Source organism: Equus asinus, chromosome 1, assembly GCF_041296235.1.
Source record: "Equus asinus isolate D_3611 breed Donkey chromosome 1, EquAss-T2T_v2, whole genome shotgun sequence".
In the NCBI taxonomy this organism is placed as follows: domain Eukaryota; kingdom Metazoa; phylum Chordata; class Mammalia; order Perissodactyla; family Equidae; genus Equus; species Equus asinus.
The window spans coordinates 107,589,485-107,655,819 of record NC_091790.1 but is presented as its reverse complement, the minus strand read 5'-3'; the positions used below and the strand labels follow the sequence as shown (position 1 = coordinate 107,655,819).

The 66,335-nt window shown below is 37.7% G+C and overlaps 1 protein-coding gene across 4 annotated transcripts; it reads right to left on the bottom strand.

Moving 5' to 3' along the window:
• Positions 1-16,998: 16,998 nt before the first annotated feature.
• Positions 16,999-59,946, bottom strand: PNPLA8 (patatin like phospholipase domain containing 8). Of its 4 annotated transcripts, none has more exons than XM_014831904.3 (10): positions 59,685-59,946; positions 52,082-53,218; positions 51,784-51,933; positions 46,250-46,401; positions 42,078-42,172; positions 39,102-39,273; positions 34,140-34,197; positions 31,848-32,042; positions 23,503-23,698; positions 16,999-18,037 (listed from the first exon to the last, which is right to left on the bottom strand). In XM_014831904.3, the coding sequence occupies exons 2-10, from the start codon at positions 53,126-53,128 to the stop codon at positions 17,763-17,765; spliced, it is 2,340 nt and encodes a 779-aa protein (XP_014687390.1). In that variant the 5' UTR covers positions 53,129-53,218; positions 59,685-59,946; the 3' UTR covers positions 16,999-17,762. The 4 variants fall into 4 exon arrangements, with proteins under 4 accessions (XP_014687390.1, XP_014687393.1, XP_070360854.1 ...); XM_014831907.3 differs by having other exon boundaries at positions 16,999-17,988; XM_070504753.1 differs by having other exon boundaries at positions 16,999-17,988; positions 52,082-53,084; positions 59,685-59,930.
• Between the last annotated feature and the right edge of the window lie 6,389 nt (positions 59,947-66,335).

Genomic DNA, 66,335 nt, shown 5'->3' with positions numbered 1-66,335 from the left:
GGTCACACAGCTAGTGGCAGAGCCTGGATTCAAGCCTGGGCATTCTGGCTCCAGAGTCCAGTCTTAACCATTGCCCTCCGCTGCCTTTCAATGCCAGTGCACTAAAAATTTGTTTTGATGGATGCATCAGAATGTCACCGCGTTAAGGCAGCTACATTGGAAAGTCACGGAGCCCTCCAGTGGCACCTGCGGGGAACATGTTTTTAGCCTTTCTCAGTTCCTTCTCTTGCAGTCCTGTTTCTCTTTCTCTTCCCTCACCCTATTTTCCATCCTAGTTTTCTTAATCCCCATCCATGCGTCAGGCCTCCCAGGGGAGGCAGTGCAATTGATCCCGCCCTAAAACCAATGTTAAGTTCACAAAACCCAACACAGACCCAGCTACACAAGTATCCAGCTGTGTGTCCATGAGCAAGGTATTTCCTCTCTCATCTGTTTCCACACTGTGGAAGGAAAAGGGTGGGCTAGGTGAGAGTGAATATTCTTTTTAGCTTGTCATTTTATGATTCTGCTGGTAACCACGAGCATTTCTTTGAGTCCTGTAGTAAAACTCAGATGAAAGCTGGCTGAATTCTAGGTAGGAAAGAGTGGAGCTCTAAAAAATCTTCTAGAGTAGTATAACAAGGTGTCTGCTACAGGAGTGGCTTATACCAGTGTCATCATTGTCTTAATACTCAATGGCTGGGCAACATGCGTTAGGTTTCTGACAGGCTTGTGGTGAATTTAGTAATTTTTAAAGCCCTTCTATTTGACAGAGTAGAATAACCCAATATTGTCAAAAAGCTTCTAAGATGGCTCCCAGTGACCCCCCCCCCTCCTGGAATTCATCGCCTTGTATAATCCCCTCCCCTTGAGTGTAGACGGGAGCTAGTGACTCACGTCTAATGAATGTAATATGGAAGGAGCAGCGGAATGCCACTTCTGATACTAAGTTACAAAAAGACTCTGGTCTCTTCTCTCTTGCCATCTTGCTCTTTCGCTTGCTAGCCCAGAGGGAAGCCAGCTGCCATGTTGTGAGCGGCCCTGTGGAGAGGCCCACGTGGCAAGGAACTGAGGGAAGCCTCTGGCCAATGGCCTGTGAGGAACTGAGGCCCTCAAGTCCAACAGCGTGTGAGGAGTCGAGTCCTGCCCCAGTCATCTGAGGGCACTTGGAAGCAGGCCGCTGCTCAGTTGAGTCTTGAGATGACTCCAGCCCAGGCTGACTCCCTGATTGCAGGCTTGTGAGAGACTCTGAGCCAGAGGACCCAGCTCGTCTGTGCCTCGTGTCCCAACCCACAGAAACTGGGAGATAATAAATGCTTCTGGTTTTAAGCTGCTAAATGCATCACCGATACAGTTGTTTAGGTGCTTTTCAGAACTCTGAATTTGCATCTGACCACACAAATCATATCTATTTTCTGGACAGGAAAGGGGAAAATGCACCAAATGGTAGTTGTCCTAAGATGTGGATATGGTGCTGGGTAAAGAAGCATTTGTGGAAAACAATGAGACATCAGTATGGCTTGTCCAAGGTTAACCTCAGCAGCTCCTATTTCCACACCCCAGAGTCACACACAGCTCCTGCAGCCAAGCCTGGGTTGGCCATCCACTGTGCCCACCCAGAGCTGCTCCTTTCTCCTCCTGGATGCCAGCCACAGACTCCGCTGGGCCACACCTCTTGAAGCTTCATAGTGGGTGATTACTGCCCACCGTGTATAAGAATAGGATGTGCAGTTATAGATAATATATAAATAATAATAGGATGTGGACTTTCATACATCGCCTGACCAGTGAGCAGTGGGAAATTTCCACAGATGCAAACCACTGATGGCTCTCTCATGCCTCTCCTCACCATGTGCCACATAACCACAGAATTCTGTATGCCCATCTCATGCCACTTGGGCACGTGTCAAACAGAAACCAGAAATTTGCAACCCATTCCTTGCCTGGTGCTTAGCAACACAGTATCCCTACACCTATTTAAAGAATGTGATGCTCATGCAATTGGAGGAAAATGTGACCTTAGTGGTTGCCATATGTGGATTTCTTCTCTGGAAGCTTGTGAGTCACTAGGATCTTCTGCTTGGCTCAACCCACCCTCATGCTTGGGGAACCAAGCTGGAAAAAGGAGGAACATTTTCAGTAATAATAAGCACGTTCCTTCTAGCCAACTCCTCCATCTGTTCCTATAGTTCTAGCTACAAGAATGTACACAGGTTCCGCTGATGGACTGAAATCTGAAGAGTAGCCAAGGTCAATGTGCAATTAGCCACTGCAGATGGGGTCATGAGGGACGGTGAACTGTCGCTCTGGAAAACAGAGATGCTGAGAAACACTCTTGATATGCGCCCTTCATTTCTGGCTTAAGAGGGAACAGATGACAGGTACAATGAAGATGAATTCACTGTGGAGGAAAGAAAGGAAATGACTTCAGATACAATACTCTGGGGTCTAAATGAATGGTTGACTCAAAGGCTTTCTTATTTGGTGTTCTGTTAAATTTTTTTAGGAAGAAAAAAGGTGTTAGGTTAATAGACACATCGTACTTCCCTTTATATTTTCTTTTAAGCCTCGATTTAAATTTTACTTTAAGGTCTTCCAATATTTTTAAATGCCATAGGACACAACCAAGTCCAGTACCCCCCTGCCCTGAGCCTTGTGCTCTAGAAAGCCCTGCTCTGGCCCCCCCGGAGCCCACACCACCCCATCCTCCTTTGAGACCACATCTGGGTACCCAGGGTCCCAAGGTCCCTGGGTCCCTCAGGACTTGCAGAGGCCTCCTCCTCACGCTCCTTACAAAGCACTGCTCTGCTGGTCTCAAAACCGGAGGCCTGCAGAGTGTGGATCTTAAAAGTTCTCATCACAAGGAAAAGAAATGTGTACCTATGTGTGATCATTTCACAACACATACAAATATTGAATCACTATGTTGCACACCTGAAACTAATATGATTTATATGTCAATTACATCTCAATGAAAAAAGTAACTATGTGAAGTAATGGATGTGTTAACGAACCTTATGGTGGTAATCTTTTTGCAATATATACATATATCAAATCATCTCATTGTACACCTTAAATGTACACAATGTTTATGCTAAATATTATCTTAATAAAGTTGGAAACAACAACAAAAACAAACCAAAACACTGGAGGTCTGATAAGTGGCTGATGCAAGGGTGTGGGCAGTACTCGGACACAGGGGTTAGTATGTTCACCTAACTGTGCTTGAGGCCCTTGAAGGTTCATGACTAAGCAAGGGGCAGGCTATGGGCTGGGGGCGGGGGCTGCTCTCCCTACACCACCACATTCTGGAGAGAACTCCAAGAATTCTAAATTTGAATGTGGACGTCAACATCTTTATGAAGGTATGTTTGTTAAGGTAGGAAGACAGAATGAATCTTATAGCTTTTAAATATTTAGACATATAGTATGTGGCTCTCCAATTATATTCTTCCCGAAAGTCCCCTATTTGTTAGGGAAGATCCTAAATGAATCTATTCTTAATGTAATGGACATACTGATGTATTAAAACATACTGTTAGAGAAATAAGGTTACTTCTACATTTAAGACATTTTCGTTTAGTGATATTTCATACTTAAACGGATCTAATCTTTGTTTTTTTGAGATTCATAATAGTTTACATCATTGTGAAGTTTCAGTTGTACATTATTTCTTGTCTGTCGCCACATAAGTGCTCCCCTTCACCCCCGTGCCCACCCTCCACGCTCCTTCCCCTGGTGACTGCTGAATTATTTTCTTTGTCCATGTGTTTGTTTATATTCCATATATAAGTGAAATCATATGGTGTTTGCTTTTCTCAGTCTGGCTTATTTCGCTCAGCATAATACCCTCCAGGTCCATCCATGTTGCTGCAAATGGGATGATTTTGTCCTTTTTCGTGGCTGAGTAGTATTAAACGGACCTAATCTTAATTCTTTTGAGAGGGCAGTGGGGAAGAGAAAAGAGGCAGGATTATTAATACAAAAAAATTTTCTTGAAATCGACTCATGTTGATATAGGTACAGAAAGGGCCCTCGTACTATAGGTTGAAAAACTTACTGGACTTTCATCCAAAACCTACATTTAAAGATAATGTTTCTGCCCCTCAATGTTTTGATTGTTCAGTTGGTTGATTGTCCAGGACTGTTGTTTTGTTTGTTGTCTTTCATTGTTTTATTTGGGCTGTTGTCATTTACCCAGAGATGCTCTGACACAGGAAGAGGTGGCAAAAATCAAATCACTTCCTCTCCTGCCTGATTCCACTTGCTAAAATTAAAGTACCTTTATATTAATAGTTTAACAACTTACAGTGTAAGAAAACATGAAAATATCACACTAAAGTTTAAAATGATAAAAAGACTGAGAAAGGAGGAAAATATTTATAACCTATACTGTAAGTGAAAACAATGGAGCACAAAATGGTATGTGCACCATTATTGCAACTCTAAAATGCATACCAAAAAAAGATAATATGTAAATGAAAACAGTTCTATTAAGATGACAGAATTATGGGGGATTTTTAAATCATTTGCCTAAAGTTCAACTAGACTTATCTTTCCAATAAAATATTTTTTTATTTAAAATCTTGGTCTAGTTATCATAATTTGTCTTTCCCTTCCCTTCTCTACTATCATGCCCCAGCCCAGACAGTGGTACCCGGTGGGCTCCTGGCATTGCCTGGCCTTGGCACTGAAACTTGGAGCTAAGGCAGCTAATGTTCTCACTCCAGAGCCCAGGGAGAGCGTGTCCCGTGGAGGTGCACCCTGGGGTAGTGGGGCCTTCACATTCTGGTGATCTTCAAAAGGTGGTCCCGAAATAGAACACACCACAGTCATTCGACCTGACAAGAAGGGAGGCACACATCAGTGAGGCAGACTATGTGCTTCCTTAAAGAACTCCTGGGCATGGCCCTTTGGTGATTCTCTTTGGAAATGGATGGTATTTTGAAATAGAAAAACGTAAAGGCAGAAATAAAAACCCCAAATGGTGAACACTTTGATATACTTTTGCTCATCACTACATGTTTCTATGTAAATGCCTAAAAGGTCTACATGATAAAGAAGGTATTTCTGATTAAAAAGCAATATGATTGAGGCTTATTTAATGTTTGAAAATGTCCAGAGAGATTTTTGTCAAGATGGGTGTTCAGTGTCACCAATACCATTTGGGAGTAATTAAATAATAAATAAACCATATGATTTCCCATTGTTAATCCAGTCTTACACATGAAAAAAACGGAATCTTGGAAGGGTTAAATAACTTCCTGAAAGGTCATATATTTGCACTCAAGTTTGTTTTGTTCCAAAGTCTCAGTTATTTCCACCACAGTATTAGTAAAGAAATTAATTATATAAAATTAAACATATACATATATATCAGAAATTATATATTTTATATATAGCAGAAATTACGTTTATATACATAACAGAAGTTATATACTATATATATAAAACTGAAATTATTATATATACACAGTATATACACAGACATATGCATGCACTGGCTCAGGAATATAGACTCAAAAAGGGGGTCCCAATGGGAAAATCACTGATAAAACTGCAGAGTTTCCCAGAGTCACTGCTTTAAGGGCCAAGAAACTCTTTTGGATGCACACCGTCTAGTGCTTTGCTGTTTTCACCACTCTGCCTCACTGTTTTATTATAATGTTTTGAATATGTCTGGCACACATGAGGCATTTAATAAATATTTGCTCAATGAATGAATGAAATGTCAGCATAGAGAAGGCATAGGGCTCAGGAACCGTGGCGTGTGTATGTCAAGGGGAGGCGGAGCATATGGTGTGACCACAACGAGGATACTCGGCTAAATAACAATAGGTTTGAAAACACACGAAGCACAAAGATAGCACAAAGAACATCTTTCTTCTGCTGTGGAGGATGACCAAATCCCCAGATCCAGGACAGCAAAAATGAATGAATTCTCCAGAAACCGTTTCTTCCCTGCTCCCGAAATCCTGGCCACGGAGCCTGGACTACACCTGAAGCGCCTCACTCTGCTGTGTTTCTTGATGGAGCAGTCTCCGTGTGAAGCAGACTTGGCAGACAGGATTTGAGGTGGTAACACAGGAAGGACCATAATACATTTCTTCACAGCTAACTGGTTTCATTTCAAAGAGCTCGACCTGCACAGTTAGTAACTTCTGTAACCTAAGGGAAATATAATTCGCTGAGTATCTTAAAGCATCTTTTTAGGTATAAATAAAACAAGTAAGGTCCACAGCCTCTAAGTTCATGCTTGTCGTTTTACTTTAAAATCAATTTCAGAAACAAGGGCATTAAAAATTGCTTAAAATTATTTGGAAGCGAATAATATGGAATGCAATTCACATGCCACAAGAGCATTTGTCTCCAAGATCTATAACATTATTTTCACATAAGCAAGAGTGAGCATTATTTACATCCTCAATTTATGTCAAATGGTTCCATGATCCTTTCAAGGATTAGAGGGGAGGAGTGTTGCACAATTTAGATCTTTGATATTATTTGAGAAACACACACTTTGATTTTAGAACAATATATTTCAGCAAAACTATTAACTTAATGTACTTTCCTCAGTATTGTAACTTCCCAGAACACAAAAATAATAGCTATTTTTTTTTTTCTTTTAAAGATTGGCTCCTGCACTAACATCTGCTGCCAATCTTTTCTTTTTTTCTTCTTCTTCTTCTCCCCAAAGCTCCCCAGTACATAGTTATATATTCTGGTCATGCTGTACGGGAGGCTGCCTCAGTGTGGCCTGATGAGCGGTGCTATGTCCGCGCCCAGGATCCGAACCAGCGAAACCCCGGGCCGCTGAAGCAGAGCGCGTGAACTTAACCACTCGGCCACGGGGCCGGCCCCAGCTATTATTTCTTGAGCACCTGCTATATCCCAAGCACTGTGACCTACATTATTCTTGGTGCTCACAGCAACTCTGCACTTTTCAGGTGAGGAAACACTCAGGGAGGTTAAGAAACTTGGCCTCACTTTGAACTCAAATGCAAGTTTCGACAGAGACCTTCATCTTAACACAAAACCTATCACCTCCCGTGGGCTACGATCCGGGAATTTAGAGAAACTAGATACAAAACTGGACCACACTGCACCGATCTCGTTCCATTTGTGTACTTCCAAAGTGCATAGGAGATCGCTCACTGTATTTTATCTTTCTAATATCCAGATCTTCATAGAATCTTTAGAGGACAAATTGCTTAACACGCCGAAACCTTGTTCGGAGTAAGGTTAATGATAAAAACAGGCATTTAACGAATGTTGTTTAGATGATGAAGTCTTCCCTCCAAATAAAAGCAAATCTTGCAGAAATAAAACTCTCGCGTGATACTGGGAAAGAATACAAATCACCACCGTGATCAAAAGCAATTTATTGCATCCAGTTCACCTGCCCCCTCCCTTATTTGGACAGTAGTGGGAAGAGTCCTGGGCTGGGAATCCAGCGGCTCAAGCCATCACATTTAACAGGGTGGGGTCATATAAGCCTCTGGATTTTTCCCTGCTGTACTTCTCAGATACTCCTTGTGGGATAGCAATGCTGGCCTTACCAAACCCACACGACAGTTGTTAGAATAAAATGAAGTATCTTTGAAGGTGTTTTGGAAAGTATATAAATGCTGTCTGCAACAATAAGTGTTGCACACAAAACTATTACTATAGTTATTGTTCGTTAAAGGGACAGAGTCCTCCACTCATTAATTTACTAAAATAAGGTATATCTTTAAAGATCTAGGCAACAGAATAGCCCAAAACTAAGACTCAATCTGACAAAATGAGGAAGACTCCAAGACAGGGGCAGTGATGGGGAACAGGAATATAACTATAGAATGAGCAGATACTGGTCAGAAAGAGGTAGAAAAAGGTTCACATTTCAAACAAAAGCAGCCTTTCTTCCATGCCCTGAAGGGTTGTATTTGAGTTCCTGTTAAGACATGAGACAAGCAAACGGTATGAACAATGTTTACCTCAGGTGCTGCGTGGGAGGAAATGACAGGCTTTGTAACCTGCGCACTTGTTACTGTCTGGCAAGGGTCCCGCTCATGTTGTGGAAAATGACCCCAGCCGTGATGCTCCTACCAGCACAGAGAAGCGGCCCCGTGTCGGGATGTTAAAAGGAAACTGTTTCAGCAAGTACTTTTTAAAGCATTTTCATTTTCCTCATCCCCCAATAATGGTGTAAGGCAGATCATTCAATTAAGCCTAACTTAAGGGACGTATTTATTAAGAGCCTATAACGTATCTAGCAGGGTGCTAGAAGCTGTGAGATAGTCCTTAGAAGCACAAGACAAGCTGAGTTGGGAATGCATGATATAATCAGATAAAAATAAAGCAAGCTACATTACATCAATTATTTGTCGCCCAATGAGAAGTTTGCTTTTTCCTCTCTTCATAATGCACATACAACAGTTTTATCTACATATTTTAAAATTGTAATCATGACTTTTGCAGATGCTTTCAAGTGACTGCAGCGCATATATCTTTTTTTTTAAGTACCTCTCTGGGTTGTGAAAATTACTCTTAAGAGAGGTGGAGTTGAGCTCTTATCCTTTGAGCTGATGATTAAGCTTGTGAGGACTGGACGGAGCAGAACTTTTCCACACATTATTGCAGACACGTAGGACTCTGTCTGAAGATCAGGACATAGCCACCGACCCACGCTCAAAAAATGACAACGGCATAAGCCTATGTCACAAAATTCTATACCATCTAAACTTCGTCAAAACCTTTGAAGCATGTATTCCCTGTGGTACTCTATGTGTATATATAAACAAACCTTTGCATTGTAGATTAATCAGACAGGGTGGAAAGTTTCGACACTTCTACAGTTTTTGAGTGTCAGCATTGGGCACTTTTCACATAATTGGACAAAGGAAATGGGTGCCTAAGGGCATGTTTCGATGTGTATGGATTAATTGTATCCTGATTCCACACATGTTCATGCAAAATTAGCAGAATAACAGCACCTGTGATTTACAAGAATGTGGCTTTAATGATTGAGACGCAGAAAAAAATCTTTTTAAAATGGCTCTGAATTCTACTAGTATTATAAAAAACTTGTGTTTTTAAGCCCAAATCTGAAAGGCAGAGAGAGGTGTAAGTTACACTGGTTTTAAGTTTTTCATTTTGAGAGACTTTGGTTAACAATTCCTTAGACTGTGATCACAAAAACGAAAGCACAATGACTGCTTCTTCCCCTAGAATATCTGTCTTTAAAAATGTGGCCAAATTGTACAAAACATAAAGAAAGACACTTTCTTTTATAAGATCCCTTATAGTGAATTTCCGGGACTGTGCATCTGGGCATAGAACATTTGGTGACTTTTGTGTTTTCCTTTTTACTATCCTGTTCTGCTTGGTCAAGGCATGGACTAGTTCTAAATTGCATTCACAGTGCTTTTTAAATTATTTTGATAGGTAATTTAGTTAAAATGCTACATTAAATACTACTTTGGAACAAGGTGTGTTGGGAATACAATGTAATATAATTAAGATATGACGACATAGCTTTCCTTTTTCTCAGATAATTGGATGGATTTAGCATGGCTGTTGGCCACTGTCCGTTGCCCTCATTGTCAGCAGTAGTGCATTCTACGAGAAGGAGTGCCACCAAGTAGTAGTTGTTAACTTACTATTTTATTCTTCTATATTATGGGCATATTTATCTTGGTTCAATCCTTGAAAATTGCCTAAGGAATACAAATCAGGCATTTAAATGTGATGTAGACTAGTTTAGAATAAAACATGTGAAAGGATATTAGAGTATGTGTCATTTTAGATAGATAATTTAAGAAAGACTGCTATAGACTCATGATCATACTATGATCTATAATTTCCCCTTGATAATGAGAAGGCATTTTGGTTCTCTTTGGGGAAGGATAGAGCCCAAACTTAACAGCAGTCAAGAAATATAAGACTCTTCTCACCATCATCACCATCTCAGTGCTAGTGAAAAGTAGGGATCATGATAGTACCTACCTCATAGGTTGCTGTGAAGGTGAAATGGCAATAAATGTTAGCTACAAGTATTACTGGAACTCTCAGTCATTTTGGACCTGTAACCTGTTCATATTCAATCAGATGGAAATCTTTAAAATACATCTCACAATATATGTTGTCTAGAGGCAAGGAATAGGTCCTTATTAAGTTCAAGATTTTTATCATGAAGGTAAATCAACATTATAGTCAATATTTTATTTTTTACAAACTAATTATCCAAATTAATAATACATATCTGTGGAGTGTGGTGAACTTCAAGCCACTTGCACCGGCTGAATAAACGTTTTAATGAACAAAGCAATCAGTGTGACTTCTGAGACAGAGACATTTACCAAACCCTTGGACCAGCACATGCAAACAGTTTAGTTCAGGGACATCTGTAGTCTATGAATCTATTTTGGATGGTGGATAGCTCTTGCCAGGAACAGAATGAACTGTTTTTGAATGTGCTCTCCCTCCTTCCTACTTCCTAGTCATGAAAGAGTAACTGCCATAGATTTGGTCCAAAAAAGCGAGATTAAGTGAAGAGTTCAGTTGTATTTCAACTTGGCAAAAAAAAAAAGGAAGAACAAGGAGCAATGGATGCAAAAAGAATTCCTGTTGGGATGGAATCAAAATGGAATTTTACAAATGGCTTATGCACCCTAAATCTGGTCAAAGTATACCCTCCATTTCTTGTGAAAGAAATTCATTATTTGCATTCTGTGGATAAGCAGCTTATGGTTTCTGAAAGGGAGGAATGTTAGTGTTTTGGGTGGGAGAGTTTTCTATTATGAGGGGCTGTCCTGTGCCCCTATCACATTTACCGTCTCTGACTCCTGGTGTACTAAAGGGCGGTTGTTCCCCCAGACAATCTCCCCTCACTACCCCAGATTTTCAGACTCTTTCAGGGAAACGAGTAATACCACCCCTAACAGAGAACCACTGTGGAGACAAGAACATGAGTATTCACACGGTTTGATGTTGGAATTACACTTCTTCACTGACTACACCCAAGAGTTTACAGATTCAGTTTAGTAAATTGGATCTGAAGCCACTATGCAACATTCAGGCAAGGACATTCTAGGAAAGAGGGATGGAAAGAGTCCTGGTTAAGAAAGCGGATTCCTCTTAGCTCTACAACTCCCCAGCTGTGATATCTTGGGCAACGTTTTTCTTTCTAAGAAAGGGATACTGACGACATTCACCTTAGAGGCTTACCGTGAGGACTAAGGGGCTAACTCCTGTAACCTGCTTAGCTCAGGTCCCGGTACTCAGCGAGCACTCAGATGTGCCGGCTGTTAAGCATAATGGTAGCCAAGTGAGAGTTTATGCATGTAATGTCTGTCATTCACAGGGATCAAGAATCTGTCAAGATAATGTACAGTGGAAGAAACAAAGGTAAGTTAAGGCAGCCCCACAAATAACTAAAATATGGGACAGATGGCAATTTCAACTACTAGAAACATGTTATTTGTTGTCCTGTTAACTGGTAAGGGAAAAATAAGAAAGTCTATGTTTTCATAAATTCGCAAAGCCTGAGATGAGCTTTCTTGTTTCTTATTTTGTGCCATATTTTAAATTCATCACTGACTCTTGTTTTAAATATACACAATACAGGAACTTCTACACTTGACAGTTCAAAATTGCTCAGTCTATGTCAAAATGTTTTGTTTCATTAAGCATGTATTCAGCACAGGAATCCACAATGAAGAAATATGAAAACAAGGAAAGCATGTTAATTCCTGAATTCTTAAGCTAGCAAAGGTATTGAACACCTAATACGCTGTTCTTCTCTGAAACAGTGTAATTCATACTTTTACTGATTGAGACTAAACTGTAATCCAATTCAATATATTTAATCAGGAGTAAATTCAAAACATTTTAGGTATGGATAACCTAAGATAAAATGCTAACATGTAACTTTATGTAACTCCCCACTTACCGAGTGCCCGCAACAATAAAATACCATCTAATCCAGATTCCAGGATCTGACTTCTTTTAAATGAGTATTTCTAGAGATTTAAATATCTTTATGCCAAAAAACACAGTAATGTAAATGTGACATTTAATATACATATTATTGCACAATTAGAATTGAATCCTTTAAAACAGGTGTCCACTGCCTAAAGATAAAAATAACCCAGAACTATCACAGTCATGCATTACCAGTAAGATCATTATGATTAATACTGCAACTATTTTTCACAATTCGTAGTACCCTGTCCATACTTCATGGATTAGGTCATTGTGACATTACTAGCTTGATAATTCACAAGCTGGAAAATCACGCTATCACCAGGGCTGCAATCATATGTATGCATTTCTACATACTGGTAACAATCAAAGGAATTAACAATTCCATTCACAATTGCATCAAAATGAATAAAACACTTAAATTTCATAAATGGAGCATGAGATTTGCACACTGAAAACTACAAAACATTGCTGAGAAAGTTTTAAGATTTTATTTTTGTCCTTTTTCTCCCCAAAGCCCCCCGGTACAGAGTTGTATATTCTTAGTTGTGGGTCCTTCTAGTTGCGGAAATTTTTAAATATCTAAATAAATGGACAGAATCCATGTTCACGGCATACTTCAAAGGACAGACGCCACCGAAGGACTTAACACCATAAATACGTCAGCTCTCTCAACGTTATCAGTACATTCAACGCAATCTCTATCAGAATTCCAGCAAGCTTTCTTTGTGTGAGTGGAAAATGACAAACTGATGCTAAATTTACAAAGAAATGCAAAGAAACCAGAAGATCCAAAATAATTTTGAAAAGAATTGGAAGAATTATACTGTCTGATTTCAAAACTTATTATAAGGCCTTAGTAACCAGGCCAGGGTGATAATGGCACGGGATTAACATACAGATCAATGGAAAAGAGACTCCAGAAACGGACTCACAAATACAAAGACAACAGATTTCTGATAAAAGCACAACAGCAGTTCAGTGGTGAGAGAATCTTTTTTTTAACAAATGATGCTGAGACAACTGGATATCCCTATGCAAAAAAAAAGTTTTGACCCTTATTCACACCAGACACAAAATTAACTCAAAAGAACTGATAAAATGACCCTCATCAAAATTAAAAACTCATATGCTTGCTTTAAAAGATAGCATTGAGAAAATGAAGACAAGTCACAGACTGGGAGAATATAGTTGAAAATCATGTATCTCGCAGAACACTTGTATCCAGAATATATAAAAGAATTCTTACAACTCAAAAATGAGAAGACAAACTAATTTAAAAATGGGCAAAAGCTATGAATGGACATTTCACCAAAGAAAATATACAAATAGCTAATAAGCACCTAAAAAGATGGTTGCTCAACATCAATAGTCATTAGGGGACTGCAAATTAAAACCACAATGAAATACCATTACATATGACTATAATCAAAAAGACAGTTCCAGGGCTGGTGAAGATGTGGAGGAACAGGAACTCTCATACACCGCCGATGGGAACGCAAAATGGTACAGACACTTTGGAAAACCGGTTGTTTCTTGAAAAGTTAAACACTTACCACACAACTACAGCAATTCCACTTCCAGATATCTATTCGAGAGAAATGAAACGTTATGTCCTCACAAAGGCTTCTACATGAATTTCATAGCAGCATTATTCATCACAGGTAAATAGTGACAACAATTCAAATGACCATCAACTTGTGAATGGATAAACAAAAGGTGGTATATCCGTAAAATGGAATACTGATCAGCAATAAGAAGTCAATAACTGATAGATGCCACAACTTGGATGAATCTCAAAAATACGCTAAGTGAAAAGAGCCAGATGCAAAAGATTACACATGGTATGATCCCATTGACGTGAAATATTCAGAAATGGTCAATCTGTACAGACAGAAAGCAGACCAGTGGTTGTCGGGGGCTGGGGACAGAAGCAGGGAGTAACTACAAACAAGCATGGCGGGAACTTTCAGGGATGATGGAATTGCTTTAAAGCTGGATTATGGTGATGATTGCACAACTCTATAACTACTAACAATTACAAATTGTACAGCTACAATGGATAACAATTTGCTATGAAAATTATACTTCGATAAAAAAGAAAATTATACTTCAATAAAAAAGGAAAAAAATCCTCCACATGAAAGTAGGAATTGATGATCAAATGTGGGTGAAGGGTGAAGTCAGTCCTAGAATAAAGATGGCAGTCAATAAACGTTTGTACAATCAATAATGAACTTGTGAACCTGGCCAATTGGGAGAAATAAAAGGAAAAGTTAAAGATGTTTATAATTGTCTTCTTTATTTCACTATTATTTAACTTTCTATAGCCTTGCGTTCCTTAGCTGGATAACAGGAGTAACAGTACCTCCTTCACAAGGATATAACAAGACCTAATGCGATAACGGACACAGCTTTCAGTATAGTGCTTGACATATAACGCTAGGGACTAGCTATTAACATTGTAAAAATATTCAGGTTTCCTCTATAGATGAGGAAATACTTAATAAAACACATTTATGTTTCTCTACTTTCATAGCTATGAAATTTTCCTTAATGTAGAAATGGAACCAGAATTTCATCAACTTTACTCAAAGTTAGTTGTAACAAAACAATTGACAGTGAATAAATTTTGGTTTTTCAATTAGACTTTTCAAAATGTAGCCATTTTCAAGGCACACATTATCATATTTAAAAAAATCAAAATGATTAACGAATGAGATATATCCATCAGTACAAATGAAAACTAGCTGATTTAAATACATAAGCTTATCAGTAAGTACATACTGTTTGCTAAGGCATCAGCTGAATCTTATCTTATAGAATAAGTGGCGTGAATGAATAAGAAATACCCTAATTTCTTCTGAAACTGACAAACATTTCTTTTATCTGATCTTTTTTTATTTTTATAAACTATTAAAGAATTATAGGGTGGAAAGAACCTAATGGGCCATTATCTATCTTTCAAATTTTTTTCTATAAAGACCTCATCCTACTTTAAAAACAGTCCAGTGGAGGATCCATAACCTACTTGGTGGCGAGCGCTCATCTTTTGGAAGTGTTCTTTACTTCTGCTCTTTCCTGAAAAGAAGTCCACCCTGCTTCTGGACAACGGAAAGCACTGGCTTTATCATAAAATGAGGGTTCTCTCAGGTGAGTTACACACTTCTTCGGATAACCAGGTTCAAGGACAAATGTGGACAAGAATGATTGAAAACTGGTGCACACACAACCGGGGGTACTTTTTGTAGGAGAGTGAAAAGAGCTAAAGAGACAGGGACAGGGACATGAGAACATACTGAGGTGCCACGCTACGGAGCTTAAGAAAGAAGCTATGGCCAGAGTATGCTTGTATATTGTACCGTTCACCAGGGGAATCATCAGCCAAGAAAAACAAGGGGCAGAGAGCTACACGAGCTACATAATGCTAGGACAACAGTGAACTTATGATAAGGTGCAAATATGTAAATTGCATTAAATATTACTTTATTGTGCTTGAAATTTGATTTATTACAAAGAATATCCAGAAATATTAATTTCCAATTATTTGGATTTTTCTTACAAGTTGTTTTAGTAGTTGCATATGAATATGTAGTATTTGTGATCTGAAAGGACTGCTTGACAAAATCTTTAGAAATCACTGGTATATAAACCAAAGTTACCCCAACAAAAATAAGTCAGAGATCACTGGTAGGCTCATATTTACTTACACTGTAACTCAAAACTGTACTTTGGATGTTACAAATCTGTTTCTAGTCACATTACTAGCACTGACACCTGCGAAATATTCAAAAATGTGATGAATTACGTCTAGAGCAGGGCAGGTTAGGTAAAATTTTGAGCTTCGAACTTCAGAGGTCCTAGCTACTTCAGAAACTGGCAGCACTCTAATAAGTGAAGAGGGGAGGCAGCTGTCAGTAGCTGCTGGGGGGTGTCAAAGGGAGCCGCTGCATCCTATTTGCAAAACAAAGTTGTAAGGTTCCCCACTGTCCCCTGAGACTGCAGGCTGACTTTCTGTGACTTCCTTCCCTCTTGGAAGACTCCTTTGAAGTCCACTTTCTTCCGGATAAAATGTGGTGTGGGAGGGGAAGAAGTGCACAGTGTAATTATAACCCAGGCTGGGCCCTCTCTACCCGCCGGGGGAAATCCCATCCCGCCCGTATGCCTCTAGGGACAACTCGATCTGAGCTACGTTTCTAATAAAGAAGAATATCTGTAGCAAGAACAGAGCTGAAATATTGCCAGCATACCATTCATTACAGAAATAAGAACTCTGAGACACCTAAGAAGGCCAGAGCATCAAAACTATTTTTATTCTCTATATTTTTAATATAATTGATGAGTTGGAGAATTTATTACATTTTACTTCTAAAATAGACTATTCTTCCTCTTTGCGTCTTTGAAAAGTTGGTATCTTCCCATATAAGACTGAAAATCCATTTTCACATCTGTTCTTATCTTTTGTTTGTACACCTGCAGAATTTACTTCTTGGGTTGCCATAAAAGAAGAGTAAATAAAATTTTAGAGCTAGCTTTCCTCATGTTACAAATGAAATACGTGAAGCCCAGAAAGGCTGTCCCCCCTCCTCCAGGTCACAGAGAGAAGGACTTCACATCATCAGATCCTGGATTAGCATCCAGACCCTCAGCTCCCCCCAGCACATACCTCACTGCCTATACGAATCAATGTTGCAAAGAATCAATACGACAATATAGGTAACAGGGTTTAGCTTTAGTTTGTACGCACAAAGCAAAGGGTACTTACCTTTTTTTCACTTTTCTTGACAAATCTAAACATGATGTAAGGATTTACATGGCAGATAGACAGATAACACAACAAAGATGAATTTGGTTGGCGTACACAATGATTTGGGTTGGTGCACATGTTATTAGCCTCTGCAAAATCCAGACAGTTAAAGGAGTTAATAAGGTAAAACAAGCCTAACATTTTTTTAAGCATACTGTTGACAGGTATGTTCAAATTCTACAAACAGATGGAGAGCTACATTGTTAACAGTAAATAATTGAAAAATGACATTAGCCTTTTAACAATGGTTTGTTTCAATAGTTTATTTTTGTTGGTGATAGGGATATTTTCTCAGTAAATTCAAATAATTTTATAACAGTGGATGATAAGCTGGAGCTACAAAAGTTAACATACAGCATTATCTTGAAATTTCAGGGGGAAAGAGTGGTTGACTGGGACTTCACTTATCTTTTTGAATCAAACAAAGTTGAAACAAATATTTTGAATAGAAAACTGAATCTGGTCTTTCATATTTCAAATGTAAAAGTCCTCTGATAGAGAAAATTCCATTTTTGTGCATCTGTTTAGATGATATTACAGTAAAAGGCAACATTTGGATTGTAGAATGTAGCTAGTGAAAACATAAGTAATGTAAATTAAGAAGAAATTAGCTTTTCCACATGAAAGAAAATCAATGATCAAATAAAATCAACATGATTATGGTGACTAACGCAAAAATACCAAGAATAATATAGTTTTCAGTTCTTGTTTGGCACATATATTAATAAATTTTCAAACATCTAACAATATAACACCAACATCTACTAAAACCAACTAGCACAACAAGATTCCTAAAACTTAATTATTAACATCATAAAAATCTAATTTCCATTTGGATTCTGTAACCAAGCACACCCCTGTGCTGTGCAAGCTGGTTCAAGCACTGTCTTTCTCAGGACTCCCCAGAATTCAGTAATTATTTCAAAGTTGACTCATGCTGAACCCCACAATTCCTTATCCAATTCGGTGGATCTCCTGAACAGGCCTTCACTCATGAGAAAATATGTAATCATCACAATTTTGAAAAGAATGGAAGGCCTTCATACATGTCAGTTTTTAGTTTTATCCAGTCATTAATTTTCTGCAGAGTTGTTTTTTCTTGACTTAATATTTTTGCAAGTTTTTTCATCTTTTCTTCATTTCTTTCTATGTACTTCAACCCTTCCAACTGCAGCTGATCCAGCTTTTCATTTCGACTTTCATCAAGAGGTATGTTTTCACACATTACAGGATTGAATCTAAAATAGGTGTCAGGAGGTAACAGACCGTCAAGCATTATATGGACTTCTGTTAAAACAAATAAACAGGGGATAGGGTGGATAAGAAAACTGAGTTGATCTGCAATGATCTAAATTTATCTTTATTTAAAATTATCCTCTTTTAGGGCAAATTAAAAAGCTGTTCTTATTTCATCACTCCACCTAATTAACAATAGGAGTAAAGAACCCATAATAATGAAAATAACTACAAAAAGAAATTAATCTCCCAAAATACTTCACATAATTCTGCTAAATTAGGATACTTGCTCCAGTCCTCTCTTCTCTCTGGTTTTGGTCACACTGTTAGCCACAGCTGAAATGCCTTTCCAACTTTCCTTTTTTTGTTTTTAATTTTTTGGGATCATCTTCACTGAGGCATAGTTTTCATACAGTAAAATTCACCAATTTTAAGTGTAGAATTTGACAAGTTTTGACAAATGCATACACTGTGTAACCACCACGACAATCACAACAGAATATTTCCATCACCCCAAAAAGTTCCTTCAGGCCTCTAAAGTTGGTGTCCCTCATCCTTTGCCTTTTCTAGCGGTTCATATACACAGAATCCTAAGTATATAGCTCGTAGCTATCTACCTTCTTTTACTTAGCAAAATGCTTTTGAAATTCATCCATGTTGTAGTTGTCTCTCTAGTTCCTTCTTTTTGATTGCTGAGTAGTATTCCATTGTATGGATATACCACAATTTGTTCTCTCCAGTTCTAGTTCTCGTTCTCTTCCATTTTTAGCTATTAGGAATACTCCCGCTATAAACATTTGCACTAAGTCTTTTTGTGGATATGTGATTGCATTCCTCTTGGGTAAACGCCTGGGAATGAAATTGCTGGGTCATATGGTAAAGTATGTTTACCTTTTTAAGAACTGCATCGCTGTTTTTCAAATGGCTGCACCATTTTGCATTCCAACTATTAATATAACAGAGTTCCCATTGCTCCACATCTTTGTCAAAACTAGGCATTGTCAGTCTTAATTTTAGACATTCTAGAGGATGTGTAGTGGTACCCCATACTTTTAGTTTTCATTATTCTAACAAACTAATGATGTTGAGAAGTCTTTCATGTGCTTATTAGTCATCTGTAGATCTTCAATGAAGTATGTATTCAAATTTTTTGTCCATTTTTTTGACTGAATTTGTTTTCTTCTTTAGATATTCTTTATATATATATATATATATATATATATAAAATGTAAGAATTCTCCCTATATTTTGGTTCTGATTATGTATTTGGTTCTGATGACAGATCAGATACATGTTTTATAAATATTTTATTTCAGTCTATAGCTTGTCTTTTCATTTTATTAAAAGTATCTTTTGAAGAGCAAAATTTATAATTTGATGAAATCTAATTTATCTTTCTTTTTTGGTTCATAATTTGTGTGTCTTATCTAAACAATCTTTACCTAACCCAAGGTCGTCAAGATCTTCTCTAGAGTATTCTAAAAGTTTTATAGTTTTAGCTCTTCTGTTTAGGTCTACAATCCATTTCAAGTAAATTTTTGTAAAAGGTATGAAGGATCAAGACTCATTTTTTTAAATATAGTTATCTAATTGTCCAAGTACTAGTTGTTGAAATGACTATCCTTTCCTCATTGAGTTACCTTTGTCAAAAATCTTTTGAACTTACATGTATGGATCAATTTCTGTACTCTCTATTACGTGCCACTAATCTGTGTGTGTCTATCTTTATGCAAATACCACAGTCCTCTGCTTACCGTAGTTTTATAGTCTTGAAATCAGAGGGCGTAAGTCCTCCAACTTCTTTTTCAAAATTGTTTTGGCTATTCTAGGTCTTTTGCATATCCATATGAATTTTATAGTCATCTTGTTAATTTCTACCCCAGAAAAAGCTGGTTTAGATTTTTATAGCAATTGCAAGGAGTCTATAGATCAATTTGTCATCTGCCACTTTAACAAAAATACTGAGATTTCAATTCATGAGCCTGGCATATGGATTTATTTGATTGATTTATTTAGGCCTTGTATATATTTAATTTCAATTTTCAATTGTTTATTGCCAGGACGCAGAAATACAATAGATTTGTATTGACTTTGTATTCTTCAACTTTGCTAGACTTATTAGTTCTAGTAGCTTTTTTATAGATTCCTTAAGATTGCCAACATAGACAACCATGCTGACTATAAATATTCTCCTCTTCATTTCTAATCTATATGCCTTTTATTTCCTTTTACTGCCTTACTACGCTGGACAGATCTCCACTACAACGTTGACTGGAAGTGATGGGAGAAATCTTACGCTGTTCCTGATCTTAGGTAGAAAGCATTCAATCTTTTCCCATTAAATATGATGCTGGCTGTTTTGTTTCTTTTTAGATGCCCTTCCTTAGGCTGAGGAAGTTGCCTTCTGTCCCTAATTTGCTGAGTGTTTATCATGAATGGATACTGAATTCTGTCACGTCTTTTTCTGTATATATTGAGATTTATCTTAAATTTTTCCTTTTTTAGTCTGTTAATGAAGTGAATTACACTGATTTTTTTGAATATTAAACCTACCCCATATTTCTGGGATGTACCCTACTTGGTTATTCTGTATTCTCCTTTTTATAAACAGCTGAATTCAATTTATTAGTATATTTTCAGGATTTCTGCATACATATGAATAGGGAATATTGATCAGTATTTTGATATTTTTACCTGGTTTTGGTGTCAGGGTAAAGCTGTCCTATAGAATGAGCTGGGAAGTAGTTACTCTTCTTCTATTTTTTACCCATTTGTGTAGAATTGCTGTTAATCATATCAACTGTATTTTCATTTCAGGTCTTGGATTTCTCACCTCTAGAAGTTTGATTGGGTCCTTTTTATATTACCCTTCTCTCTCCTCATCATGTTCAAGTTTTCCTCTATTTCATTGAACATATGGAGTATACTTATAACAGCCATTGTAATGTCCTTGTCTGCTAATTCTATCATCTGTTTCACGTCTAGGTCTGTTCTTATTGGGTTTTCTCCCGGGTAAGGGTGTCTTTTCTTGCTTCTTTGTATGCCTGGTAATTTTTTATTGGATGCCAAACACAGTGAATTTCACATTTTTGTGTGCTGGAGTTTGTTGCATTCCTTTAAATATTATTCAATTTTATTCTAACAATGGATGCTGTTAACTGGACTCAATTTGATCTTTTTGAGAAATGCTTTTAAGCTTTCTTAGGGTGGACCCATAGCTAATCGGGTGCCATTTCTGAGACAGTACCCTTCTGAGGACTCTTGCACATCCAATGTATTACAAGGTCTTTCTGATCTAGCTGATGGAAATCTCAGCTACTATGGGTCCCACGTGAGCTCTAAGGATTGTGCTGGTGCTTTCTGGCGTTTCTTTCCTCTGCTTTGGGTAGCTTCCTCACATGCATGCACAGATCAGTACTCAAGGAGATGGCTCTGCCTATCTCTGGAGCACTCTCTCTCTGAAGCTGCCTTCTCTGTCGTATTTTGCCCACAAATTCTAGTTTCCTTGGCCTCCTTGAACTCCAAACTCTGTTTCCTGAACTCCAAGGGACTGTCCTGCTGTTTTGGGTTCTCCCCTCCCTGTACTATGGCCTAGAAACTCTTTTCAGGTAGCAGGCTGGGCAAATATAGTGATTACTTCATTTATTTTCCTTCTCTCAGGGTTCACTGACCTGTGCCACCTGTCACCTAATGTCTGAAAACCATTGTTTTGTCCGGTTTTCTAATGGTTTAAGTGAAAGGAAATATACGGCTCCTATTCTATCATGGCCAGAAATGGAAGTCTTCATCCTCTTTTAAAATGTCCAAACCCTACGTATCCTTTAAGACCTGTATCAAGTCTAATTTACTTCTTGTAAACTGTCTACAACAATCTAGCTTTCTCATTCTCCCTCTTAATTCATAGTCTTAATCATCTACAACTACTATTTATTTAGCAATTGATAATATATTAGATTGAACCAAACGAAATTGCTGTTTTTTATAGGTCAATAACCATGAACTATCAGCAATTACATGTGTTTCACTCTAATTCTTCACTAACTAGAGTATAAGTACATGGAAGCAACACTTCATGCTTCTTGAAAATTTCAGATGAACCCATCACACAGTTTGCACAAGGTGTACATGTAAGTATTATGAGACTGGCTGATTAAAGCTACCCTTTTCTCAGCAGATTGCTTATGGTAAGAATATTTGATTGATTTGACAACAAAATTTCAGATAGTGAAAAATCCAGTATATTAGCTTTTCTTGGGTTATCATTTAATAGATAAAAGTCCTTACTGGGGAATTTAAGATCCTTACATAGCTAATAGACTCAGCCAATAACCTCATGATATGGAAAGAGTGAGAATGAGAAGCAAGTGGCTAAGTGGTAAAAATTCTTTTGAAAAATTTAATAAAAGATTTCATATAGGACTTAAAAATAAAATAGTAAAATATGGAGATCTAAACCTCAAGGCCAAAACTAGAAATTCAAAAGTACTCATTGACTGCTTACTGTGTGTTAGGCACTGAAGTCAACGTAGTCAACTGGATAAGTTCCTGCCTTACATTCTTGTGGGAGAGAGAGGTAGAGAATAAGCAATTAAACAAGCAAGTGCGTAATATATATCCATAATGAGATGAATGCTCTATGAGAAAAAAAAAAAAAGAAGCAGGATAAGGGGTTAGAGAGAGACGGTGAGGGGGTTGGAAAGTGGTCAGGAAAGGTTTCTGAGGAAGTGACATCTGAGCAGAGACCTGAATGAAATAAAGTAGCAAATCAAGCATACACCTCAGGGGTGGCCTCAAGGAGAGAGAATACAGCAAGTGCAGAGGCCCTGAGGCAGACTTCTCAGCAAGTTTGAGGAACAGCAAGAATTAAAGTGTAGCTGGACACACTTTACAGAAGGGGTACATCTTAAAGAGGTGAGGAAGAGATGTATTCAAAGGCTAGGTCTCAGAGGCCTGGGAAATTTCAGCAAATGAGGCTTTTGGATTTTGCTCTAAATGTGATGGGAAGCCTAGAGGGTTTTGAGCTGGGTAAAGACGATTTAATTTACATTTTACGAGGACCACTTTGGTCTTTACATGAAGACTAGATTATAGGTGCAGCAAGAGTGGAAGTGATGACTTATGCTAATCCCAGTCTGTCTCCACCTTCCTAAATAATGTAACACCATAAGTACGCTCATTCTCTCACTGTTACCACGTTTTTATCTGAACCAACCTGACTCCTTCTCTTTTTCCTGTTTCTCGACTGGCTTAAGAGTCTCCAGCCAAGTGTCTGTGCTACCCCTGCTTTAGATACTTCTCCAACTGTAAGGAGGCAGTGGCAGCACCAGCTTCCAGACAGAGAAGAGTCTCTACTCCAGGGTCACTCAGAAGAAATGGGTGAGGAGAAATGGGAACAAGACACTGGATCCCATGTGCTTCCCTCCAACACCGACGTATGTACTCTTTTGCATTTAGCATCAGCATATTCTACCAAAAACTGAATTCTACAAGTTAGAGCAGCAAACAGACAGACTAACCTTCCGTATCTGTAGCGCTGTTGATAACATTCGACAGCTTGGTCTTCAAGCTTGTGTATGTCACGGCATTTCTCACGTCGCTCTCATATCGCCCAGTGCCCAGGGATACAATGCACTCTAAGGGGACGTCTGGCCAAAGACATTTACACTCGTGCATTGCTAATGCTGAAGGGTTATTCAGGAGCAAACCGCCATCCTGCAAAACGTAAGTCAAGAACATACAGTAGAGAACTCTTAAAAATGAAATTCCATTCTACAAATTTGAAAACAAAACTTCTATCTTAAACAATCTGAAATTTACTCAGGGAGAGCTGAACTATGTAATAAATTGAACAAATTATTTAAAAACAATAGGTTCTTCAAAGTGAGTTTATTTTATATACTATAGCTGCAAAAAAAGTCATGTGGAAACGCGCTGGCTGCACTGACCTTAAGCTTTCCTTTCCTATTATGAAAGTTTTTGAACTTCTTCATGGATTGCTTTGCATATTTTGCTCAAAACTACTGAAATAAACTAAATTACATTTTAAAGATATATTATCCTTGTTTAGAGGTTTAATATAGATTCTATATAAAACCTAACAAAAGAACTGTGGTTTTACCAAACAATTGAAACTAGTTTTTTCACAAGTCAAATCATAACCAAATTAATGAAACTAATTTAAGTTGAAACTTCATTAACAATACAATTTCAAAGTATCACATTCATTATAATGCAGATATAACCTAAACAAAGTAGGCAGACTTTATGAATCTAAGCATTTATCAATAATCAATGTTATTTTGAAGAATTCAAAAAGAAGGGTAAAATATGCTGCTAAGAGTACTGTAAAAGGCAGTAGAATAAAGTATATAAGCAGTCTCACAATAATTTCTGATAAAGACAGAAAGAAAGAAATGCAGCCACCCAACCTCTAGCAAGGTAATATGACTGTCCTTTTACAAAATTCATGAATTAAAGGATCAAAGAGACTCCTCCCAAGAGGTTTCCTTTCCTTGTAGAAAATCATCTACTCTGCACCTCCACCACTGTCAGCAGTAGTGTGCCCTGGCTTGAAGGCCCCATTTAAAACACCTGCAGAATTTTGCCCTGCTAATGAAGTATACTATTGTTACTAAAATTTCTCATGGAAAGTGAAGGAGAAACGCCCCTCACCTTCTTGTGAGTTTATGCTCAGTTATTTTAGGGGGAGGAGTAGTATTTACTTTACAAGTCACAGATAATGATAACTCTTCATTTTAAGCATTACCAAAACAACTTCCTCAAAAACACATATCTCAAATAACACTCTCGTTGAATGAATGAGAATACACTAGAAGGCAGAAATATCCCAAAATGCTAATCACACTTCCCAGAGAAAGCTTATTGGCTCTTTAGTTATGGAATAGCCAGTCTACGGCTAATGGTCCTGTATCATGGCTTATGTCATTCATGCCCAATGTACAGCTTTATGACATCTTTGGGATAACAGGGATACACAGGGCTGTGTGGACTCTCAGAGAATCTATTTTGTCACATGTCTTCACTGCTTGCTCTATTCTCCACTTTAGAGTGGGTTGTTTGCTGCCACTTCCAGCTCAATCTCTACCTGCCCCTGAGTGGCCAATCTCCACCACTCTCCAACTACATCTCTTCAAAAGAATGTGTCTTATATTTCCACATTTATGACTTTCCCGAGAAAAGGCTGTCCTTTTAAAAGACATTTCTTGTCAACAGGGGCATATTCATTCATAGACCCATCACATCTCAGGTCTTTGGCTCTTTTCACAGATGTCCCTCTGTGGCTGAGATGTGTTTAAGTTGGGAATGTCTCTGTAACGTGAAGCTTGCAGAAAGCTGGTCTGTGAATGGCGTCAGGTTTGGGATAGGGAAAGATGGGGAGTGGGGAGGGTTGAGTTCACATCCTTTGCCACCTGACTGGCAGGAGGCGTCCTAAGAACAGGGAAGCCTCTCTCCCCTGTCGAGGCTCAGGAAAAGGGAGGGATCTGCCAGGAGCAGAACGAGGACACAGCGGCACACATGCTGGTATTGTACTTGTCTTTACTACGGATTCAACAGGCTTAATTTTCAGTATCCATCTCAGTAAGAGAGTTAAGCGCTATAGCAATGTAGCTAAATCATTCCTAAACTCAAAGCAGCAAGGCAGAGGACATACACAAAAACCAGAATCCTAAACAAAACATAGCAAAGCGCAAGTTAAGACTGTTGAGAAGTAAGCCTTCTCTCACACCAGGTAGACTGTGCAGTTCATTCATTAAAAACTTGAATGTCCATCTACTCCTTGCCAGGCCAAAAAGCATGTAGTGACCAGTTTTGGGGACTGCTACCCTCGTGTGCGCTGAGTTTGAAGCAGATGAACTGAGACTATATGTGCTGGAACTGATCCCCAGGGAGGGTGGGACAAGTTTTTAGAGCCACTAGGCCCACTTTCCTCAAAGAACCAGCAGAGGCTAAATTCACAAGTCATTCTAAACTCTACCGTGTCTTCCCTCCCACAATGGCATTCAATTCTCTGAGCTTCTGTGCCGCTGACACAGTCCTCCCCTCCTCCCCAACATCCTAAACCCTTGCACTGTGCTCTATGGAATCGTTCCACAGTTAAAGTTCCACCGTAATCTCACCTTCTTCTAAATGCTGTCTTCTTCTGTGACTTAGCAGAAATGTGGCTCTTCCCTGATATCACTTCCTAGGTTGTTGTTGATGCTTCCATACCTTATACCCCTTAGTGGTTAGGAGGAGGAATGGTGTCTTATTTGTTCTTTAGTGTTCCTTCTAGACCCTTATTAGTCCCAATCCACTTGGAAAATGCATATTCTTTAGAGGCTCGGCTATTCAGTTCCACCACCAGTTCCTCACCACTGTTGTCACCTATCAACTTCCAGCCACTCCTCCTCATTCAACAAATTAGTCAGCACCTGGCTCACAGGCTTCTTTCTAGCCTGTGCAGAAAGGGGGAGAAACTCTTCTCATTACCCCATGTGACTTCACATCTTTACAACACCTTGGATTTTCAGTTCTTCATTACTCTTCTCTTCAAAAGCTATTCTTTCATCTAATCTCCAAGGTCACACATTAGATCTTGTTCTCAAAATAAATGGAATAATTTAGTACATAGTCTTTTGAGTCTGGTTTCTTTCACCTAGCATAATGCTTCTGAGATCCAACCACATCATTGCACATATCAGTAATTCATTCCCTTTTATTGCTGAGTAGTATTTCATCATTCAGATGTATCACAGTTTGTTTATCCATTCACTAGGTGGAAGGAACTACTTTTAAACTTAGCTATCTTTATATATCTGTTGAAAGTCATAAATTGGCTAGGTATTTGTATTGTTTAACTTTGTAAAAATCTACTTAGATTCCTCAAATGTAGGTACTAATAATTATTTCCTAAAGGCTTTATCAAGTACAAATTTTAATTTAATTCTTTCAGCTTTTTCCCTTGTTTTCCATTAAGAGGACATTAGAATAATACCCCTCCCATAATAGAGGAAACATATCTCACTTCTAATTCAGCAAAAAAGTTATCACTTTTATAAACTATTTTTATCTTAAATTCTATAGTTATACTCTGTGAAACTTCTAATCATCTGGGTACTTTAGAGGAAACACTTCTTTATTATTATAAAAGCCTATAAAGATGGATCAGAAAAGACAAAAAGAGGAGAAAACAAGGGGCAAACAAGGTTTAGCAAGAATTGGTAATAGGAGAATCAATCCCAAACCAAAAAGTTGCCAGTATCCAGTGGTTTTAATAGCCATGCTTCAAAGTAAATTCCTCTTCCTTAAACTTTACCTACATTTCATCAAAAAAGTGCAGAAGTTAAGACTTTTGATACTCACTCTCCCCAGGGGTGAGGCATACCGTCTCGTAAGCTCTCTTACAGTCAGCCTACTCTTGTCAGATGCCTCTTCCGTCAGTAAGTCATTAGGCTAACGTGATGTCTATGGTCCTTCCTGCAGCCTCTTCATTCATTTAAGTTCATATTCATAGCTATTTATTTATTGTGTACTCGGTATTTGACAGGCACACTGCTAGGTGCTGAGGTAAAGAGACTTGAAAAGTGAATTGACAGAATAACTTGCTACTCATCTCTTAGAGGTACACACAGGATTGTGTTTCAAGTGCAGCACATCGTGCGTGTACTTAATAACCTAAGATTTAGATGCTTTTTATGCATATTTAATCATTTCAAATCGTAACTCAGGATACCTACCTGTGAATGTCTCCTAGTCATCTCATCTCAGCTTCTTATTCTTTTAGGGTTTTCATAAAGAATTTTTTTATTATGATAAAATATATATAACAAAAAATTGATCCTTTTAACCATTTTTAAGTTACAATTCAGTGGCATTAATTACATTCAGAATGTTTTACAACCATCACCACTATCTATTTCCAAAACGTTTTTATCAGTCCAAACAGAAACTCTGTACCCATTAAGCAATCACTCCCCTGCTCCCCTCCTCATCCTGTTTCCATCCTAAGCAATTCTTCATTCTTTGTACCTCAACTCACATGGGAGCTTCTCTGTAAGACCAATCCTGACAGAATAAACCACATCTTCTGTACCATCTCTTAACCCTGTATATATTTTTATTATTGAAATATCTTCTCATTCTATAACTGTTAAATTCTTCTAGTTTGAGCTATTTGAGGGTAGAATCCAGGAAACACAAACAATATGCCAACAATTATTAAAAACCTTTACATTCTTCCCAGCTAACACAGTGCCTGGTGCTGAGGAAACACTCACTGCATTTTTGTCCAGTTATGAAAATTATTAGTTGTGGCCTGGCACAGGCATAATTTGGCAGGTGCTGGGCAGGTTCTTTCTGCTAAAAACACTCTTTATCTGGAATATTTATATGAAATATCATAACTCCTTCTAGGTTAATGTATTCTGACTTGTGAATATAACCTTTTAAAATGTAAATAAGGCCTAAGAGAAATAATACATTAGAATCTGTCATCAAAACCTTTAGTGAGAACTAATTTATCAGGCTCTTTCTCCAAAGACAGAGAATGAATGATTTAACTTTGGAGATGAAGATGGAAAAAGAAAGAAGGAATATGCATATGCCAAAAACCATCAAATCGTATACATCAAATATGTGCATTTTTTCTGTATACCAATTATCTCTCAATGAGCTGTTAAAAAGAGAAAGAGAGAAAAGGGATAATTTTGTATAAAAATACTATTTCAAGATAAGTATGATGCTACTTGGTGAGGAGGGAGAAGTAATATACTGGAAGCTACTCAAAAAGAAGTCTTCCCGTTTTCTAATTTCCTAGGACATGCAAGAAACCTTGAAAATATGGTCATAATATTCTTCTCTTTATAGTCAAAGGCAAATGAAATCTACCCATCTACACACTCATACCTCTTATTATAGCATTACTTTCAATAACTGCTCAAATAAAACATTAACCTATAATTTATACTCTACCTGATTCCAAAAACGTTATGAAGTAACTTACATTAAAACATATGTCAGACGTTACAGTTAAAAGGGATTTTAAAAAAGAGACTGGAAATAACTGAATATAATTATTCAAAGAACTTAGGATAAGAGGATTGTAATAAGTAAGTACCATATTACTTTTTTTTTAAAATAAAGATTGTTTTCACATGTTTTACAGCTCTTGAGTTAATAATGTGAGCCCAAACTCCAGACGTTTATCATACACCAGGTTTTACTAGCTCACAATGCAAGCGGAAGATCGGGGAAGGGACTGTGAGATTAACTTCATGCCTGGATTTTTCTTCTGCCCTTTTCTGCCTTTAGGAGCCCTTCTCCTTTAATTGTCTCTGGTTGATGATCAGTTAAGCACAGTGATTACAGTTGGGTTTGATGACAGACCAGCATTCTGAAAAATATTGTGGAATCCTGAGCTGTGGGGCAAAAGAGACTAGACAATCCACACTGTGTCACTGTCACCAGCAAAGGAGAAGTCAGCTACTCTTTTTTTTTTTTATAGTGGAATTTACTTATTTATTTTTTTTCATTTTTTTCATTTGTTTGTTTATTTTCAGATGTACATCATAATATATTTGGAATTCTGTATAGATTACATCATGTTCACCACCCAAAAACTAATTATAGTCCATCCCCTTAAGTAACATATTTTAGTTGTAAACTTCTGGGCAACTTCTGAAAGGCTGGAAAAGAACTTTGCCTGAATCTCTTCTTTGTTCAAGCAATCAAGATCATTCACACTTTAAAATATTCTTCTCAATCTTTCACAATGTTTTTTGCGGAGAAAAATATCTCATTTCTTCCTCAAGTATTGGAAGAGAATATGCAATAAGGAAAATGTTTACTTAGAGTTTGCTTAGACTCCAGGTTCATTTGAATATTCTTATTAAAGTTGATGTGCCAATCTTTCTGGAGTCAAATCACTGATTTACATGAAAGTATATTCTCCGCACATGTGGTTATATGCTTCACATAAAATTTATATAAGAAGTTATTTTAATCTGTAGCTCAAGCTAAGTTCAAAGATTAGGATCACCAATATAAAAATGGCTAAACATGAAAAGAAACAACACTAGTCTATCCGAACAGAAAAAGAACCACCAAATTACCTTGATTGTTACGTGTATTCTACAGGACTGAATTAAACCTTAGAACTACTTCCTCTTAGATAAAAAATAAAGAGCAAATGAGATAACTTCTTTCCAAGTCTGGGAACACATGGTCCTGAACTGCAGTAACTTATCATTTGAGACTTTCACTAATATTTGGCATAACTACAATTTGAAGCATGACAAGCATCTTAGTTATGTTATAAACCTTAGCTATTATATTTTGAATACATTGTTTAAGTTATTTCTCCATTTACAACATGTGAGAATACTATAAGAATATAGAGAAACAGTTGTTAAAACGAGCAAGCTACATATTAAAATAAAAATCTTATTTTGACTGATCCTGTCCTGAAATCCATGTTAGAAAGACTCTACAGCTAGCACTTTCTGTCCTGAGGGGGTGGAGGAGAGAAGGGAAAGGCGAGAAGGGGAAGTGCCTTACATAATTCAACAATGACTGATTTGGCAAAGTACGAAATAGTCTGAATTGACTCTAAAGACGAAAGAAATCCTCTTTTAATCTCTTAACTACAAAGACTATCACATCACTTCCAGAAAGACAAAGAAAATGGGATAGCTGACCATAACATTTTAAAATATATCTAAGCTACTATACAAAAACATAGGAGAAAAAAAATTGATAAAAATGATTTAGTATTATAACACTGACACATTATTAAAATCAAAAATTAAATTATAAATTAAACTTACACAACTGCTACATAGTTTAGATTGATACCTAAAAATCTCTGTCAAGACAGTTTTTTTCTCAACGTATATCTGAATACCAAATAAATAGAGCACACATACTTCAGTGACTAGAGAGGAAAGTTAAGGTTACTGATTCCATCAAATGAGATGGATTTTAAGTGGAATATCATATAAAAATCATGCATATATAAAATACACATTTTTTGGAATTATCAGTTCAAAAGCTTTATTGACTTTTTTTATCATTTAATTAAAGTTATATCATTTAATATAAGTTAATATAAGTTATTCTGTAAATAGTGGGAAAAACTTGACAGAGAAAAAATTTACAATAAACAGATGAGTCTATACAACCCAAAAAGTATAAATTACCAGAAATACTCAACTTTATAGATCATTTAGCCATAAACTTAAAAATAGTATAATTACAGATAGCATCCTAACTCCATCACATAACAGTTGCGACCCTAGCCCAGTTACTTAACCTTTCTTAAGACTCCAACTTCTCATTTGTAAAGTGGAAATAACTCTGTCAACCTCCTAAGCAGCAACGAGTAAATGAGATGATAGATGCAAAGGCCTACATAGGTGTCTGGCACACAGCTAACTTAACGAGTGTTTACAACTATTATTTTACTATACCCTCTCCTTCAAAATACGTCCGCCAAAACTGTCAAACAGACTGGGTTCTGCATTTTTAGTGACTGCGTTTCATTTTTAATTTTTATCACATTTGGAAAGCCAATCATACATACCACTTCATTTTTCCATCAATAAAATGATCATAATTGGCTATGAATCACATTATATAAAATACAAAATGAATCTTTCCTAAAATATGCTCAAGCCAGAAAGCTTGCTAATTAAAAAAAAAAACAACAAATAAAAACATCTCGTCCTGTACATCTTTTGCCACATGGAGATATGAAGAAGAAAGTCTCCTTGGTTGGTCCCTCTGTAAGTTCAGTGACATTTAATAAGAGCTGATTCTTTTTAATCACATTAATTTAAAAAGAGAAGCCATACAGTCAACTTACTTGATGAAGATCATTGCCCAATGCATACTCTTCAAAGTAGCCTGGAGCAGCAGAGGAGGCTCTAATGGCTTGCCACATTTTATACTGACAGCCTCCCAAATAGTGAGAGTTGATACCAGGAAAATGACCATAGTTTCTGAACACAAAAGCTTTCGGCGTTATCCCTCTGTTGACTATGGTACTTACGGCAGCTACCTAATGAATTAAAAAGTAAACAATACCCATTGTAAGCAGCAATATTTGGGATTTGTAAAAATTAAATATTTAGTACTATGAATGAACAACCTACAACTCTATCCATCAGGATAAATGTGTAGCATAACTATAATGTTAAGCAAAGGGAACAAGATCTTTTTAAATAGGTATTTCTTTATGGCAAAATAGATACAAGAACTGAGAATTTTGAGAAATGTCTTATAAGACAGAGGTAAATACAAGATATTTTTGACTGTATGATAAGCTATTTAAAAGGACATTCAAGAAGTCATAAATTTGCAGACCTTTATATAATAATTGATACAGCGGTAGTAGGAATGAAGAAAAATCATTTAAAGATGAATAAATACACTATTTTCATAATATTATTTACAAATTAGTCTTTTTCTGTGCTCTTTGAAAGCATTATGACTTTAGTAACTGAAATGCCAACACTACACAAACTCTCAAGGTTTTCTGATCACAGTTAATAACTGGCAGCTGGGTAGTTTCTTTTTTACTAAAAACCTAATACTGATCACCCTCGGTCTCAGATATTATTGATGTCAGTTGAATTTATGTAAAATGTGCTGTATTTGTTAACAATCTGCAATATAAACTTAAGATGAATGAAGCCAAAGTTGTTAGGGTCCTGTGCCAAGCCCTCCGGGGACCTGTTTGCTTTGCTATTTTATAAAGCAAAGGTCATATCTCAAATTCCTGTGAGAGATTCAACTGTGTCTCGGAGCCACTGCAGGTAAGAGTTGGCCATACACTAAAATCCAGAGGGTCTTTCTGTTAATTGGTCCAAAGACAGGCTGAATTAAGAAATGCAAGGGTCGTTGCTCCTATTTATCATGAATGAATTACTTTTTCAGGTGGCTAATGGTCTCCACACCCACCCTATTCTTCTATTTAAAGTTGGCAACTCCCACAGTTTAAAAATAAACAAATAAGAAGCCCTGAAGATACAGGGGAACAAACAGGTGTGGAGTACATCCAAGAGTGTTCTCCAAAAGAGCCATGTGCATCTCATTATCATGGCCTCGAAGGCCCTGCCTGGTCACCCACTCCAGCCTCATTTCATGCACTGTCCTCAGAGGCTCAGGCCCTAGTCTTCAGGAACTCTTCCAGTTCCTCCATTTCACCACGACTCCTCCTGCACAGGTCATCTTTTTGCCAGGAACCCTCCTACTCATCAGCCTTCACACTGAGATCTCAACTCTCATTTCCTTAGAGTAGCCTTCTTTCATGTCCTGGTACAGGTATACTTTCAGAGAACTGTTTCTGTGCCCCACAGCACGCATTTCAGGGAAACCACATCTCATGTGTGGGGTTATCTGATTAATGCCTACTTTGCCCTACTGAACAATAAGCTCCATGTCTGCATTTACTCACTGAGGTGTCCGAAGTGCCTAGCACAGTGCTGGCATGCTGGGTACATAATTAATATCTAAAGAAGGAATGAAAATATGAACAAGCAAGAATCAAAGAGCAATAGAAGAAGCTGTATTTGATTCTTCATGGTTACACCTTGTCATCCAGGAATAAATATAAGCCACATGGGATTCCTAAGTACATAAATCCTATTCCTTAATCAAGTTATATTAAAGAACACAGAACTCAAGCAATATTCAGATTATTGGGTTTCAAACAAAATAAATAAAAAGAGAAGCCACATTAAGGCATACCCTAGTGACATTAACATTTCTAAAACTGGGATTTCATTTGTGCGTTAATTTAATATATGTCTAAAAGGCACATATAACTTCTTTTAAAAAATCTAAGAGACGAAATGCCACAATTTTCCTTAAATCACTAGATTTGATTAGCTCTTATAATAAAATAATTCTTTCTTATTTTTAGTCCCAGAGTTTCACGTTCTTAAACTTTTGCTATATTTCTATTGAATATAGAAAAAACCTAATGATCACATCCTATATCTTCATAGAATGACCCAGTATATAAGGAATCAATATTATCTATTCAAGGAGGTTCCTAAGAAATTTTTCCCTGAATAAAGGGCCTTCAGAGTAAGTGCTTTCACCTGACCTTCAATTCCAACTAGGTGTTATACTGAAGAGACTCTAAACTTACCTTAGGACATGTGGGGTTTCTTGCTGTTTCAATCATTAGTGAAGATCCCATTCTATCCCTTTATTAAAGGAGAAGAATTAAATTACATCAAAATGATTTTATCTCCTAACATCAGGGAACACACACTACGCAATTACTGTTTGCTCTTGGCTTTGTCAAAGTGCTATGAGGGACGAAAAAGAAGTCTAAGAATCTCCTCTAGGAGCCTTGTACAGTCATGCGTTGCTTAACAACAGGGATACGTTCTGAGGAACGCCTCCTTAGGCAATTCTGTCGTCGTGCAAACATCACAGAGTGTAGTGACACAAACTTAGACGGTATAGCCTACTACACACCTAGGCTGTACGGTAGTAATCTTCTAGGACCACCATCATACGTATACAGTCTGTCGTTGACTGAAACGTCATTATGCAGCACATGGCTGAAATCCAATTAATGCACATGAAACAATATGTAGTTAGTTATTAACTTCTGATTCAAACTGCAACTATCTACAGTTCTTGGGGTGGACGGGGGAATCAACACAGGCTGTGGTAGCAGGGACAGATGCACGGAGGTATAGCTTGAGAAGGACACCAAAAGATGGCAAGACGCCACACTCAAAGCCAGGACATTTACAGGGTACAGGCGCAGAGGCAGAATAAATTTGTTGTTTTCAGGGTCCTCCTGACAGGATAAAGGAGATGTGTTGAGATAAGACTGCAAAAGTATAGGCAGACTAGTCACACGGTCATCCAACAACCAGATCAGGACATTTTCTCTTTAAACTTGTTTCAGCAATACAGAGCCAACATCATCCTCCAAAAAGGCTTTTTAAATCATCTGAGTTGGCATTTGAATTACTGCAACATTATAGAAATTGTTCTTGGGCAGCAATTTCCACAATTCCACAATAAGACAGGAATTTTATTTGAGTGCAGATTTTTCCATACTTAAAAATTATGTATTTTCCCCCGTATTGAATATAAAAGACGATTTTTTTACCAACCTGCCTCAATAAGAAAAAATTTTTCTAAAGACATTTTCCACACAGTACTCACATTCCTCAACAGAATCTGAGTGAATTTCAAATAAGGCAGAATTTACAAATTAAGTAGTGATCTACCCTTTACAATCTTTTACAAATATCAATGTAAAATACTTGTTAAAGAGGAGAAGATCTTTCTTTCTCAACCTGATCTATATGTTTCTTTTGCACGAAGATCAATGCAATTTTATTCTCCTAAGGGTCTTGCACTTTATCTTTTCATAGAAATCTTGCTGTAAAATTGGGACAGAATTCCTGGGAGCATGCTGCTTTCCCACAAGCAAAGTTCACATTTATTTTTTGTTTAAAGTTTGATTTTAAAAACAGAATTAAAATGCTTTAGTGAATTAAATTTAGAAATACAAATTCAAAGAGAAAGTCAGGAACATTAATTGCTTATTGAAAAGAGACATCAAAATAGCAAAAAATTCTTAACACTCCTAGCTTGTACTGAAGCTATAATTAAAAAGTGTCCCTAAAGTAACACAGAATCATTATCACAGAAAAATACATAAAAATGCCCTCAATAAACAATGAGCCTGGGTTTGAACGGCTTCCATCAATGGGACATCAGCAAACACGCCATCAAACTGAGGCTTGCTAACTACTTATGCCCTGGGAACTGCCCTCGTGGAACTCTGAGACCGCCAGGATGGGAGGCAGTCCAGGACGAGAGTGACTATGTGGAGAGGAGGCCAGCTGTCCCAGCCACCTCGGCTGAGCTGCCAGCTGCCAGCAGCCATGTGAGTGAGTTTAGACGAGAACAGAAAAAACGCCCAGTCAAACCACAGAATCATGACACTAAACCATCGTTGTTTTAAACCTCTAACTTTGGAGTGGTTTGTTTTACAGCAAAGGCTGAGTGGAAAAGTAGGGAAAGAAAAAAACAACTAACCATACTTAGGAAGTTTATCAATGCTCTGATTAAAAAGGAGGAAGCTTTTGAAGGAGCACCAGTAAAACAGCAACATGCAAATACATGAAGATAGTCTAATGAGTAACAAAAGGAAAAAAATATTTCATAGCAGAGAGACTAGTTTCACTGTAAATTTTCAAAGCTTCATTAAAAAATCTTACCAGTACTATGATTTTATGATTTCATGAGAACTGATACGAACTCTTTTTTTCTAACAGACACAAAAGAAGACCCGAAAATAAGCAAGATACACATCAATGGATGGAAGATTACTCAACTGGAAAACTGTCAATATTACACGAAAGAACTGCTATCTTTCCTGTAGTTTCAATCAAAACATCAGTGGGGTTTTTTCTTATGTGATAAAAAGTAACCTAAGATTTACTTCAGAGATTAAAAAGAAAATGGTGAACAGAATTGTGACTAGGAGAAAGGACTTGATATATCAATACAAAAACATTACGAAATGCTCAATAACTAAACAAAGAATTTGGACAAAAATTTAAAAAATCAATATAGAAAAACAAAAACTTGGACGCAGACTCAAATGTAGATAATTTAAAATATGATAAAGGTGGTGTTTCAAATCATTAAAAAAAAGAAGGAAAAAGTACTTTGTAAAAGGTACAGGGATGTTTGAATTAATATTTGAGAAAATTAAAGTTTGACCCCCTTACAATACACATCAAAATAAATTTCTGATGACTTAAGAATTAAAAATAAACTTAATTAAACCCGAGAACTAGAAAATAATATAAAGATTTACCTGATTTCAAGGTAGAAAAGACTTTCTAAACATAAAAGCAAAGTTAAAAATGAAAGGAAAAGATTTGACTAAATAAAGATTTTAAACTGCTTTACATTAAAAAAATAGTTAATTAAAAAGCATGTTTTCAACATATAATAAATGGATAATATATTTAAAATATAGCAAAGAATACTCTGATAGGAAAATGAGCAAATACTATGCCCTTGAATGTCACACAAAAAAGAAATATAATAAAAAAATATAAAAAATGTTCAAACTCATCAATAACCAAAGTGATGCAAACTAGAAACGTCATTTTAAAAATAAACTGACAGTTTTAAAAATTAAAATGTTTGGTGTTCCTAAATATTTCGTAACTGGAAATACAATCTGATGCTGGCAGGTAAGTTGGGATAACCATTTTCAAGAACAATTCAGAGAGAGAGATATATATACACACACACACATATACATGTATATCTGGTGATTATTAAAACATGTATACTCTCTGACCCAAAATTTCACTCTAGAAATTTACCCTGAAGATATAATCCGAGATTTAAGTAGAGATATAGGATGTCCATCTAACCTTTATTTTGAACTGTAAAAATATCTAAAGTATCCTCCTTTATCAATAAGGAATTCATTAAATAAAAAATAGTACATCCATAAAATGAGATAGTGAAAAACTATTAAAATATGTCTCAAAAAATATTTAACGACATAGGAAATCTTTTCTTTTTTGCTGGGAAAGAGTCCCTCTGAGCTAACATCTGCTACCTTTCTTTTCTTTTTTCTCCGCAAAGCCCTAGTACGCAGTTGTATATTCTAAATGTAAGTCCCTCTAGTTCTTCTATGTGAGCCACTGCCACAGCACGGCTACTGATGGACAAATGGTGTGGGTCTACACCTCGGAACTGAACCCGCGCCACTGAAGCAGAGTGCAGTGAACTTTAACTGCTGGGCCATCAGGGCTGGCTCAGGAACCCATTCATGATAAAATGATAAGTGAAAAGGCAGGATACAAAACTACATGTGCCTTATCATTGCAATTTTGTGAAGGGAATAAATACACACTCATGCTCCCCTATGCACAAATACTTATTTATCTGTAAGAAATTCTAGAAACAAGTACATTACCGTGTTAATAGTGCTTTTGTTCTTAGTGAAATTATAAGTTATTTTAGTTGTTTTCTTTAGACATTCTCTATTGCCTATATAAAGATTATATTTAAAAGACATCAACAATGACCCAATACTTACGCTTCTTAAACTGACCTATTGATATATTCTAAAATGTGGGCAGAAATGTAAATTTTCCTACCACAGCATTGTTCATAATCACAAGAAATTAGGAACAACATAAATGTCCTAAACATAACTGATTAAGAAAATATGGTATCATCACACTGTGGAATGTAGTGTAGTCTTTACAAATTCGTCAAGAAAATTTAATAAAGTTGGAAAAAAGGGAAAGAATATAAAATTATAACTGTAATATAATTTCTGCTATATAAAATGCATATAGTCTAGGAAAAAACTAGAAGGAAATATATTGCAAGATCTAGCTCTGGATAATAAGATTCTGGGTGATTTTTGTGCATGTATGTGTGTGAGGAAGATTGGCCCTGAGCTAACATCTGTTCCCAATCTTTCTCTTTCTTGTTTGAGGAAGATTGTCACTGAACTAACACCTGTGCCAATCTTCCTCTATTTCATGTGGGATGCCTCCACAGCATGGCTTGATGAGCAGTGCTAGGTCTGCACCCAGGATCTGAACCTGCAAACCTCGGGCCACCGAAGCAGAGCATACAAACTTAACCACTACACCACGGAGCTGGCCAAGATTGTGGGTGATTTTAAGTTTCTATTTTATGCTTATATTTTTGGAACGTGAGTATAATGGCTTTGTAGCATTTTGGAAAAGAAATGTTTAAAAATTACTAAATGTTTTAGGAGTATGTCTGTTAATGACTTGAGAAAGACTAATATGCTAAGTAAAAACAAGAGGATGCAAACATAGTCCATATACAATGTGGTCTCAATTTTTACAAAGGCCCTTTTGCACCTGTACATGCAAATCTCACACACATGAATCCAAGAAAATTGACTAGAATATGATTCACCAAAATTTTAACACTGGTTATCTCTGATTATTGGGATCAATAATTTAATATTATTCTTTACCTTTTTTCTGCGTTTTTCAAATTATAATATACATATATTGCCTATATAATCAAAACATTTTAAAGAAGAATAATTGTAACTTACTTAAGAATATTTTCCCATGTCTGACTGTCATAAAATGCATGGCTCCAACTCATTTTGACTGTTCCAACAATGACGTTTTGTGAAAACACATCTGATCCTAATTTTCGATAAAGTTCCTCACATTCATCCAGGGGCATATGAAACAAGCCCAACATGAATGCTAATATAGCACCTGAAAGAAAGAATCCTTCGTTTTATCAGCGTTGGCATTACATTACAGTACTAAACACATCTCCTGAATCACAGACCTGCTTAAAGTTCTAGCTTTGACACTTTCTAACTGTGTTACTTGGGACAAACTACTAACCCCCTCAGAGCTCCAAGTTCTTCATCTATAATATAAGGAGAATAACAACAACTAAGATTTATAAGGTTCTTATATCAGGATAACACATATACAGGGCTTTACCAGGCCTCAGTAAGGATTAAAGAAATGCTAACAATGATCATGATGATGATGACTTAAAAATATATAAAAATGGGTTGTTTTACATTAAATTAAAAAATATATAATTAAGATATTGTCATAGATAACGTGCTTTCTAACCTTAAAAAATTCCTTAGTTTTAGTCACAGAATACGGTGTATTTGACATCTTACCAATTCATTAAAATAATTACTCCTTCAGGTAGGTCCTGGGATGTTAAAGAAATTAAACATAATTAAAGAAATTAGGTCTCTGGGCTGTCTTCTGAACAGCTGACTGCATATCCTAGCTGCAATTGGTAGGACACACTGCCACCTAGTGCACCCAACTGGCCTAACCCTGAACTAAGGAGAAAAAGGGGAGGAGGAAGCTTGGGGTATGGGGAGGGGCTGGGATGGGCAAAGACCCATATAGCATGACTGTTTACCCTGAGACTGAGAACAAAGGAAAAACAGGAAATCACTATCATAATGAATTTTAAATATTTTATGTATTTTATTATACTTAGTCTTATTCTAGTAAAAGGTAAGACTGCTTATGTCTTCTGCATAAGCAATTTGCAGAATTCTGCAGTTTTCCAATTTGCAGAAAATTTCTAATTAACACAAATAACTTGCCAAAAAGATTAAGTCCCTTTCTTTTTCTTTTCTTTTTTTTTTGGTTTTTGGTGAGGAAGATTGTCACTGAGCTAAGATCTATGCCAATCTTCCTGTATTTTGTATATGGGATGCCGCCACAGCAAGGCTTGATGAGCAGTGTGTAGGTCTGTGCCCACAAACCCTGGGCGGCCAAAGTGGAGCACGCAAACTTAACCACTACACCACTGGGCTGGCCCCTAAGTCCCTCCTCTCTAAGTAGAGCTACTATAAAGATAAGTAGATATTAAAAAACTGAATTTTACTGAACTGGTAAAGACATTACCCTTAAACTAAATATATATTTATTAATTTAATAAAAATTATAAGTACAAACAAAACTTCTAACATTATCAAAACATTATAATACACCAAATGTAAAAGAAAAAAAGGAAAATTATAAGCACTGTAATATGAGTTAAGGTTAACATAAGCTAGAAGACACAATGGAAAAGATATATTGTGATAAACACAGAAATGTACATAGTACATAAACTGATATTCTACTCCACAGATGAATGTCTGTGATTTACAATTCTCTTTACTGAGCACCCACTAACAATGATGCCAAAGCTAGGACCATTCCAAAATTTAACTGAAATGGTCCGGGTAATAGTTGCAAAAAAAGTACCAAAGAACACTAGCCCTGGGAGATGTCTCTTTAAGAAAAGTTTCCATAGTTAAATCAATTGGGGATATACATACTATTTTCCTATCCTGAGAGTCACAATGCATTTTAACATACTAAAAGCCCTCAGAAGGCCCTCTGTAAAGAAATCTGTTTAATTTCTTTAGCCTAGCATTCTACAAATTTGCTAACATTTTGAGGAATTAGTGTTCAGTGGAACATCATAGGAATCACTGCTTCCTTATGCTTTTGAATCATCCTTGCAACTGCTCTCATTTAGTTTTCACAATTAAGCATTGATTAACATGCCCTATGGGAATATCTGTCATCCTTGACACAGACAATGTAGAGAAATCATTTGATTTTGTTGCTAGTGGTCTTTAGAACTACTATTATAAGTCAAAAGAATGGGAAAAAGAAATAAAAGTATAAGTCTACAAAGATAAACTAACATAAAGTGAGAAATTATCAGGTCAAACGGTGGTAAAACATACAGCAAGGATGCACAATGCTAATGGTCCTGGAGTGCTGCCTGGGAAGTAAGCAATAGCTAAGGTATTCTGAGAGGCTTAATGTGCATTCTGTGGAGGGGAGGCCTGGGGCAGGGGGTTGGGCGGGGGGAGGGTAGACGGGTGAGAGAGCTGATGTGAGGAAACAGAAAAACAAACCAAACAGAAACAAAACAAAAATTCATCTGAGGTGAGTCAAGGAAAACTAAGAAATTATTCAGTAACTACTGTATTCTAAGTTGCCAACTTCCAGATAAACATGAAACTATAATTTTAAATGTACATCAACCAGCAATATTAAAAAGTAGCCTTTAAAAACAAAGATTCTCACATTTATCAATTTAAATCCTGGCTTCAAATAACCAGATAAAAATTGATGTAAGAAGCAATTTCCTCACAGAGGGACACCTCTTACAAAAAAGTAAAATCTTACCCATCTTTAATATTCTATTGGTCCAATTTGACCACCTACCTTCCTTTCCTTTCATCACTTTCCTTAAGGTGACTACACCACAAAGCAATAATTCATAATTTGTACTTGTCACTGTGGTCTATTTAAAACATATTAGAAAAGCACATTAAAAACTATTTCTGAATGTTAACTTATTTCCAACAAACATTTTTAAAATTCATTAAGCAAACCAACAGATTATGCTTCATCAAAACATGAAACCAATACCACCATTTCAGAGAATGACCATGCTCTTAAACACAAGCGCTATGTTCTTTTTCTTAATGCACTGCTGGGATGCAGCACGTACATGTAATGACAATTACCTGTGCTTACACCACAAATGTAATCAAAGAGCTGATGGACTGGCTTCTGAGTAAGTTCAACTAATTTTCGTAGTGTCTGAAGAGCAACCACACCCCTGTAGAAAAGACAGAGGGCAAAATGAGGATTCCCGCTTCAAGCAAAGTTAAGTTACTGAATGAGACAATCCTGCAAACTGCTCTTCTAGCTTATATGCTAACACGAAAATAAATAATATAAATTAGCATCAGTAAAAACTGCCTAAGTTTTGGGGATCACTTCCAAAAATCCAATATCTAAATAATGGTATAAACCTGTGTTATGGCAGCACATTTTTAAACGTATACTAGTATTTCTTTAAATAAGACTACAGAGGGGCCAGCCTCATGGTGCAGTGGTTAAGTTTGGCATGCTCTGCTTTGCCAGCCCAGGTTCACAGGCTCAGATCCTGGGGGCAGACCATTAAACCACTCATCAGCCGCCCTGTGGCAGTGACCCACATACAAAATAGATGAACGCTGGCACAGATATTAGCTCAGGGTGAATCTTCCTCAGCAAAAAAAATAAATAAATAAAAAGACTACAAGGATCTACAAGGATACACCAATATAAGATATGTTCTTTTTTTAAAGATTTTATTTTTTTCCTTTTTCTCCCCAAAGCCCCCTGGTACATAGTTGTATATTCTTTGTTGTGGGTCCTTCTAGTTGTGGCATGTGGGACGCTGCCTCAGCGTGGTTTGATGAGCAGTGCCATGTCTGCGCCCAGGATTCGAACCAACGAAACACTGGGCCACCTGCAGCGCAGTGTGTGAGCTTAACCACTCGGCCACGGGGCCAGCCCCCTAAGATATGTTCTTAAACACCTCAACTGTGGAAGATACTTAAAACCTCCGCTCACCAGTTTTGGAATGCCATATATTGGTTTCTTCTCTTACCGATGTAGTTGGTCCCCTAAGCTTCTATACATTTTGTTTTACATATTTCACTAGTCATATTTTTAACGTTTATTTTATTTATTCATTTTTTAAAACTCAATGACCTTAGTACAATGTACTAAGCATGTAAGGATGTATTAATTTATGCTGCTGACTTTGGTCATTTCTGGATCCTTGCCAAGGCAGCAAACGGCTTCATAATGAATGTGAAAGATGAAATAGTCTAGGAGGTGTAGGCCAATTCAGTGTATGTGTAACACATGGACAACTCTTAACATTGGGAGAATATATAGAAACAATGAAATGTTCTAATCACAATATAAGGTGTGGGGCAGAGAAGTCCTGGAACACAGCAGCAGTCAGGCACCACAAAATAAAATTTAGAGTGTCAAATTGTGCTTTCATGCTGCTAACAGGAAATCACTAGAAAATACCATAAGATTAAAGTAGAAAACCAAAGATGTTGAGTTTTTTTTAATTGCAAGAAGTAATGTGGATTTGAAGAGACACGATGGCTTATAAGAGAGATACATTATGAATTCAATGTGAGACATGAAGAATTAGAGAAAATGCCAGATAAAATATATTTAACAACGTAACCTCTATTATCTAATAAAAGGGAAATAAAACATGCACATATATTCACACAGAAAAAAAATTCGAAGAAAGAAATCAAAATATTAAAAATAATCTTGGAATTGTGAGCTCTAATTTTTGTTTTTTTCTTTATATTTTTCTTTTTTTCCCCTCCCAAGTTTTACTTGTACAATCAAGAAGAAAACTATTTAAAAATGCTATATTTATAAATTAATTCAGGATAAATTTAAAAATAAATATACTTGCCAGGTTGATTCTATACACCTAACACTGTACTAGGCTCTCTCATACAAAAGAAATAAAAGCTATGGGTTCTTTGTCTCACAAGCCCTCATCTCTTACTCCTTTCAACATAAATTTCCCATTCTGGCTGCTTTCTCATATTCCCCTAAACCAAGGTTTCTCAACAGCAGCACCACTGACATTTTGGGCCAGATAATTCCTTGTTGTAGGGGGCTATCCAATGCCTTACAGGATATTTAGCAGCAACTGTCCTCTTCTCAGTGGATGCAAGTGGGAGTCCCCAAGTCGTGACCAGCAAAAATGTCTGCAGACACTGACAAATGTTCTCTGGGGGCAAAAGTGCCTCCAGTGGAGAATCACTGATCTAAACCCACCTGCACCCTACCCACCTCCAGGTCTCCCCAAGTATCTGCACTCCGACTTCCTCCCTGTATGACTAACAGAACCCGTATCCTATAAAACCAAACACTTATGGTCACAAACCTCTTTTCAGCATGCCTCCTTCACTTGAAATAGATATTTGAATGCCTTTTAAGGTTCTTTCAGATCTCTACTCAAATGTTACTCCATCAGAAAGTCATAGTCACGATAACTCTTTAAAACAGCACTGTTCCTCTCCATCCCTTTACTTTGCTTTACTTTTCTTCATAGCACCCATTCCTACTCATTAACATATTTTTGTTTTCCTATTTGTTGTCTCTTCCTCCTCTAGAATGCAGCCACCACAAAGGCTTGGATTTTGTCTGTTTTGTTTAGAGTTACCCCAAGATCTAAATCAGTGTTTAGAACATAGTAGGCATTCAGTCAAAACTTGTTAGTGGATTCAAGGAACGAACCATCCCTCCCAACTCCCCTGAACTTAATGGCAGAGAGGACTGGTTTCTTTCTGCTTCTCAGTGAAATTCCTTACTCATTAACTGCCATTTTACCTGCTTCTCATCACTTGGAACCAATGCTATGAACCAGAATGATTCTCTCGAATTCACTGCCACTTTATCTATCACATGAATGACATTCACCTTCTTCGATTATTTCACTTCCCTCAGAAACATCCAAAAGATCTTCTAAGACTCTTCTCTCCTCAACCAATTCTATCTTCTTCTGTCAACCGAGCACTTCTACATGGCTGTGTGAAACCTTACACTCAATACGTCCAAAACAGAAGTGTCTTTCTCAATACCAGTCACCTCCTCCCCCGTCCCTGCAATTCTGTCCCAGTCATCCACACAGTTTACGCTTAAGAGTGATCTTGACCTATTTCTACCATATCCAGTCCTCCTCCTTTTTTCAAAATTTTCTTGCATATATTTCCTTCCTCCTGCTTCCCACTGCCACCAGCTGGTTAGTATTTTATTGTCCTCTGCCAGATTATTAAATAGCCACCTTCTCTCATCACTCACTCCTTCCTTCAAACTGGTGTCAAAATTTAAAAGACCTGGCTGACACACAGGACTGCAGAATTTAACAAAAAGACAGAGGTGGTACTTGAACATACAGAAGAGCGATTGGCAAGGCAGGTATTCCAGAGAGTGAAATCAGAGAGGTAAATTAAAGCTAAGAACAAGAGGCAGAGCATGTACTATGAATCTAAGAGGTAAGAGCAGAGATGGCAGGCAACCCGAACCCAAGCTAGAAAGTATGGGGAGAATGGTTCATAAACCAAGCTGAAGAATCTACCCAACAAGTAGTAAGGAAGTAGACAAACTACGACAGGATAAGAAGCATGGATGGATTGCCAGTAGCAAGAATGGAGCTTGACGGTGAGCTAAGAATGCACTAAATATTTCCTGCGTGGCACCAGAATTGGCACCTGCAAGAGAAGATATAGGGACTCAGCAAGTTATTGATATGGACTCCTTTTACAACTGTCACTTTATTAAGTGACTAGTTGACTGATACATATGGGTAAGAAAAATATAATTTAAAAAAGCTAACATAAAACATTGCCAAGATTTTCAGATCATGATAAACTGTCCTCAACTACAAAAAATATCTGAAAAGACCAAACTAAAATATAAATATTAGGACAAATTGAAATAAGAGGAAATTCAAGTATATGTTAAGGAAGCATTTAGACTGATAAAGTAATAAATTAAGAAAAACTATTTTATGTTTTATTTAAAAAATCTGATTTTAGGCCCAGCCCCAGTGGTCCAGTGGTTAAGTTTGGCGCGCTCCACTTCAGCAGCCCAGGTTCGTTTCCCTATAACATCATCTGTCAGCGGCCATGCTGAGGTGGCGGCTCACATACAAAAAGAAGAAGATTGGCAACGGATGTGAGCTCAGGGTGAATCTTCCTCAGAAAAAAATAACTAAAAAAATTTGATTTTATAATGATATAATTCCACGAAATCAGTTTAAAAAATTCCTAAGGCTGAACTGGATCCATAGTCTTAAAAAATCATTTTTTTGCCTTACCTTGTTCCTCCACCATCAATTGCGAGAATTCGGATTCCTCTTCCTTTCACTGGATCTACATAGCCGATTAAAGCCAAAATTTCTCTGACTGCAGCCTGAAGAGTTTCATCCTTAATTTGTCGCAATCGTAACAAACACGGAATAATTTTTTCCTAAAGTGAGAGAAAAGATATTTTGTTGCTTCTGTCAAATCAAGATTGAAAACATATGATTATTTTTAACACATGTAGATCATCACGCATAATCAAAGTTGAAGTGTTTACTACTTTCTCAACAATCTTAAATAATAGATTAGTTTTTGACATCTTGGTCAATATTTAGAATATATATTTGTCCTAATATCCAGGTCAAAAATTAACCTCTATCCAAGTATTTTCTTTGAAAGGTACAATGCTTAACAATTAGAGAAAATATAATTTGCTTTGCACAAATTTACAAAGTATTAATTGATATAACAAAAGGTTAACATTATAAATTTTATATAAAATTTTGTCCAAATCCTAAAGAAAATGAAACTGCTTCACAGTAATTACTGGAAATTAAACTTGTTATTAAAAGAAAAAGAATAAACCATCTGTGTACACTGCAGATGGGGTACAAGGATAGCTCACAGCAAAATACGGACAAATGTTAATTAATAAGTAAAACTAAGGTAGAAGGCAAAAGCTGACCATTACAACTGAAGAACTAGTTTAGACAAACCTAGGACTTCAAGATACTAAGCATTCAACTTCACACTGTTAATCAGAGGCAAGAACTTAAACCCTAGGGTTCTATGTCGAGTTTACTGAAGATTCTCCAGGTTCTGTGCACAGAAGCATCTTATCTGGTCAGTACCCCAGGTTTAAGGGAATAGTTGAGTGGCAGCTATACTTGTGCTGTGTAACCTTCAGTAAATCAAATAAGTTCCCAATGTATCATTCATTTTGTTTCTTTTTTATGATAAGTCAAATCTCAAATACTATTGTTCTAAATTCTTTTTCCTTTTTTTGTTCCCTGGCTAGTGTTAAGCTCCAAGCCCACTAGAGGAACCTGGACAAAGGTGGAGACGGAAACATAAATTTTCATTTCTGGTTAGGATAGAATAGTCTCTTTCCAAGAACAATTGGAAAAGTTTGAAAAAATACAGAAGAAATGCCATCTGTTTAAAAGCATCAGAGCAGAGCCGGCTCCGTGGCCAAGTGGTTAAGTTCGTGCACTCTGCTGCAGCGGCCCAGGGTTTTGCTGGTTCAGATCCTGGGGGCAGACATGGCACCGCTCGTCAGGCCACGTTGAGGTGGTGTCCCACATGCCACAACTAGAAGGACCTGCAACTAAGATATTCAACTATGTTTACCAGGGAGGATTTGGGGAGATAAAGCAGGAAAAAAAAAAAAAAGATTGGCAACAGTTGTTAGCTCAGGTGCCAATCTTTAAAAAATAAAATAAAATAAAATAAATAAAAGCATTAGAGCTGCTGACACACTCAGGATATGAGGGGGCTAAGAATCTGGAGAGGGTGGGGCTGGCCCGGTGGTGCAGCAGTTAAGTGTGCATGTCTCGCTTCTCCGTGGCCTGGGGTTAGCCGGTTCAGATCCCAGGTACAGACATGGCACCAGTTGGCAAGCCAGGCTGTGGGAGGCATCCCACATATAAAGTAGAGGAAGGTGGGCACGGATGTTAGCTCAGGGCCAGTCCTCCTCAGTAAAGAGAGGAGGTTTGGCAGCAGTTAGTTCAGGGCTAATCTTCCTCAAAAAAAAAAAAAAAAGAATCTGGAGAGGAGATAATTGCTAGGAAGTGGGCTCATAAACTATAGCTTTTCCTCCCTTGAGGCACTGGCTGATTTGGGGGAGAAACAAAGAATTGAGAAAAGCATCATTCCATTTATATAACACGCAAAAAGGGGCACAACTAATCTACACTGCCAGAAATCAGGGGAACTCGTCAATTCTTTTGGAGACAGTGACTAGCAGGGGGCATAAAGGTGCTTTTGGAGTGCTAGTAACATTCTATTTCTCATACTGGGTGCTGGTTATACAGATGTGTTCAACTTCTGAAAATTCATGGAGCTGTATACTTATGATATGTATGCTTTTCTGTATATGATATCTTTATAAAAAGTTAAAAGACACATGAATCAGCTCAGAGGGGCCCCTACAAGTCAAAGTTGAGACAAATTTCACCATTTAGAAAAAAGAGAGGTGAAAAAAAGATTACAGAAATGCAATTTATGAAAAACTATGAGTTCATAATGATAGTAAAAAAAAAAAAAGGATGCCAAAAATTCATGTCACCATTGAGGTAGCTTTTAAAGCAACACTTTACTTTGAAAACCGATGGCTATGTAGAAAGAAATTAAGCATTTCTCTTGCTTTTCCTGTCAAATTGGTCTTTGAGAGTAACCGAATAGCTTTAGTTGGTGAAGGAAAGCTCTACGCTTACAGAAGAACATCAATGAGAAATTTATCATTCCAGAACCTTAATGAAAAGATTAGCTCTGGAAACAGGCTGACAGTTGATGGGATAATGGTTCTAGACTAACTGTCCAACAACAAGATCAGACTGTCATTTCCCTAATCTAGTGGTCAACCTTAGCATTACTAATGGTTGATTCAGCCAATTATATATCTTCTGATACGATGCAATATGAGGCACATGACATCATCTACAATGCTCTAAAAAGAAAATGTTTAACACAAACAGGTCTTTACATTTAAATTCCAGTGTTCAGGAAATAAAAAAGGAAAGAGGAATACATCAAATAACACCAATGAGGAGGAAGCCAGATAAATCCAGAAAGCAAGCCACTCTACAAGATAGCCAGTCTGGTCTCTTCAATTAGTCAGCTTTGAAGATGTGGGTAAGAAAGGACTAGGCCACACTATAAATGACTTAGAGAAAATAACCAGGTGAAATGTACGGTCTAGACTGGACCCTCAGTTGGATCCAATCAGTTATATAGAGAACATTTTCAAAATGGGTATAGGATGAGATAAAAATTTACAAAAAACAGGTTACAAAACAGTACATACAGAATGACTTTATTTTGGGGGAGATATATATATATATATATCTATATATATGATATATAGATATATATATATCAGACAATTTCTGGAGGAATACCCTGGAAGACATTACTAATGTTCACCAATATCCAGTTTGCTTCCCCTTCTAAGCACACAAAGTATTTCTCAGGCCAACGTAACTGGGCAGGACAAGTAAGTCGTGAGGAGAAGAAACCTGTGACACTTTCTGTTGAAACATTCTCTCACCCTGCTACAGCAATTATGGAGAGGGCCTCACACTGAGATTTAGGGAACAAGATCAAAGCAGCCACCACAAGAAGGTTCACTGTCCTGGAAAGTCACCCAAACCCACAGGCGACTTTGCATGAGTGACAAACTTCTCTGTTAAGCCACTGAGATTTTGGTATTGTTTGTTATGAAAGCTTAACTGAGCTTAATCTGACTAACACAAATAGACACTAATACATTACAATGGCAATCTCAAGCTAGTAGAAATATGTCATTTTTATTTTCGCTTTTCTTTTTTTCTAATTTTCTACAATGTCCACATGCTGCTCTTTTTTTTTAAATAATAAAAAGTTACTTGTTTATTTAAAAAAATAGTGAAAGGAGACTACCTTCACAACCAACAATGAAAACAATCATCAAAGGCAATTTCCTAGATGCAGCTGCCACAAATCAGCACACAAAATACACATAAACGAAAGAGACCAGCTTCTTTTAGGGCACTAGATATCAAAGACAACTCCCTAGGCGTGGCCACCATAAAAATGGTACTCACAGAAAAAAGTAAAACTCATGTAGATGTTTTATAACAAACAACTGTTAACATTTTTAAAAAGCTCAATTCTTGCCAATAATGAAAAATTTAGTTGGGAAAGTTCACATAAGAGCATACATGCTAACATATCATAAGCAATTATCAAGTTCATTGTTTTTGAGAGGCTTATTATTTAGTGGAAGGCTGAGAACTTTCTTCAGGCTATCTAGATTTTCCTTCATAACTGATCTAAATATACATTCCTATATCACAATTCTCCTTGGTATTGCAGAGTCCTTAGGTTTGTGGGATCAGTTATGCAAAATAAGAAAGTCCTCAATGTTTGTATTAGCAAGACTATTCATAATAGACTAAAACTGAAAACTACCCAGAAATCCATCAATAGTACAATCAATAAACAGTGATAAATTCATACCATGGAACACAAAAGCACTAAGAAAGAATGATCTACAACTACCCACAACAATGTGAATGATTCCTCCTCATTGAGTATTGAGTGGAAGAAGCCAATCATCATAATTTATATAATATACAAAAACAGGTAAAACTAGCCTGTGTTTCCTTTTTTGGGAGACTCAGACTCAAAGACAGCACAAGGGAAGCTTCTGAAGTGCTGGGAAATTCTGTTCTTGATCTGGGTGCTGGTTACATGCATGTGTTCAATTTGTGAAAATTCATTGAACTTTATACCTAAAACTGCATATGTATTATAATTCAATAAAACATTTTTAAAACGTTCGTTAAAGTATGCAATTCTATTTTAGGTCTCTGCTTTCAGTATATCATTGAAATGTTAAATGGACTTAAAAGCATATCTATATTTGGAAAATTTATCTTTTAGGTAAGAAATCACACATATATGAAATATAATCCAAAATTTTATGAACATGAAATTATAAAGTTTAACTATTATAATGAATGAATTACACAACATAAAACTACAGAAGGGTACATTATCTAAAGACAGGTAATTTTTCAGCAAGATGGTTGTCAAAAGTGGAATAAACGTGAACTAAGTTAATGTACAATTTTCTGAATGGCAAGTTTAAAATAAGCACTAAAAGCTCTCTAATCAAATGCTAACATCATCTATATTCATTATATGATATTTTCAAATTATTCATTAAATATTACAAATACTTGTAGTACAGATGTAAAGAGACACAACCACATCGATCATATTTTATGGTATTTCTGTCAAAGTAGTCTCTTTAAATGGCTCTAAAATATCTTCCCTATTTTAAATATGAAAAAACAGAGGCAAAACAAACCTAATTGTTTTATTAACATGATCACCAATTCAATTATCGATAAGGTCATTAAAATTTTTCCTTTCAAATACAAAAGATCATGAAATAAAAATTAGCAATAGTTTGCTTATGAATTACATGTCCTGTCTTCAAAGAGTAATACCATAGTATAAATATCTACATTGAATTTAAGAAAAACTTGGCAGCTACAAGGCAATTCAACTGATATACTGAGATTTAGCTTCTATTTTAAAATGTTTAATCTCAAAGCATAGATACTAGTACTAATAGAATAATTTATATCATAGAATAAAAGGGAGCATTTAACATAATGTATATCATAGAATAAATGGGGCAATTACTGACTATATAACAGATTACATGTATGATAAAAATATTTACATAAAAAAATGAAAGGCATTGTCTTCTCCATTTTAGAAGGTTCATTATTATTTTTATTCCAAGACAAAACCAGATTAAATAAATCAGAATTACCTTGACAGCTACTCCTTTTCCTTCTGGAAATTCTAGAAGATGAAAGGTCAGTTCTTCAACCCTATTAATGCAGAGCTTTGGGTCAGTTGTTCTTCTCAATGCCTGAACTAATGCCCGGGTTCTGTTATCAATACTCACTCTTGCAATAATCTACAACGGCATATAAAAATGTATGTATTAGAATATGAAATTGCTCTAGTAATACTAACAAATGATTAAAGCTTCTTAGGTCCCATTAGGAAATGAAACTTATAAATCTGACGAAAATTAAACCTTAAAACCACACTGAATAACTTGCCTTTTCCCGCTGAAGAGACAAACGCTTTTTCTCCTCTGCATTTTTGTCTTTGCTGACAGCCTGCTCAGCTTTCCCAGCCTCTTCCTGTTCTTCTGACTGACTCTTGGAATTGTACTTTAACTTGGGGACGAGTCCACCAATATAACCACCTACTAAAGCTTGTACACCTCCAGTGGGACGAGAAAGAAAGTTAGCAATACTCTGTTTAGCAGAAACTGGAAGAACCTCAGGTGTCCCACTGGGACTTGAGGGCTTGTCCACAGTATGTAAAGAAGATTCTGAGTCTTGCTTCTCATCAGTCAGGACACCAGAATCTGGAGAACTGGATTTCTCGTCTTCAAGTTCTGAGTTGTCCCGGAAATGTTTATTTTCCTTTTTTTGAGACATTTTCTCCTCACGTTTGAAGTATGAATTAATATGATTTGATAAGAAGTAGAATGACTCTCCAAATTTTGTGGTTATACTAGTTGAGTAATGAAAAAGGCTTTGTTTATCTATATCTTTATCTGTATCTATAATGTGACTTTTCTTTTCTGGAAACGAACTCTTTTCTTCTGATTTGTCACTGTATCTTTTCAAAGATTTAATGGCTTGTCGAACATTTTTCTGTTTTAACCAGACACTATCTGATACTTTTCTTAATATTCGAGAACTTGGCTTAAATTGAGCTAAACATGAGATCATTTCATTCTGCTTACCAAAAAGAGCCTTTGAAACAGAGTTCAAAGTACTTTTAATACGGGACATACGAATGCTCACTTTTGTAAGTCCCCTGGGAGCAGAGGTGCTAAGTTTCAAAATTCCAACATGTACACCATGGTCGCTAGGAGAGTAACAGTGCTTACTGCAAGAGTGTGCTTCACTTTTGGTCCATTTACATCTTACTTTGCTTGTGTGAAAGGCTCTTTGCAGACTGATGTGGCTTATGCTCCAGTAATGTTCAGGTGAGCACAAGAAATGCAGTTGCTTGCTCCTTTGCTTCCCACAAAGACTTCTTGCATTACTAAGGAGGTAAATATATATATCTACAGTCAAATTAATAGACATAACTTAAAACGCATTTATTTTCTATATGTTATGACTCTCACGTCAGTCCTCAATGCTTCATTTAAGAAATGCCATAATTCATGGTCTTACCTGAAACGGGAGGAAAAAAAAATTAGAATTCAAGGTAAAATTGAAATTGGGCATACGACAAAATACATTACTACTTGAACTAAACTGAGCAACCTGTCTCAAAAGAAGATAGAATAATACGTTTCCATTATGGCTGATATAGATTTGAAGTTTTAAGTTAATAGAAAATAATTCACCTTGCAGTACAGAACTCAGTGAAAAGAAAGTGAGTAGCAGGATGTCTCATGAGAAGTAATTTAGGGAAGCTACCCAACAGATGAGTTTTCCTACAACACATAACCGAACATCCATTTTAGATACTATGCTGTTTTTCTTCCTCATTGTTAAAGCCTTGACTAGTTTATATAACACCAGACTTGAAGTTCTTTGAAGACAAGAGTCAGGTCTTATACTTCATTCACTGCAAACCATTTATAGAATATTTAATCTACATTAAACATGGTGCTAGACGCGGAAACCACAAAGACAAACGGATACTGAGGAACTTTCAGTCCTAGAGCTGGAGAGAGCCACGTAAAGATTTCACTATCTTCTAGTAATACGTATTTATTAAATCAAGGAAGTCAATTGGTAAAAATGTAAATGATTGATAATATCTAGTATTGATAATGGGCTGGGGAAATGGGACACAGATGGTTAATTGACAGTATCTAATGAAATTTTAAATGCTATCTATCAAAATTTTAAAGGTACATATTCTTTGATCAGCAATTCCACCATTAAGAATTTATCCTACAGAAATACTTGCAAAAGAGTGCTAGGGTATATACACACATTCCCTGCCTCACCGCTTGAAATAACAAAACACTGAAAAACAATGCTAAATGCCTTCTAGCAAAGGATGGTTAAATAAATTATGGTTCATACACACAATGGAAGAAGTTACCACATAATATTATGTAGCAATTAAAATAGCAGAACTGGGTGATCTGCATATATTGCCATATCCTTCATACACAGCACAGAGAAAAAGGCAAGCTGCAATGCTATACGCACTATACACCCATGAAGAGACAGAGATGTTGAAATGCAGATATCATATGATAAAAGAAAACAAAAACTATATGTGCAGTTTAAATCTTTGGCTACACACACGCATATACAGAAAAAGAGACAAAGGGATTCTGAAAGGATAAGAACCAGTTTATTTTTTACTGTGAACTGAGGAGTGGGATCAAGGAGAATGAGGAGAAGAGCTTTTACTTTTATTTTTGTCTTGTGAATTACTTACAATGAGCAGGTATTACTTTTGTAATTAGAGAAAGCAAACAATTTAAAGCACTTTAACAGATGGTGCCATGTTAATGGAAGACACAAAGTGAGAGCAGACATCCGGGTAAGTCCAAAAAAAGATGCTAAAAACTGGGCAAAGTTAAAAAGGAAATCATCACAGGGAAAAGATGAGAGGGGAAGGCGAGAAATCTAAATCATGGAAAAAAATAGACACAAGTAAACACAAAAAGAGCAAAAATTGCAAGTAGTCTAGTTTTCCTCCAGGACCTGGAAAGAATAATAAGGGAAAGGTAGAAAATAATATTGTAAAGATAGTTTGGGCCAGATTATGAAGGGTCTTGTAAATCTTGTCAAGGAAATTAAAACTCAAACTCATCAATAAAATATTTTAAGCAAAGGAATGACATTAGAAAGATGATTCCAGCAGATCACTGACAGGATGGAGCAATGGGACAAGCCTGAGAAAGACAGAAACCTAGAACCTATTGTGGCTGTCCAGAAGAGGAGAGTCTGAACCAAAATCTCTCTAAACTGCATGTGCACCTATTATTTTCAAATATCGGATTGTACAGAGGAGAGGAGAGAAAAGAAACAAACATATCTGTCTTCCTGGCTCTTCTGAACTCCTCAGGACTTGCAGTCAACTTAGCAGGCTGAATTAACATAAAAGCACCACAATCCCCAACACAGAAATACTTGATGAAATACAATTAAAGTACTTGTGGATAAAGAGCCATGCTCAAAACCAATAACGGACTCCTACAACTCAACAAAAAATCAAATAACACATTAAAAAATGGGCAAAGGACTTGACTAGACATTTCTCCAAAGATGATACACAAATGGCAAAAAAGCGTATGAAAAAGATGCTCAACATCACTGATCTTTAGAAAAATGCAAATCAAAACCAAATGAGGTATCACCTCACACTCATCAGGATGGCTATTATCAAAAAAATAGAAAATAAGTGTTGACAGAGATGTGGAGAAGTTGGAACCCTTCAGCACTGTTGGTGGGACTGTAAAATGGTGTAGGCAAAGAGTACGGTGGTTCCTCAAAATATTAAAAATAGAACTACCATATGATCCAGCAATCCTCCTTCTGGGTATACATCCAAAGGAATTGAAGAGTTATTTCCACACTTGTGTTCACAGCAGCACTATTCACAAGAGCAGAGGTGGAAACAACCCAAATGTCCAAGACAGATGAACAAACAACATGTGGTATATACACACAATGGAGTATTATGCAGCCTTAAAAAGGAGGGAAATCCTGTCACATGCTACAACATGGATGAACCTTAAGGACCTTAAGTGACATAAGCCAGGCAGCATAGTCAATGCATAGATATAGAAAGTAGAATGGTGGTTACAAGAGGCTGGGGGAATGGGGCAAAGGAAAATTGTTGTTTAATGGGTACAGAGTTTCAGTTCCGCAAAATGAAGAAGTACTGGAGATCTGTTTCACAACAATGTAAAGGTACTTAATGCTACTAAACTATACAATTAAAAAAGGTTAAGACGGTAAATTTTATGTTTTCTACCACAACAACAACAACAAAAAAACCAACACAACAGTGGGAAATGCACAGTTGAAGAGGAGTCACAGGCCTGGATCTGCAGTCACATTGCCTTGCTGGTGCAGACACCAAGCAAACGGAAACTAGTTAGCGTGGTAAAGCCCAGCGGGCCTCGGCAGAGTCAACTCTACTGCCATGTAAGGACTCTTCCAAAGCTTAGGGCAAGTGGGACTCCCGCTCTAAGCAACCACCACTGAAGATTAACTCACAAAGGTTACAAAACCAGCAAGGCAATGAATCCTCACCTCCAGTGCCAGCAAATATAGCCAACAGGAAAATGTGTAACCAAGGTTTAGAAATAATAGGAAAAAATTAAGTAGGTTTAAAATGTTCAATGTTATAACAGAGGGAACAAAAATAAAGAGGCAAAAATAAAAACTTCCCAGTGAACAGGAAGAGCAAAATTTTAGAAATGATAACTCCAGCTACATGCTAGTTAGTAGACACACCTATAATATAATGACAAAGAATGGCTGAAAATAAAGGAGTGGGCAAAATGATATGCCAGGCCCACACCAAACAAAAGAAAACAAAGGCACTTTAAGGCAAATTTAAGGCAAAAGCACTAGATAAGGATTAAAAAAGGACAGTATATAATAGTAAAAGGAATAATTTATTTACTTAGTAAACTTCAGGAAGTCTTCTAGGCCTTGGAGAACAAGACACTCTATTAGCAAATAAACAAATAACTAATATAATGTATACTATGAGTCAAAAAGCGTCATGAAGAAAAACAAAGTGGAGGTTAGGGAGGAAGGGCACAAGAGTGCTATTTTAGTCGAAGCGGTCAGGAGAAGAACTGAGTTGACATTTTACTGGAGACCTGAATGAAGTGAGGAAGCAAAGTATTAAAAGTATCTGGGGAAAAAGCCTTCAAGGCGGAGGAAAAAGCAACCAAGACTTTGGAGGCAGGAATGAGCTTTATCTATTCAGGAACATCAAGAAGAACAAGGTGGGTGAAGGCAAGTAAGAAATGGGAACAACGGTAGAGACGGGCCCAAGAGTCAAGCAGAAGCCAGAGCTACATAGGCCTACACTGCGGTAAGGAGTCTGCACTGTTTCTTTCCAACAAGATATAACCCTCAAGACCAATTATGAATACATCTATCAACTTGGCATTGAAATACAGAATATAAAGCCAAAAAAAGGGGAAAAAATTACAAGACTAGACAATTCCGTGATCCTAATATTTTAATACACCTCTCTAGAAACTAATATTGTCAAACAAGAATTACTAAATATAGAGAGCTGCCAACAAAATCAACAAGCTTAATTTAACTGCTCCCAAATCATAACACTAGTAAATGTAGAGTTTTGAGAGTAAACTCAGGTGGAACAAAAGTTAGATTGGAGAAAGATGAAGAGAAGAATGTAAACTGGGAGGTGCCATCATCTGCTGAGAAAGAGCAGAGAAGACTAGATGACCTGTTTATAGGGTAGTATAAACACAGTGGAGGCATAGACAGAACAGCGAGGCTTAGACCAACCACTAGGGAATGGAATTAAATTTTAACTAGAGGAAATAACGGAATTGCTAGGCAGAGGTTCAGCTGAGGATGGAAAGAACGAACGTACAGAGGACTTCACTCACTCACTCAATAATGCAAGCATAAGGTGACAAAAGTTTGAATTAAGGTAACTACTATAATGGAGAAGAGGGTTACTTTGAGCCATACTTTGAAAATGGGGAAACAACAAAACGCAGGATTTGGTGACAGGGAAGAATGGGGTCAGGAGAGGGAGGTGTCAAGATAACTTAAGCGTTCCTAATCAGAGACACAGGGAGAATGCCGTTTGAGAATATGAGGTAACCGGAAAGGGGGCCAATCTAATATGAAAGAAAAATCTCTTGGATTCACAGGATGAAGCAACAGTCAAATGAAGATATATTATAGGAATATAGGCTGTGGATATCTGTTTGGAGTTGTCAGTACAGTCACAGCTGCAACCATAAGACTGGATTTACCCAAGAAAGGTTTCCAGTAATAATTCTTGAGCATTTTGTGATCACAGAACCTGATAAAAGCTCCTCTTCCTTAAAAAAATGCTTATTTGCATATATACACTTTCTTTTCCAGGACATTTCCCATTCATGGGCCTATTAAAATAGTCCTTGGGTTTCAAATTTTAAAACTCTGGTTTAGAGAGATGAACAAGAGTAGAGCCTTGACTGCCATCCAGAGTTAGGAAGAGAAAGTCTTCCAAGGAAACAGAAAAGCTCAGGAGAAAAGCGACCCTGAAAAGATCAGGGCAATGGAAACCAATACAAGAGCGAGTTCTAAAAAGTAGTGGATAATGAACAAAGTAAATATAAGACCCTAGAGTGAAAGATTAGGATTAAGACGCGACGGGACAGGAAGGTGTCTCGGGCTAAGAGTTCTAACTCTGACCTTTACACACACATATCTTCCACAAGTGAGGCAACAGGTACTCTTCAGCACAATTTCTCTGCCATCACTGAGCCAAAAAACAACTCGAAGGACAAGCTGCACTTTATCCACTTCGCATGTGAAGTAAATGTATAAACTAGTGAAACTGATCCTTTCGTTCAACATCACTCGTTAAAAGGACATTGTTTTCAAGACTTTAATTCAGATCTGATATAGAAATAGAAAAAACGAGATCAACATTCAAAAAGTTTGATTAACAAAAATCATGAAATAAGAACATGTCCTGACATTGAAAGCACAACTAATTTGCACAAGCAACTAAACAAAATAACTACAATGGGTTTGAAACAACTGCCTTATAAGAGGCATAAACTCAGTTCACAGTTTAATATACTTTTTAAAAATTGTCGGATTTTTAAATTCTTAATATTTCACTGTTTTAACAACAGCATTTTCTCGATACAGTGACACACAATCTTGTCATTCTTGAAATCTCAACAACTAGGATTGTAGAACCAGGATGCAATTGTTACTGGAAGCAAAAACACTATTTTAAACAGGATTCTATGATAGTCCCTTATGCCACGTCTCTTCTAGGGTTTTCCTAAGAGTCACCACTTTCCTTTAAAGCTGTCATTGTCTTAGGCGCAGAACCAGGTTCCTCCCAGCATGATGATAAAATGACAACGACGGGAAGCACTGCAATACAGTGATTCATAAAACCTCATCTTTTCCAAAGCACACACCTGAATCCGCTCAGGCAACAGCAGCCAGAGAAAGAGTTAAAGGTGGGTGGGGTTAAAAAGAAATCGCTGATGAATGAAAACACTGAGCCGCAGAATCATCCGGGGCACACTGACAGTCGAGAATGATGGAGCCTAGGGTAACTGCTGGGACAGTCCCCAGAGAACTGCTGGAGAACGCACAGCCCAGGGAAGCCAGACTCAGGATAACGCGGCTGGGAGTCGCGGGGGAGGGACAGCCAGCGCGGGGCGGGACCAGAGAAACCAAAACAGTGTGCGCGCCCGGGCCGGCGAAACCCACCCGGAGGCCCGGACCCGCCGGCTCCTCCCGGGGCCCGGGCGCCTTCTGGAGCCTTGGTCAGGGACGTCCTCGAGGCCGGGCGTCTCCCCGCCCTCGTCCTCTGGAAGTGTCCTCTGAGGGGAGGTAAGAAGACCCGGAGGGCCGGACAAGCGCTCAGGGCGACCAGGCTGCCCCCTTCCCTGGCCTATCGTCCCGCCTCTGTCCCCCAGCGGCCACTTACCGGGATGCAGGCCGCAACGACTTGGGCGGCGCTGGCGAGGCGCCTCTCCCGGGCGCCGACGTCCACTGGGGCCGGTCAGCATCAGCTGAGCTTCCAACACAAACAGGACCAGCCGGCGGGGCGCCCTCCCGCCCCAGCTCCGTCCCGCCCCAGCGGAAGTGACGCACGCGGCGCGTCTACCCGCCGCCCCAGAGGCTCTCCGCTCGCTCAAGCCTCGGCCTCCCGCTCAGTCGCAGCTCCGCTCCCTCCCCCAGGCATGCGCAATAGAGCAAGACTGAGCGCGAGGCGGGGCGTGCGTGCGTGCGTGCACACGCCTGCGTGAGCCCGGGCAGGAAGCGGGTTGGTGGCGGCTGGGAGGTCTTTGCTCCGTGGGCTTGGTCGCGCGCCTCCATCCCCTGTCACCTAAACTGATCCTCCCATCCACGTCCGTGAAGGTCCTGTCCGCGCTGGCGCCGGCCCTCGGAGCTGTGGGCTGCTGCCGGGGTGGAGCAGCGTGGGCCGGGGCCGTGCCCTCTCTGCTGTCACCTTTCTCGGGCATGGCCTCTGGACTAAATAGCGCTGAAAAGCGCTGTCACGTCTACTGTTGTTGCATACACTGCATGTTGCATGTTAGCCTGCGAAGTTGGCATATACTGCCCCACAAAGAGTCTCACACTTAACGCTTAGATTTTTCGAATTCTGACACCTTATGCATACCAGGTAACCGCAGATCTGGCCCACCGCCGGGTTTTGCACATCGATGAGCTAAGAATGGTTTGTGCTTTCCCAACGGTGACAAATATAAAGAGGATATTTTGAGACACATGACAATGACATGAAATTCAAATTTCAGCGTCTGGGAAAAAAATTTTTACTAGAACACAGCCATTCCCATTCTTTTATATGTCAAGCAGCTTTTATGCTACAACAGCAAATTTGAGTAGTTGCAACAGCTTCCTTCAATTAAGTCAAGGTTAGGAAACGTAGAAAAGAAGTCTTTACTAGACCTCAACCTCAAAAAATACCAAGACTGTCGGACTCTTTCTCTCTCTTGGCTCCCATCTCACTCACGGCTGTTATTGCTTTAGCCTCTTCTAAGACTTTTATAGACTTCTTGCAAAGTCTTTAAGGAAGGAATTATATGAGCTGCCAAACATAGTGGGTGTTAGACTGCTACCATTTCCTTTTTTTTAATTAAGGGGAGGAAGCCAGCTTGCTAGGGTCTTGGGGCAAAAATGGCTGTATTGTGTATGTGATAATGCATGATAAACCTCTGCGGTGCATTATTATTTAGCTATACGATAGATAAGAGATGGTGTGCACAAATTAAGAGGCATATGGGAGTAACTTTAGTTCTGGAGAAAAGTTTCTTCCCATTGTTAAAGAAAAAATTGTTCTTAACCCTTATTAAAATGATAAGGAAGACTTTATTGAGGATTATTGCGGTGGGTGTCAAGACTGTCGCAACAGGGGAGAGAGATTAGGGTCAACCGTGAATAGAACAAAGAGAGCTGAAGATGTATAGCCAATGAGCAGAGTGAGAGGGGTCAGTGGGTGGAAAATTGCTAAGAGGGGACATCAAGGGTAGGAGTGATTCTTGTTAAGGTGACTTAGGATTCTTGCTGAACACAGACCGGTGTGATCAGATATCAAGGGTGAGTGAGGAGGACTTTGATCAGATAATCCAGGGTGATCAGATATCAGGGGTGGGAGATTCTCTCTAAACTGACTTGGCCGGATTTTTGCTAAAACTGGACTTGACAGGCCAAAGACAGGGCCCAGACAGACAGCAATCCTACACAAGAAGAGGGCTCAGAGAAACCTAATTAAAGTTTGGCCAAGGAGAAAGTGTTTGTCACCATCCATTCCCCCCTTATTTTCCTTTATTCCCTGATTTAGTCAGACTTTATCAAATGTCTAGATTTACTGCTCATGTCAGAAATTTCAGGGCCAGCCCCATGGCCGAGTGGTTAAGTTCGCACGCTCTGCTTCAGGGGCCCAGGCTTTCACCAGTTTGGATCCTGGGTGCGGACATGGCACTGCTCGTCAGGCCATGCTGAGCTGGTGTCCCACGTAGCACAAGCAGAAGGACCTACAACTAGAATATACAACTATGTGCTGGAGGGCTTTGGGGAAAAGAAGAAGGAAAAGAAAAAAAAAGAAGATTGGCAGCAGTTGTTATCTCAGGTGCCGATCTTTAAAAAAAAAAAAAAAAAAAGAAATTTTCAGATAACTCTCAAGTCCTCTTTCTCCTTTTTTGCCCTTCCCTTCCCTCCCTTGTCTACCCCCGTACCTTTAACAGTTGTGAAGTCTGATGATTCTTACTGCAAAATCTCTTGAATCTTTCCACTGTTCTACAGTGTCACTTCCACTGTTGGTTTAGGTTTTCGTCCCTGCAACTCAGTCTTATCTAAACTGGTTTTCCAGCCTATGATTGCCCTCCGACTCAGAGCTTTTCTCTTCTGTGCAGCCAAGGTAATCTTTCTAAAGTGCAAGTCCAACCATGTATTTTCCCTGATTTAAAGTGTTTGCTGGCGCTTCATCTCCACATAGTAAAATGGATGCCCTGTTAGGTTCTGGCCCTGCCAACCTTCCAGCCTTAATTTCACCACTTGCTCCTTGCTCTGTACCCTCCAGTCACTCCTATAGTTCCCCAAATACCTGTGTCTTCTTATTATTCAGAGCCTTTGCTCATGCCTCCTTCAAAACAAGGAAAGCCTACAAAACTAAACATACTCTTACCATACGATCCAGCAATCATGCTTCTTGGTATTTACCCAAAGGAGTTGGAAACTTGTGTCCATAGAAAAACCTGCACACACGTTTATAGCAGCTTTATTCATAATTGCCAAAACTTGGAAGCAACCAAGATGTCCTTCAGCAGGTGAATGGATAAGCAAATTGTGTTACATCCAGACAATGGATTATTCAGCACTTAAAAGAAATGAGCTTCAAGCCGTGAAAAGAAGTGGAGGAAACTTAAATGCCTATTACTAAGTGAAAGAACCCAGTCTGAAAAGTCCACATACTGTATCGTTCCAACTATATGACATTCTGTAAAAGATAAAACTATGGAGACAGTAAAAAGGTCAGTGGTTGCTAGAAGTTGGGATGGGGAGTAGGGGCGGGATGTGTAGCCTGAGCACAGAGGATTTTTAAAGCATTGAAAATACTCTATTATACTATAATCATGGATACGTGTCATTATACATCTGTCTAAACCCATAGGATATACAACACCTAGAGTGAACCCTAAGGTAAACTGTGGACTTTGGATGATAGCGGTGTGTCAATCTACGTTCATTAATTGTAACAAATGTGTCACTCTGGCGGGGGATGTTGAAAATGGAGGAGGCTATGTACGTGTGGGGGCAGAGAGTATATGGGAAATCTCTGTACCTTCCTCTCAATTTTGCTGTGAACTAAAGACGTCTCTAAAAAATTGTCTTTAAAAAGAAAATTAAAAAAAAAAAAAGGAAAGCTTTATCTTACTACTTCATAGAGCAAATCATTCCTTCCATTTGTGCTTGCTTTTCCTAGTGCCTTGGCTGCACAGTACTGTAGTTTATTCATTGATATGTCTGTGGATTTCCTTTAGGCAGAGAGTGCAACGTAGACATACTTGTACCTTCTGGACATAGCACAAATACTCAGCAAATAGACTCTCTCAAATTCTATATTATTGAAGTGATTTTTAATTTTATTCAGATTACTAGTTAATAAGTTAATAAAGAAAAAGAAAATCCATTCATGATTCTTTTGATGTTAGAAAAGTTTTAAGAGAAAAGAGAACTTCAAACCAAATAAATTTAGTAGTGTGCAAAATAGATTATCTCGTGTTTTTAATAGCAGACTAAGAATATTTAATAACCTTTAGGAAAACATCGTACTTTGACTAGTGTTAAATACAGTAACTGTTCAACCCTATATTCTGCTGCTGCTAGAAAAAATAGACATCCACACTGCTCCTGTGTCACTTACTTGCTGTTCTCATTCCATTTAGAAGGTTTAAGATTATCTATTTTAGATCTGTCCCTTCTCTAAATCCATAATCAGCCCTTCTTTCTGTTAACTATTAAGGTCTGGCTCATAATACCTCTTCAAAGAACTTCTGGTCTCTTTTATTGTTCAAACAAAACTTAGTGCTGTAGCCAAAATACATTTAGCCGTATAGCTGTAAGATATTTCTCCAATCACCCAAGTGAGGAATATGACGTAAAATGATTCTGGAAGAATAGTTGCTGTGGTAGGCAGAATAACGGCCCCCTAAAAAATATCCATGCCCTAATCCTTTGTGCCTGTGAATACGTTATGTTACATGGCAAAAGGGACTTTGCAGATATAATTAAGGGAAGAGATTTTAAGAAAGGGAAGATGTCTGGATTATACAGGTGGGCCCAATCTAATCACATGAGCCCTTAAAAGCAGAGAACTTTCTCAGGCTGGTGGCAGTAGAGATGTGGCAGACGGGAAGTAGGAGAGAGTCACACAGGTGGTAGCGGTGGCAGGGAGAAGCGGGGGACAATTTGACAGGGAATACAAGTGGCTTTAAAGAGCTAAGAGATGCTCCTGGCTGACAGCCAGCGAGGAAATGGAGACCTCAGCCCTACAGCTGCAAGGAACTGAATTATGCCAACAACCTAAATGACCTTTAAAAGCATTTTCTTCCCCGTGAGCCTCCAGGTAAAAGCCTAGGCCAGCTGACATCTTGATTTTGGCCTTGTGAGACCAGGAGCAGAGGAACCAGTCAACCCTACCTGGACTTCTGACCTCCAGAAGTGTGATGTAATAAATTTGAGTTGTTTTAAGTCACTAAATATGTGATATTTTGTTTCAGCAGCAGTAGAAAATTAATACAATTACCTTTATGTAATTTGAGGACATGAAGGCAAAGACTTTGTCTGTTCTGATCCTTAGCATCTAGGCCTGGCATTTTATAGACAGAGTAAATGTTTGATGAGTGCCTCTTGAATGAATTAGATTCATTGATTCAACAGTTATTCACTGAGTGCCTATCATGTGTCTAAATGCCCAGCTATTTAGTAAAAAAATGGAAAAGCCTTCATGGAACTCATGGTATAAATTTAGGTAATTATACTACTAAAGTGGAAAGAGCACTAAGAGAGATATGCACCGGATATACAAGAGCTCGGAGCAGGAATACCCGGCTCAGCATGTGGAGTTAGGAAAGGCTTACTTAGGGAGGGGACCTCTGAGCTGAGTCTTAAAAGATGAAGTTGTTAACAAGGCAGATGGCAGTAGTGGAGGTGGTAAAGGTGTGGAGAGAAGGGAGAGCGCTTGACAGAGAGACTAGACCTTGTGATCAAAGGCAATGAGACAAGAAACACAGTTGTTGAGTGCTTGCCATGACACATGAAAGGAGTTATGGTCTTTTCCATTTGCTGGTCCTGGAAATGTGATATAAGAGTTGGGTGAGAGCTGAGGCTGAGCTTGGACTTGATCTTCTAGATAATCAGAGTCATTGTCAGATTGTAAGGCAAGAGTAATATGCTCAGATTTGAGTCTTAAGTAGGTTCCTTTTGGCATCATGAGAAGGCAAGATTGGAAGGTGATGAGGAGCCCTGTTGTTATCTTCTGTTGTTTTCCTGCTTAATTATTAGTAAAATCATTCTTTCTTCACCCCAAAAATTACCTTCATGAGTTTGCCTGTCTATATCTACATTCCAGAACTCTCTCTGAGGCTTGAGTCAGTTATCCAGCTTCCTGCTGGGACATCCCCAGAGGAGCTAAACCAGTTGTATAAGGTAATTTTCTGGGTGAAGAAAGAATAGTTTTATTAATAGACAAGTTATATCCCAGATTTTAGCATAAGAGTAACACACAAAAAATTAAAATCTTAAGGACACACATAATTATATTTTCTTAAACTTGCTTTTGAATGTGAGTTACATTTTACTTTTTACCTGACACTTTTGTAGGTTATTCCTTGCCTTTATACTCATTTGTAGGAATCTTATCCAGTTAAAAATTCAGCAAAAATCTCAAAATGCCCTAATATTGAATTTTATTGTCAATTTCTTGGAGGCAAGTATCAATGTTTGTGTTGCTTCGCTTCAGAGTTAAGACAGGACTGGAGTCCTAGCCTTACCATTTACTGATTGTGATACCTTGGGCAAATAACTTCTGCAAGCCTCTCTTTTCTCATCAGTAGAAGTTCTCAGAATCCCAATTCAATCGCCTAAGGGCATTATGATTTATGACCAGAGGGTGAGATACTGTGCTTGGACAACATGGTCAGGCTACCTCAGACTCCTCAACAGTGCCCTAAGATTTTCGGTCTTTCAAGAAAACAGTAGCTTCCACAGAACCACAGAATTTGTCTTGGGAGAAATGTATTTCCCAGAAGAAGGAGAAGAATGCAGGGCAGAAAAACAAAAAGGCTGGACAACACAGCAAGCAGATGAACATCTTGAGAAGAGGAAAAGATTGTCTAAAAAGAATGGGAAATAGTTCTCTCCAGGATTTAGTTAATGCTTAGATATGTGAGTCACAGACGCTAGAGTAGGCAAAACAAGCCCATATGTAATTGAAATACTCAGAAACTATGATGCACCTTACAAATCCCCAAAAAGCAGGAAGTGAAACAGTTCAAGAGAACCACAGTGTGTGAGTCAAGAGGTCATCTGATGTCATCAAGGAAGCACAAATGGA

Bases quoted from the DNA above. Each gene is read 5' to 3' on its own strand.
- PNPLA8 (XM_014831904.3), bottom strand. From the start codon at position 53,128: ATGTCTATTAATTTGACTGTAGATATATATATTTACCTCCTTAGTAAT. The intron at 42,173-46,249 runs GTAAGGCAAAAA...TCTTTTCTACAG, and splicing joins ATTGATGGTGGAGGAACAAG to GGGTGTGGTTGCTCTTCAGA. The intron at 34,198-39,101 runs GTAAGTTACAAT...CCTTTAATAAAG, and splicing joins ACATGGGAAAATATTCTTAA to GGATAGAATGGGATCTTCAC.